The sequence below is a fragment of the Myotis myotis genome, unplaced genomic scaffold (assembly GCF_014108235.1).
Source record: "Myotis myotis isolate mMyoMyo1 unplaced genomic scaffold, mMyoMyo1.p scaffold_m19_p_14, whole genome shotgun sequence".
Lineage (NCBI taxonomy): Eukaryota > Metazoa > Chordata > Mammalia > Chiroptera > Vespertilionidae > Myotis > Myotis myotis.
In genome coordinates, this window is record NW_023416318.1 from 23,119,180 (window position 1) to 23,191,268 (window position 72,089).

General features: G+C 38.3%; 1 long non-coding RNA gene across 1 annotated transcript; it reads right to left on the reverse strand.

Annotated features, from left to right (window-relative positions):
• Window positions 1-19,844: 19,844 nt before the first annotated feature.
• LOC118669340 lies at window positions 19,845-43,638 on the reverse strand. Its single transcript, XR_004971966.1, has 3 exons — window positions 43,553-43,638; window positions 21,189-21,267; window positions 19,845-20,042 (listed from the first exon to the last, which is right to left on the reverse strand). It is a non-coding gene; the product is annotated as an uncharacterized LOC118669340 (long non-coding RNA).
• Between the last annotated feature and the right edge of the window lie 28,451 nt (window positions 43,639-72,089).

Genomic DNA, 72,089 nt, shown 5'->3' on the forward strand with positions numbered 1-72,089 from the left:
CATCCCCATCCCCATCCCCATCCCCATCCCCATCCCCATCCCTATTCCTATCCCTTTCCCTATCCATCTCTCTCTCCTGAGCTTTTCATGGCTTCTTTGGACAGTTCCCTTATTTCGGAGAATTTCTACCTGAGAGTTCCTCTGGAAGGTCAAATAAATTACTATTCTTTCTTAATAGTCTCTTTCCTCTGCTTTTAGGAATTCTGTCATACCTCTAGCTTCTCTAGGTTTTCTTTTCAGGTTGTCTTCTTGGACAAACCATGTGAGGCCTGTCCCATAGAAGACCTACAAGGTCTAAGAAAGTCATTTACCCATCTATGTGCGCAAGGTTGTTAAGCACTACATGGTGAACACCTCCTTTGGAAAAATTTCATTTGATCTAATCCTATTTTCAAAGAATCTGAGCCACAGCTGAAAGGTACCATCTTAACATCTGTTTGTGTGAGTATAGTATATTGATTAAGAGAATGGGCTATATAATTTTTATCAAGTTAACTCTTCTACGCTCTAGTTTATTAGTTTTTAAAATATTAATTGATAGTGTATTTGTGTAGTATTTAGCAGTCTGTCACATAGTAAGAGTGGCCAGTATGTAGGAGCTATTATTATTTATTAAATCATTGTGCTTGAGAATTAAAAAAAAGTATATTTAAGTATACTCTCTGAAAATGTGTCAATCTTATAATTATCACTGAACCCTGAGATTTCAAAATAAATATGTCTAGTGATTTGAGTGTTGGCTGAAATGTTTACACTGTACAAAGTTTGGATGTCTTCAATATATTATTCACTCTCTTAGTTATACATTTTCTCTTCTTCTTACTTTACTCGAAGGGGAAAAGGAAAAGGGTTTATTAACATGCTCTGATGTGTATGTCCTTCCCTAACATTGCTTTTTACAGGAAAAATGCCTTTTGGTGATAGAAACAGAGTGGTGTGAATAGGGCAACAGTAAATCTGTCCTAAAATCACTTTCTGACTGTAAATCATCATTATGGAGGATTGGCTTTCTGCTCATGGTGACACTTCACCCAGTGAAGTGACCGGAAGGATTGGAAGTGATTTCTACTATACCGGCTCCTTTGCCATGATTCATTTCTGTCCCCGTCTCAGCCTGAGCAAGTGGAAACATAGTTTCTGGTCCTGAGGATCAAGAGATAGCAGGGCCATCACAATGAAATCTCCAGACATTACTCTACCTCCCACATTGTCAGCTCCCAGTAGATAAAAAATTTTGAAGCAGTTGCTTGGATTTGTCAGTGTTGCTTTATATTGAATCTATTTTGCATTCCAAGCTTGTAGGTGTGAGTGCCAATAAGAATAGGTTAAATCTTTAAATTACTAATATTTCACAAAGAGTAACCTTAAGTAATTATATGCTTCATGCAATTATATTTTTATAGGGAAATTAAATATTTTAAATTAAAATTGATATAAAATATTGGTTGCCACTATGCTCAATTAATATTTGACAAAAGAGGCAAGAACAAACAATGGAGTCAAGACAGTCTCTTCAATAAATGTTGTTGGGAAAATTGGACAGATACATGCAAAAAAAATGAAACTAGACCACCAACTCAAACCATACACAAAAATAAACTAAAAATTGATAAAGGACTTACTAGTAAACATGAGACGGGAAACCATAAAAATATTAAAGGCAAAATATCAGACATATGCTGAAGCAACATCTTTACCGAGATAGCTCCTAGGGCAGTGATGGCGAACCGATGACACGTGTGTCAGAGGTGACACGGGAACTTATTTTTTTGGTTGATTTTTCTTTGTTAAATGGCATTTAAATATATAAAATAAATATCAAAAATATAAGTCTTTGTTTTACTATGGTTGCAAATATCAAAAAATTTCTATATGTGACATGGCACCAGAGTTAAGTTAGGGTTTTTCAAAATGCTGACACGCCGAGCTCAAAACGTTTGCCATCACTGTCCTAGGGCAATGGAAACTAAAGAGAAAATAAACAAATGGGACTACATCAAAAGAAAAAGCTTCTGTACAGCCAAAGAAACCATCAGCAAAACAACAAGAAAGCCCACTGCATGGGAGGACATATTTGCCAGTGTTATCACGGATAAGGGTTTAATCTCCAACATTTACAGGGAACTCATATAACTTAACAAAAGGAAGATAAACAACCCAAACAAAAAATGGGCAACTGACCTAAATAGATACTTTTCGAAAGAGGACATAAGGAATGCCAAGAGACATATGAAAACATGCTTAAAGTCACTAATCATCTGAGAGATGCAAATCAGAACGACAATGCGGTACCATCTCATACCTGTCAGGATGGCTATCATCAACAACTCAACAAATGACAAGTGCTGGTGAGGATGTGGAGAAAAAGGAACCCTTGTGCACTGCTGGTGGGAATGCAGACTGGTGCAGCCACTGTGGAGAACACTATGGAGTTTCCTCAAAAAACTAAAAGTGAAACTACCATTTGTCCCAGTGATTCCATTCCAAGAAACTAGAAACACTAATCAGAAAGGATATATGCACCCCTGTGTTCATAGCAGCACATTTTACCATAGCTAAGATTTGGAAACAGCCTAAGTGCCCATCAGCAGATGAGTGAATTAAAAAACTGTGGTACATCTACACAATGGAATACTACACTGTGGTGAAAAAAAAAGAGGAATTCTTAACCATTTGCAACAGCATGGATGGAACTGGAGAGAATTATGCTAAGCGAAATAAGCCAGTCAGAGAAAGATAAATATCACATGATCTCACCCATTTGTGGAATATAATGTACAAAATAAACTGTTGTACAAAAACAGATCCAGAGACAGAGAAGCATCGATCAGACCATCAAACCTTAGAGGGAAGGTAGGAAGGGTGGGGGCAAGCAAGGGGGAGAGATCAACCAAAGGACTTGTATGCATGCATATAAGCCTAACCTATGGACACAGACACCGGGGGGGGGGGGGTGAGGACATGAGTGGGGAGGGGGTGGGGGGACAATGGGGGGACAAGGACACATATGTAATACCTTAATTATAAAAAAAATAATGATTGCATATTGATACATTTTTATATTAATTTAAACTTTTATTATAAAATAAAACAACTCGAGGAAACCACACCAACTAAACAGATGTGTGCCTTACTGACTTATTTCAGTTGAAAACCTTGTAACCCCCACTCAGGTCAAGAAGTAGAATTTTTCTAGCCACCCTTGCTGGATGTGACTTATCTTTATCTTACAACCCGTTTCCCCAGAAGTAATAATGTCTTAACTTTTGTAGAAATCATTACTTTGAATTTCTTCATAGTTTTATCACCCAGTGTGTGTCCCTGGAAGCTATAGTTTAGCCTTATCCAGTTTTTTATTTTTTGATTTAAAAAATTTCTGTTAATCTACAATGTTCCCTTCTGCGACTTTCTTTTCTTTCTTATTTATTTGGAGGAAGAACAGAAACCTTTGCTTTGTGGGGTTTCAAAGCCTGAATATTGCTGATTGCATACTCTGGGTATAGTTCAAATAAGTTCCTCTGTCTTTTATAGTTCCTAAAATTGGGCAGCTAGCTGGATCCACAGGATTTATCAGAATCAGCTACAGTTGCTTTGGTAAGATTCTAGGTGTGTTTTTTGGAGGGCAAAATGTCCAGTTTTTTTTTTTTTCTTCTGTGATTTGAATAGGTGTTGATGTTCCATTCCTAGATTTATTAAGTTAGATATTTGTTAAATTTGGTGGTATTCTAATTCCATATATTTTTTTATTATTAGATACAACACTTTTAAAAAGGAATCCTCAGATACAATTTGGCTTCCCAGTGCTTCTGTTTCTATAGGAAAAGTAAGATCATTGTGTGATATTTTACATAATTTCTTAAGAAAATTAGATTCTTATCCTCCCAATGTAACACATCACCATTTACCTTTTCTTTTTAAAATACCTATTTTTTTTTAGTAACTTGTAGTTTAACATATTTGGGTGGGTTTCTCAAGTTATAATTATTATCATGATTGAAGCTCCAATTGTCCCAACTTTGGCCAGTGGGAGTCACTTCAAGTTGACTACTAAGCTTCTTTTGACACAACTCTGGTGGATTTTGTAAAGCCCCTTGTTTAGGATGGAAGGATGCCACAGTTGCATCTTACTTATTTTCTGCCATAGACTTGGAACTGCCATTCTTTCCAGGAGCTCTGGGTTCATTGAGTGGAAACGGAATTTCAAGATCACCATATGCATCCACTAGCGAGTATTATTGGTCTTAGTTTTTGGTCATTGTTAGGCCTTTTGAGGGGTAGCGCTACAATATGTGCGTGCATGTGCACATGTGTCTGTTCCTCATGGGTGCATACAGGTACATCTAATTCAAATGGAGTTTTTTTATGTAACCTCTCTGGTATGTATTTCTTTCCTTCTACAGAAAACCCTGGTTCTCAAGGAGATAGGGGATGATGGAATTAGAATATCCTATTCTACACATATACAACAGTATAAAAATAACAGGTATATTATCATCCCTGATATGTGAGGGAAATTATTTTTAGAAATTGATTGCATATTCTGTTAACCACACCCTATTTTTTAAATAATTGTACTGTTATAAAAAATTCAGAACACACAGCCATATGTGGGCATACATATAGACCATCTTCTCCCTTTAACCTTCATTTATAGCTCCACGTTTAATGCTGACTACCAGTCCTTACGTCAGAGTTTCTCTGATGTGATTTTGAGTGTTTTGAATGTCTTTGAAGATTGTTTTCTGTGTTTCAGGAAGAACTCATGGAAATAATATTTTCTGTCTCTCTGCATGTGATAACAGTTAGTCTTTGATCATGTTTGAAAGTTAGTTTTGCTGCATAAACATATTTTACTCATGTTTTCTTTTCTTGAGTATCATTATGTATTACTGTCAACAAGTCTAATAATCTAATTTTATCCCTCTTTTAAGATGCTTACATTTTTTGTCTAGAAGCACAAAATATAATTTTTATTTTCTTATTTTTGTCTGTCACCTAATTCCTGAGTTTTTCTATGTATGACTTACGTTATTCCTTCATATCTTTGATCATTTTTACTGCTTTTAGTTTGTTTTGAAATAGGAGAGTGCAGTTTGATCCATTTTGTGGGCATGTCCTTCTGGAATGCTTGTTTTGATTCTTGTTTTCTTTTATAATAACTTCGAATAGAAGTAGACTTTTCTTTTCCTGTTGCTCAGTTTTTGGTGAAATTAATTCTGGACTTTTAGATAGCTTCCAAATGCACACATTTCCTTATTTGTTGTTTCATTTAGTGTTCACCAATATGCCCACTCATTCACTGAGATTTTTTGGTTCTGTTCTACCTCCCCATACCTCCACCTGATTTTATCTGAAATTCCTTCTCCTTTTGTTTAAATTGCCTGAATCCTGCTCAGCTGGAGTCTGTTCTCAGCAGTTTCTCCTCAGAGTGGGTCCCAGTTCATAGGGATTAGTTTGCTCTGTTCTCTTCATACTGTAGTGCCAGCACCTTGGACTCCCCCTGGGCTCCTAATTCAGCTGCAGTTCTCAAGTTTGACCACCAAACATCCAAGGAATAGCTGGTGGCAATTTGGGGGTTCTCTTGTTGTGTGATCTGCTAAATATCTGTGCTTCCTTTTGCTTTCTCCTTCACTGGCAATGACCCAGGAATGCCCTGTGGTGGTCTGTCCCCACACGCTTGCTAATGAGGATAATGGGACAACTTCTCACCTAGTTTTGTTATAAATATCATCCATGGGCTTTTAGTTTTACATTCTAGTTCCACCACTCATTTTGATATTGGTATCTCAAGAAATTCAAAAACTATGCCACTCTTACTCCCTTTATTATTTCCTTTTTAAACATAAAATTTACTAGAATTTTTCTAATACACAGATATAAAATATACACACTCCAGTGTGCCACAAAATCTACATTCCAGTTGTTATTTTTAAAAATAATGTAAATGTAAAAGTATTTAGAGCACAGACTGTATTTTACTTTTAATCTCAATAAAACTTTAAAATTCACCCAGATACTATTCTTTACCTAAAATTCTCATAGTTCACAGATGAAGATATGGTTTCATTCATGTTGAAAAACCTAAACAAAAAGGTACCATGTGGGCATTTTTTGTTGACTTTTCCACTCTTCATATTAGATATATACAGACAACATGTCTTTGATGTCAGTTTTTGAGTAACAACATATTTTGTGAAAATAGATAAACAGTGGGTTGTGTGAGTGCTTTAACATTTGTATTTGTAACTGAAAGGATAGATAATAAACATTGCCTTGCGTATCTTTTCCTTTGAATTTTGAGCCTAGTATATTTGTAAAGTAAAAGCAGTTACCATTTGACATACTATAATTTTTCAGAAAAGCCGACAGTTACTCCTGTTAGTTACAGTAGGCCTGTAATGAATGCATATCTGAGCTAATTGCCTTATTTTAAAAAGTATAGCAGTTGTAAATGGGTTCTGATGATTTCATCTAGTGAATATTGTCTTGTAGTTGTACCTGTAATCAAAAACAAAATTAGATTTTTGATACTCCTCTTTATCCTAAGGTATCCCCAAGAATGTAACATGATGTCATATATCAAAGTTTCCCTGGCAACGCTCACATAATGTTATCCAGTTTTATATGATTTTTTCCACTCTTAAATAAGAGAATCCTATTTAAAAGAAGCATTCCACTTCTACTGTGTCACCTATAATAACTTGTCACGCTTACAAATTATAACCAATATAGACTAATGCTAACACATTTATGCTAAATATTTCCACTTCAATAACTACAGTTGATAATCAGAATAGATTTCTTTCCTGTCTAATGAAAAAGTAAAATCTCTACTTGGAGAAGTTTGAGCCATTAGTCAGATAAGAATAACCAAGTTTATGCTCAATATGTTATTGAAGTCAAAATGAGCAAAAAGTGAGGAACCAAAACTTTTAAACTACCTGTTTATATTGAAAGTGCCTGAAGAGTCCCAGAGTCTCATCAATAAGATCATAATCTTTTCCTACATCCTTTTAAACAGGTAATTTTGATACCTGGCAAACTTCAGAGGGCAATTTCTAGATGAAACTATTTCCTCAAATGTGGGTACTGAGTATTACAAAGGAAAACCCATGAGCTTTGGAGTCACAAAGCCCTTAGTTCAATCCTGGCTCAAAGTCTCCTTATGTGACCCAGGGTAAGTTACCTTCCTTCTGGGTTTTGTTTCTTCACCTATAAAACAGGCCTGGGAATTTTTTATTTAGAGTGTGGTGTCTAGATTTCAAGTTTGGCATATTGCATATTATAGACATTTAAAAATATACCCATTCCCTTGTCACATGCAAAATAATATATTTTCCAAAGTGAATGCAGGAAATATATATGATTTGAAAATCTCCCTAGATGACTTTCTATGCCCTCACTGCTTCTGAAATCTTGGTACCTTAAATTTTTTAGTTTTTTCATCTCAGAAAGCAAGGCTTCAGGTATGCAGGACCAAGCAACTAAACAAATCAATCTTTTGGATACCAGTCACTAAAATATTTAATTAAAATTGACTGTAATTAATCATTGGCACTCTATTTGTTTAAATTAATTAAATATTTGTTTCCTATGTATACCCATTATATTTATAAAACATCTGATTATGATTCACTTAAATGTCACCAATGCTTACAAGAGGAAAGCTGCATGAGTGTTTTTTTTTTGTTTGTTTTTTGTTTTTTTGCGGACTAATAAGTAATGAACACACTTACTATTTATACAAAAAACTGATTTATTGTTTTCACTTTAAGGCCCTTAGCATAGGAAAATGTAAACTTATAGAAAGTAGGATTTGTAAAAGTGGAGATTCAGTGGATGAGAGAGACTACATTGACATTATGCTAATGAGAGGCTTGAATCACTGACCCCTGCATTGCTTGGTGGGACACAATACTGCATCAAGGTCTCTGTCCTTTTGTTGATTTAAAATGTTATCCTTGAAATATCAATGTTATAAATATTAATAAAAATACTAAGAGCTTGGCAAGTGAATTCTAGGAAGACTAATGACTTCCAGTTAAATATCAAGTCATTATTCTAACAGACCTTTTACTAGGCAGCAAAGATGGAACAACACACTGTAAGCCCTTCATAAAGGTCTTAACAGCCATTCAGTTGAGACAAAAATTCCATCAACTAGTTGTTTGACCTAAATAGACTGATTGTTTCTGGGTGAATTAATCAGCCATTGGTTATCATCATTCAGTACCAAAAACTCATCGGGCTGATTTTTTTGACTCCTTTAATTGGTTGTCTTTCCAGTCGGGCACATATACATATACACAAACACAATATAACCCTTTGTGGTTTTTTGGCCTCTTATCACCCATCCATCCCTCCAACTATTTCTTAGGCACAAGTCTTGCACACTTAATATGTATCCTTTCTATTCATCTTTCATATTTTTATTGACACAAATTTCATCCATATATTTATACCATTAATTACAGTATGCCATAAAATGTGTAGTATGATTAATCACAGCACTCCTATATTTGAATATAAAATTAGGATGTTTGTAATTTATCTTTTATTAGAATACTAGAGGTCTAATGCTTGAAAATTCGTGCAAGAGTAGGCCTTCCTTCCACTGGCTGCCAGCACCGGCTTCCCTCTGGCATCTGGGGACCCAGGCTGCTGGCACTGGCTTTCCTCTGGCACTCAGGACCCGAGCTTCCCTCCTCCAGCTGCCTGCAGGCACCTGGGACCTGGGCACCTGGTATCCAGGCTGGCTCCCTCCCACCCCCTCCCCAGCCCTGGCTTCGTCAGGAAGGACGTCCAGAACGATTTCCAGAAGATGTCTGGTCTAATTAGCATATTACCCTTTTATTATTATAGATGGGCACTTTTCAAACTGATTTTAACCTATATAACATTTAAAATGACACAGTATCGTCATTCTCTTTCCTCTGTGTCAAGTTGAATGTTGAAATGGTGGGCATCTTGAAGAAAGCATCACACTTCCAGCTCCTAAAACATTCTATTCACGTGGGGAAAACCAAGATGGCAGCATAGGTAAACACCTGAACTTGCTGCCTTGCACAACCACATGAAAACTACAACTAAAAGACAAAGAAGATACCATCCAGAACCACAGAAAGGCTGGCTGATTGGAAGTTCGACAACTAGAGGGAAAGAGAAAAACGCATCAAGACTGGTAGGAGGTATGGAGTTGCGCAAGACCAGAAGTATGAAGGCGCGCAAAATGGGCTGGCAACTGGGTACACTGTGGTCTTTTTCAATCAGGAGGGAGATACAAGCTCCCGACTGCTCTGAACTCCAGTTCCAGGCGAGACTCTGGGGACTCAGACTCATACGGGGAGAAACTGGACTGTCTGCATTGGGCCAGAACACAAGGGCGGCATTTTGTCAGAGGTGCTCGCAGCGATCATTGTTCCTGAATGGGACTGTGGGACACAGAGACCCAGGGACCTCTCTGGGGCAGGGCTGATGGCAACCATTACTGTTTGCTCCACCCTGGTGATTCCCTAAGACCCCGCCCCACCCAATTTACAGCCCCACCCAAGCTGTGCACAGACTTTTGCACATGAATGGCCTGGCCTTTTGCAATCTAAAACCTAACAAACTGCAGCTGGGTCAGAGAGCCCCAGAGCTTCCAAAAGAAGGCCTAAGGCTTGACAGCAGCCTGCATTGCTTCACACTGGGCCTCATCTGGGCACCTCCAAACCCAAAACAAAGAGGAGGAATCTGCAGATCTCTCTGTACCTCCTGCTGGGTGGCCTGAGGCAGTGGTTGACTTTGCACCTCCTTGGAGATCCAAGAGCCAGTGTACCCAGTTGTCAGAGTGGGACCATACCAGATTACTACTCTTTTTTTTTTTTATAAATTTTTTTTTATAAGGACTTCTATTTTTCTCCATTCTTTTTTTAATATATATATATTTATTGATTTTTTTACAGAGAGGGAGGGAAAGGGATAGAGAGTTAGAAACATCAATGAGAGAGAAACATCTATCAGCTGCCTCCTGCACACCCCCTGCTGGGAATGTGCCCACAACCAAGGTACATGCCCTTGACCAGAATCCAACCTGGGACCCTTCAGTCTGCAGACAGACGCTCTATCCGCTGAGCCAAACCGGTTAGGGCCAGATTACAACTCTTCAGATCCATAAGAGACACACTCAGGGGGAAGACTCAGTGAACACCAAAGCCCCACTGAAGCAAGTCCTGCCCCATAAGGGTGTTTCCAGCACAGAAGTTCTCCCACCGTAGACACAACTGGTTCTCACAGCCAGTTGGTATGGAGGTCAATTCCTCCCAGTGATACCAACAGCTATCAAGGCTTAACTACAACAAGACTGTGCACACAGCCCACAAAGGGGTGCACCAAGAGTGTCCACCTCAGGTAATTAGGGAGGCTGAGCCACTGGGCCCTAAAACACCTAGCACACAAAGCCACCCTATCAACACAGGGAAGCAGCCAAAATGTGGAGACAAAGAAATAGGTCACAAATGACAGAAATGAAGGAAAGCAAACTACTGGATATAGAGTTCAAAACCACGGTTATAAGGTTACTCAAGAATCTTCTAGAAACCTCCAAGAAACTTAGTGAGACCCTCAAGGATATGAAAAAGGACCAACTAGAAATTAAGCATACACTGACTGAAATAAAGAATAATTTACAGAGAACCAACAGCATACTGGAGGATCCCATGAATCAAGTCAAAGATTTGAAATACGAAGAAGCAAAACCCACCCAACCAGAAAAGCAAAAAGAAAAAAAAATCCAAAAATATGAAGATAGTGTAAGGAGCCTCTGGGACAACTTCAAGCATACCAACATCCAAATTATGAGGGTGCCAGAAGAAGAGAGAGAGCAAGATATTGAAAACCTATTTGAAGAAATAATGACAGAAAACTTCCCCTACTGGTGAAAGAAATAGACTTACATGTCCAGGAAGCACAGAGAACACCCCAAAAAAGGAATCCAAAGAGGACCACAGCAAGAAACATCATAATTAAAATGCCAAGGGCAAAAAACAAAGAGGGAATATTAAAAGCAGCAAGAGAAAGACAGTTAGTTACCTACAAGGGAGTACCCACATAACTGTCAGCTGATTTCTCAACAGAAACTATGCAGGCCAGAAGGGAGTGGCAAGAAATATTCAAAGTGATGAATAGCAAGAACCTATAACCAAGATTACTTTACCCAGCAAAGCTATCATTCAGAATTGAATGTCAGATAAAAAGCTTCACAGATAAGAAAAAGCTAAAGGAGTTCATCACCACCAAACCAGTATTATATGAAATGCTGAAAGGTATTCTTTAAGAAGAGGAAAAAGAAGAAAAAGGTAAAGATAAAAATTATGAACAACAAGTACATATCTATCAACAAGTGAATCTAAAAATGAAGTGAATAAAAAATCTGATGAACAGAATAAAGTGGTGAATATGACAGAATCAGGGGCATAGAAAGGGAGTGGACTGACAATTCTTGGAGGGAAGGGGGTGTGGGGGGTGTGGGAAGAGATTGGACAAAAATCAAACACCTATGGATTGGGACAGTTGTGTGTGGGGGGTTGGTAAGGGCGTGGGGTGGGGTGGGAACCGGGTGGAGGGGAGCTATGGGGAGAAAAAAGAGGAACAACTGTAATAATCTGAACAATAAAGATTTATTTAAAAAATTCTATTCACGTGAATTGCACTATACACCTTGGTTAATCTGAGTGTCTATGCCAGTGAAGAATGTTTTCTTATTTCATTAAAATTAGTACTGTAAATTCCATGTACCACTAATAGATGTTGTGTAAAATTTCACAGGATGTCAACAATTTAGCTTTATTTTTTTTTAATGTTTTTAAAAAAATATATTTTATTGATTTTTTACAGAGAGGAAGGGAGAGAGATAGAGAGTTAGAAACATCGATGAGAGAGAAACATCGATCAGCTGCCTCCTGCACATCTCCTACTGGGGATGTGCCCGCAACCCAGGTACATGCCCTTGACCGGAATCGAACCTGGGACCTTTCAGTCCGCAGGCCGACGCTCTATCCACTGACCCAAACCGGTTTTGGCAACAATTTAGCTTTATTAAGAAAACAATAGTTAATGAAACATTTTCCCTGGCAAACACAAAATAACAGAGAACATTGTAACCCTAATATTTCAGAAAAATATAAGAGTGTTAGATGCATATAGCACTCTCAGTGTGATAGACTGTAATTTGTCATTGTTGTTAGAATATCCCAGGATGAATAAGAATCCATTTATCATTACCCATGTCCTAATTTGTGGCACAGTTAGGAGATCCCAATAGTGCAAGTTGATGGTTATTATTTTGTCCATACTCACATGCTAAACCTGTGTTTATATGATTACATTAAACTCTTTTTACATGTGATATACATTTTCCTCTGTAGCTGTTTGTATGAATAGTAACTTTCAAGGACCATGAGCCACCTCTTAAGACTGGTGATAGGCTTCAAGACTGGTGACACGCACACACATACACACACATATTGTGAGTAAAATGTTATAAACTAGAGGCCCAGTACATGAATTCGTGCATGGGTAGGGTTCAGCAAGCCTGCCCTAATGGGGGCTGAACGGGGCCAGGTCAGCCAGGGGGAGGGACCATGGGCAGTTGGCTGGCTGGCCCCACCCCCGATTGATGGGGGGAGGCTATTAGGGGTGGGGCTCACTGGGGTGGAGGGACTATAGGTGGTTGGGGGGGGCGATCGGGGCTCCGATCGGCCAGTTGGCCACTGCACTGTGCATCATAGGTAATTCTGGTCGTTCCACCATTCAGGTCACTGGGCTTTTATACATATAGGTAAGTGTCCATTGCTATAACAAAGTTCAAACTTCTCCCTTGAAATGTTGAACCAGCTCAAAAAACAACATTAGGGAACATCCTTGTTTAGGGCTAATTGATGGCTTTGTACTTTTCTCCCTGTTTGTTATGTACAATCAGATAGGACAGGAAAATGTTGAAAGCAAAAGGCTGACGCTAAAGAGAAATGTATGCAGCAAATTTATATGTGTTCAGTTTTCATTTTGAGAAGGTGCTAATTTTAATTTCATATGTTATTTCTATAATGCAGAACAAAGAAAAATACAGTTGCTACTCATGCAGGAGCTGCAGGCATTTTTTTTTAAAGGAAAAGCTTTAAGTTGTGTCAAATGTGTTGAGGCATCTTCTACTTAATATACTCAAATGACTGAGTTAATTTTACATTTCAAATCTTAAGGTGGGTAGGTTTTAAAAGAATGTTTATCACTAATGACCCAACAACAACATAAACGCACAAATACATAGTTATACTCAGGTACTCTAAAATGTTTTAATATTGACAGAGTGCTAGAAAATATTGTACAATATAGGGAAAAGATTAACTTTATTTTACTTCAGCGGTTGATGATAGCAATTGACTAGTGAAATGGCTTGCATAAAACTGTTTTCCTGAACGCGATTTCAGGAATATAGACTGTACATTCTGAGAAATATAGGAAAATGTAGGAAATTATTGCATAAATTGCTTTGACTAACATGGACATTGTGATGAAGTATAATCTCTTAAAATAAACAGTGATTCTGTTAAGAATGGAGAAGCAATCACACAATTTATGTATTTTGCCTTGGCAGCTCTGCTCTTATTTTGCACTCTGCCTTTCCCTGGGATATGCATTCCTGTTAATCTGCAGCTTACAAAAGTAGGCAAGAGGCCAATATATACAGGAATTAAATCTGCTTAGAAAATACTACTTTTTGAAAAGCGTCCAAATGTACTTAGGCCTAATTTCTTTACCTTGACCTAGAAACTATTTATGGACACTGACTCAGATGAGATATCTCAGTTGACTGAAAATATTTCTGTGACATGAATCACATTGTGCAGCAGATATCAGCCAGGAATCGCCTTTTGAAACGAGCAAGAAGAGAAAATTACAACAGAACCCACTTGTTAAACTCCTAAATAACCTTCTGGACAACTGTGTGGCAGGCTAAACATCCTTCCCCAACACCCACACTATGTTCTTTTCCTCAAGCTCCCACTTCTCCCGCAATTTTTCAGCTCAAACATATACTCACACCAAGGTAGTCAAGACTTGACTATAAAAAAAAGTATATGTATTTGAAAATGTCATCAGATATCTTATGCAGTCCAGATAATAGTTATTCTTTCACTTAGGTAGTCTCTGATTTTCCTTAAAATATTTTGGGAATTCCATCTAGGGTTTGGCATATATTCTTTTGATTATCTTTACTAATGGTGAAACATGGTATAAACTTATTTTCCAGAAGAGAATTTGATTTGGAGTGAATTCTTTTCTTTCTTTTTAATCCTCACCCAAGGATATTTTTCTATTGATTTTTAGAGAGAGTAGAAGGGAGGGAGGCGGGAGGGAGTGAGGGAGAGAGAGAGAGAGAGAGAGAGAGAGAGAGAGAGAGAGAGAGAGAGAGAGAGAATGGAGCCTGCAAGGGAGGTACATGACCAGGAATCAAACCCTTGACCCTTTGGTTCCCAGGCCAACATTCTAATACTCTAATCACTGAGGCAAACCGGCCAGGGCTGGAGTCAATTCTTACAGATAAGATGGATGTTGCAGCTTTGTGATATTCTTCTGATTAAAGAGATGTAAAAGAACAGAGATGATTTTATTTTGCAACTTAGAAACTAGTTCTAAAGGTGGGTCCCAAAGAGATTTCCAAAACATTTTGAGTCATTGAAACATTTTGGAAGAAATCTGTGGCCTTCAAGTGTGACTACTTTTAGAAACAAGATGGCATGCTTGTCTTTAGGACTCCTTGGTGCTTTGACATCTCTCATAGGAAGTTTCCATTACCTAGGTGTTGAAGATATGTGGATTCTCTACTTGTTAAACTGTCGTTCACACACACTACATGATCTAGCTTTTGAGGAAACCATTGAAGTCTGTCACAGCTGCCACTGCTGTGAAAGAAAGAATACACTCAGCTAATCAGTATTTTTAAAAATCTTATTAAATTTTAGCATGAAGTCACATATCTTGAGCCCTAATTTCACCTTTATCATTTGCTATGCGACTTCTAGGCAATTTACTAAATGTTCTTGGCTTTATTTTTCTTCACCTTTAACATGGGGATAATAATTACCCCTACTTTGTAGGACTGTGATAGGAAACAAATTAATTAATTCACATAAAGAATTCAATCTTGGCACATAAAAAGCAGTTAATAGATATTCGATAAGCTTGTTTATTTTATGGTGAGACTTTGTAAACATTATGATTTAAAGCATTATTCCTCCTGTTTTGCTTTTCATTTTTATAAGGTAACATTTTTAATTAAAAATAAATTATTACATTAAGACTCAATAAAAGATTGAAAAGTATTTTGAAGCAGAATACCCATTTCTCCCAAGCTTCTTATTTTATACACATAAGCCTGGTCATTAGTGAAACTGTGTGTTGCCGTCTATGGCTTTAGCTGTTGCCCATCTGAAAATTTCTCAATAATTGAGGGTCACTCTTACAAATCAATATGAAGGAACCCAATTTTGAAGCATATTTTAAAGCACAACTTCTCATACTTTTTTCAAGTCTAGAAAGAAAAACAAACATGTCTTAAAAGAGGATTTAAAAAATGTATTGTTCTATAACAAATACTTTTGTTATTTATACTCTGACTTTAATCCAGCGAATTCAAAATATACCATATAAATATATATTTTTGAAAGATAAATTGTATATTCATTGGATGTGATGAGTGTTGCACATTTTTAAGTTGTCACATAGATCTCACAATGCAATTGGTAAAATGAAGAAAGGCTAGATAAACATCTAATTTTACAAGTTAGCAATTAAGTTTTGTAACCATTTAGACTTCTAGGCTTGATGCTACCTAAGATTTTCTGGTGTATCTTGGCTTTTCAAATGAAGATGCAACACAAATATTTCCTGTAGGACTGTAAATGAGCTAGGAAGTTTAAAAAAGTGTATTCTCTGATTCAAAATGTGCAGGGAGGTTGTTGTGTTTTTTTTTTTTTTTTTTTTTTTTTTGTGTGTGTGTGTGTGTGTGTTTTCTGGATAACCATCATTGGTTCACAGGATAGGAAAAGATTTTTGAAATTTAAAAAGATGGTGAAAGTTAATGGTAAAATAATATTTTTTCTGATAATTACTTGACTTGTGAGGTCTATGAATAATTACAACCCAGAATACAGAAATGTAATGTCTTAGCTTGGGTTTCCCGGGAAGTGGAGTCTGAAGCAGCAGGCTTATATGCTGCTATTTTATTGGCGCATGTAATCCTATGGAGCAGCAGTGAGGGATAAGACAGTCAAAGAGGAAAGGATAAGAGCCAAAGTGATGGTGTGTTATTTAGTTGGTCACTCCCAGATGCAGGTGATCACTGAATCCCATAGCAGTGCCTTCCTAGAAGCCATAGAAGCTGCACCTTAAGACGGGGCGGTGAGGGAGGGGAGAGTCATTTGTGAACTGGCTTCCTTATCATACTGGTCAAAGGTTCACCCCAAGAGTGTAGCACCTTGCATGCCTGGTTCCCAGGACAGAGTGACACACATGGAAATGGTGTGATGGTCTGCAGTAAAGCATTAGGATGTGCATGAATGGGATGGCCGGGCCAAGAGACAGAAGAGGCCTTGTGTTTCTGATTGATAGTGAATTCAGAGGCAAAATCATCGTCCATATTTTTGCAAATCAGAGATAACTACCTGTTAACTTTTAAATATATTTTATCATCATTACTCCACTGTTTGGCTTTTATGGACAATATAGCAAAGGTTGTAACCTTTGTGGAGGTCAGATGAATAGCATCCTACTTCCTTGCCAGGATTTGAAAAATTGAAAATAAAAGGATGGCCAACAGAGATAAAAATGTCAATTTTATTATTGGCAGGTGACAAGTTGAAAGACAGCATAGTTTGAGGGCCAAAGGAACCTGCTAAACAAGTTCCAAATGAGGTAGACTTCAACACATGACAGGAAGCGCTGGACTTGGGAAGTTCCCCTGTGATGGAAGGAAGGTAAAGAACTGCTCTGGGAGAACAGCGGAGAATCAATCACTGCCTCTGCGGTCAGTTCAGCACCAAAAGGAAGGGTGATATTCACTACATAAGTCTTGCTTACTTTTTCAAAAATTACATCCTCAACCCAGGCAAAGTGAAAAAAGTGGTAGAGAGAGGCCAAAGTTTATTCCCACTCAAGAATGGGTAGGGAGGTGGGGAAATTACCTTGAGGACTTTTGCTTTGTAAAGGCATATTATTGTCAATGTTTTATATTTAACTGCTTGGGGGGGGGCACAAAAATAGTTGATGGTAATATTTCTAGAAGTAATTGGAATCCTTAGAAACTGTTATAAAACATCTTTTTATCTATATTTGCATATGAAAAAGGAATGAAGTGAAATATTTGTGTGTGTTTATATTTGGGAGGTCTTAGGGAGTTAAGAGAGGGAGCTTGGCAGTGAAATGAAGTGCATGCCTGGGCTTGATAATGAGGAGGAGGATAAAAAGAAATGGTGGAGGAAAAACATAGAATTAAAAGTTTCCTGAATCACCATGGTGGAAACATGGGCTCAGAACAATGGTGCTGGTGTCCAAAGTGAAAAGTTAGGGGGGGGGGGGGGGGGGGAGAGAGACAGACAGACAGACAGACAGACAGACAGACATGCAGTGTTCATACAGTGGGTGTTCTCAGTGTCGAGTGATTTGGGCATGGAATGAACATAACTTACCTTCACACCATTTCCTTTCCTTCACTACAATGCACATCAGTATGAGGAATCTGCTGCTATGATTTGGACCCTGAAGAATTACGTATGTAAATGAATTCTAGTGTATCCCAAACAGAAAAATAGCAATCCTGTCTAATTTTTGCCCCAGGCACACTTAGATCATCCTTTCGCTGTCCACTTAATTACTCTAGACAGACAGCTGCTCTTCCAAGCGGCCCCCTAAATGGCAGTCACTCTGGATGGGCATCCCTAATGCAGAAAGTGCAGGATTGGGAGCATATAAAATTATTTTTTTTAATAATTCCACTTAAACGGAAGTTTAAGAATACATATCACCTCCCTCTGGATATGTTAACTATTTTTTAATGCTGCTACCTGATGTTTAAACAATGGACGCAGCGCCCCAGAGCCTTGAGTGTGTTGTTTAAATGTCTTTGATGCCATGTCATAACAAATTAGTTCCTAAATGTTGCCAATTTGGCAGACAAAGCTGATTATTTCCTGCAATCACATTGCATATGTGCCCAAGATTATAATTAATGATCAGGGATGCCAGCCCTACTTTCATGATGATCCTTCGGTGTTTAGGAGCTATAGAGCACTGGGCATTTGTGCCCTCTGTTGGGGCAGAGTGGGGAGAAAGGAGGCAGTGATGATCTATCAGCATCTGAGAATCAATAGTTGCTGTTTTCCATTAGAAGATTCTGGGGGAGTTACTGACAAAGCTGCTGCTGTGAATATTAACAGAGTATTTACGTAGCCTTCACCGAAGCAGAGCAAGTCCTAATTAGACTGGAATTGGTCTTCTGGCAACTTTGCAGTATTTGCTTCCTCAATATACCAGTATGCCACATGAGGACTCTGAGGAGATTACTTAAATATTTCAGAAGAATTTTGTGAGTGCAAAATGCCAGGTTGTCATAGGTGTTTCATCACAATGAAATAAGTTTTATCAACTCTCACTGCCCAAGATTTTTACCTTTTAAAAGACCGTGTTTTCTTTCTGTTTCTTGGCAAAAATGTGGGCAACAAGTGAATGGTGTTAAGTGAAGAGAATAGCATCAAAGATAAAAATACGATGGAGAGAGGGAGTAAAGGGATAGAGAGAAAAAACACAAATCTTTATAAATGGAGCCTATGTCAAAGGAGAGTAATCTGAGCCTTGGAATTCCAAAGCAACTCAAGTTCAAAGTGATTCTTCGACTGACCAAAGGATTCTTCCCGGGGAAATTTTAAATTGTTTAGCATTAAAAATAGTTTGATTTGCTTACCATTTAGTAATATCTCTTGTACAAATTGAGGTAAATCTATAGTTCCAAAGACCTTTTTGAAATGCTGCTTACTATGATTCTAACAATCTTTGGATGATGCTTATTCCTCTTCTACCCCATCTTCCTATAATACTGTAATACATCATTCCAAGGCAAACCTACTCTACTTTTAATGAAAGCACTCTGGGATGATTAAACTCCGAGGTATCTACAGGTAGTAACTTCAAACAGTACTCAATAAGACCTCTTGTACCAGCACAAATAATGCAAGTCACTGACAGCTAATGTTATGGCACCATTTTTAGAGCATAGCAAGAAAATCACAAGAACCTGCTTTCTTAACCTTGGATTTAGATGGCTCTTTCCTTGGATTATTATATTTATTTATTATTTATTTTTTGTTAATCCTCACTTGAGGATATTTTTTTCCATTGAATTTTAGTGGGAGTAGAAGGGAGGAATGGAGGGAGGGACAGAAACATTGATGTGAGAGAGACACATGGATTGGTTGCCTCCTGCATGCACTGAACCAGGGCCTCAGAGATCAAAGCTGCAACCGAGGTATGTGCCCTCGACTTGGAATTGAACCCATGACCTTTTGGTGAGCAGGGCTGACACTCTAACCATTGAGAAACACCGGCCAGGTATTTTTGGATTATTTTTAAGCAGGTTCTTGAATTAGAGGACTTATTCTTTCATCTAATTTATCTTTATTCTTTGCAGTGAGAAGGAAGATGTGGGGGTGTTGGATATTCCAGTTTGACCAGGAAGTCAAATTAAAAAAATCATAACAATTTGTTTGTTCATAGTTATAGTTTAATTGAACTAACATATAAGAATAGAGATGGAGACAAAATTACTTGAGGATTCTAAGCTAACTCTAACAATCCCTTGGGGTCTCTGCTGGCTCCTCAGGCAGGCTAAGTAGTCCTTCTAGAAACTCGTCAATCACTCTTTCCAAGGCTTTTTCACTCTTCAGAAAGAAATATGAAGTAGAACCATGTGACATCATGGGATCAATGAACAGGACCTTGTGAAAAAGCTAAAACTTAAAAAAAGGTATTATTAGTTTTAACAATTTATTTAAGGAATAATTTATGTGCTACAAATTGCATTCCTTTAAAGCATACAGTGTAATGACTTTTGACAAATCCTATATAATAAAAGGCTAATATGCAAATTATCCCCTCGACCTGGAGTTCAACCAGGGGGTGGGGCCGGCCAGCCAACTGCCCAAGGCCCCTCCCACCAGCCAGCCTGGTCCATTCGTCCCTGATTGGGGCGGGCTGGCAGACCCCACCCATGCATGAATTCATGCACCAGGCCTCTAGTGTATAATAAAATTCTAGAAAATGCAAATTAATATTTAGACACAAAAAGGAGATTTACAATTACCTCTGACAGGGGCAGAAGGAAGAATCTATGTAATAAAAGCCTAAGCAACTGTTATGGCAGAATGACCAGAGTGACCAGTCCCTGTGATGCATACTGACCACCAGGGGGCACACGTTCAATGTAGGAGCTGCCCCCTGGTGGTCAGTGCACTTCCACAGGGGGAGCACCACCCAGCCAGAAGCTGGGCTCACGGCTGGTAAGTGCAGCAGTGGTGGTGGGAGCCTCTCCTGCCTCTGCAGAAGTGCTAAGGAGTAGCGAGCAGGTGAGTGGTAAGGAGCTGGCAGGCGGACATCTCACGAGGGGCCCCGGACTGCGAGAGGGTGCAGGCAAGGCTGAGGGACCACTGCCCTTTGCCAGTGAACAAATTTTGTGCACTGGGCCTCTAGTTGACTATAATAGAGGGAAATGGAAATGGAAATGCACTCTATGTAGGTTGTAGTGGTGGTTTCACAGTTGTGGCAGGTTTTTGATCAAGAACTTTCTGAAGCTCTCTTGTTTGTGTTTATTATTAACTGTGTGATTTATTGAATTATATTCTGTTTGTGTGTGTATGTATTTTCCAGGTTTTTTCCTCTCAATTTTTTATCTCTTTTAAAGTTTTAGACATTGTCAATAGAAAAGTTCAAACAGGATAACAGAGCTAAGACCAATCTAGAAATTGCTTAAGTATGGATGGGATGTATCAGCTTTATCAAATAGATCTTTGCCAAAGGTTTAATGTAAAATGCTTTGCATAATTAAAAATTAGACCATGCACAATGAAAGCTAGAGCACATAGAGAGAAATAACTTTTACACACCTCATAAATGTGACCAGACTCTGGAATGCTTCACTGGTGTCAGGGGTCATGTCGTCCTCACTGACATGGCACTTCTGCTCTAGAAATGAAGAACAGCATTATTTTAACGTCAGAAAGGAGAAATAACTAACGACTTTACTCTTATAACACACCTTATCCAGTAATTGCCTCGTGTTGATAAATTCATTCCTTCTCTTTCTACCATTTTACCTCCTAACTCAAGTAATTTTTCCTTGGAGAACCTTTTTTATTATAATTATTCTATAGAGATGTTTATATATTGAGCAGTAATCTCATTCCAAATATGTGAACAAAATAATTTTGCTTCACTCTGAGCTGATGTTAGGATAGAAGCTGTAATTAACCTGCCAAGAGTCGATTTGGGGAACATTGGGTCTCTGGAACTTCCATGTACAGAATTATACCACTTGTTCTTTCTTTTGTATTTCTACACTTACCAAACTGGATCTCACATTCTTCATTTATACTTATAGATTACTAGTAATACATTTTTAAATGTTTCCCATCCAGCTATATTTACATGTTCATAAGGCTGTAATGCAGGAGCTGAATGCATGAAGCTTAGAAAAGAGAATTTAATGTCTCAGTTCATTGATGAGAGAGGATTTCAAGGTCCATAAAGACTTTTCTGATACCATCATTTGGAATCATGCTTCTGGTACAGGATGTGTTTTATATAGGTATTCTGTATACAAGAGATCTTGAAGAACATTTCAACAGGCAACTGGTACCATGTAATCCTATTTTTGTAAAAAGTGGAGCATAGTATTTCAATCACATACAAGTTGTATAAGTAAAACAGCAGCACATGTAAACCGTTAATTTTTCTTACAACCAAACTTCTTAGGCAAAGTGCATCCCAGTATCTATAAAATACCAGAGGAATGTCTCAGTACTGTTTAATTAGCAAGGATTTATTGAGTATTATATGTCCTTCACCTTTCCTAGGACAAATATTAGACATAGCCCTTGCCTTTATACACTTTCTAATGGCAAAGATTAAAAACAACTTAATACTGTATTGAGCTGCATGGAATTTGAGAGAAGTTCAAAGAAAGGGCTGGAGAAGTCTAACTCATGTTGGAAAGTGGGGTTTCCTGAACTATGTTTGAAGAATAGACATGTTTCCAAATAACCTGAAACTTAGCAGAAAGCAGGTGGGCGTTGGAGAGGAGTCACCTGACAGGAGGAGAGTACTGTGGGGGAAAGTGCTGTCCTCTCTCTTGTTCTGAGGCCAGTCACAAAGGTACTTTGAGATACTATACTGTTTACGGTGTTCTTTTCCATATCTGCTGGTATTACCTATCCTACACAATGTAGCCCATGCACCAGCAGCTTGGGAGTCACCAAGGACCTTGTTAGAAATATGGATTATCAGGCCCCAGGCCAGCCCTATTAGATCAGAACTTGCATTTCAAAAAAATCCCAGGTGATTCATATGTACAGTAGAGTTTAAGAACTACAATCTAGACAAATGTTGCTGCATCCCAGGAATCGTTTGGGGAGCTATAAAAACCCTGATGCTGAAGCCACACTTCATATTCATTCAGGCAAAGTCTGATGAATGGTTAGAATCTGGGCACTAGAATTGGTTTTTAAAGCTGCCCAGGTGGTTCTATTGTGCATCCAGGTTGAGCATCAGAGTTTAAGATTCTGCCACCAGGGCACTTCAAGTAGCAGTAGGTAAAATTTAAAAGTATCTCTCAATACATACATTCTGATTGCCTAAATTGCTTTACAAATCCTCACTGAGTATACACAAAGTATTAGCATATCCTTTTAATCTGTGTGAAAATTTAATTAGGCATCACTTGAGCAGCTGCTCTTGAGACTGGCTTTTTCTTTCTCAAGATTCCTTTACAGATCGGTTTGGCTGTGTTAAATACAAAACAGTGAAATTGTTGGGTTCCCTTAAGGAATATTCAGTAACCACATTTGATCAAAGATAAAATGATGAAGTGAAATAGGATGTTCTGTAAAGCAACATATTCTTCCTATATGAGAATTCATCTGAAATTCCCTTTTGTTTGGGCAACTTCCCTAATGAATAAGGATATTTTTATCTTTTTAAATAATTGTTCTTTTTTGTAATCCTTGAACCAAAAAATAGGAAAGTATTATTTAATCGGTTATAGCAGTAAAAATAATCATTTTTTAAAGAAAATAGTAACTATTCAAGATAGTAACAAATTTGCATGAAATTGGGGGAAATCAAAAAATCAATGTACTGGAAAATAATTTTAATATACCATTTGTCCTTTCTTATGAAACTTACAGAAAAGGTTTATGACTCCAAATTTGAATTATTAATTGCCAGAATCAGCTCTCTTATTTTTCCATGTATTGTCAATACAAATAATTTTGTGGGTTTTGTCAGTTTCACTTACATGCATGCTTGCATTATACTTTAGTAAATTAAATAGTCTTATGTATACTTAAGGCCAAAATGAAAAACAAGATGAAACCTTATGATAAAATGCCATATAGTCTCCCAAAGTTATGTTTGGAGATAAAGCCAATGGATATAATTTTTTTCCACAAATCAGATTTTGTTATTTTTTAATAAAATCTATTTATTTATGTGTGTATATTTTAACTGATTACTTTGAAATAATCTTAAACATAGAATATTTGGAAAAATAGTATGAAAGGGTCAAAACTTTCATATTAGTAGAATAAGGACCTCTGAAAATCTGCAATAACAAAATTGGCAAGGTTTCCATATTACTATTTTGTAATTAGTAAATATCTTTTGGGGATATACTTCGGGATGGTGTAAAAGTCCCACATTTATCATCATGACCTCACCTACTTAGTTTTATATTTATATGTAAATATATAGTTTTATATACATGTATTAAAAACACCAGAAGAAGTTAGACTAAGGCATGTGTGTGTGCATGTGTATGTTGGTAAGGATGGATGGGTGTAGTTATGAAAGCATAGGATATTAAAATTAAGTGTGCAAACATAAATTTTCTTGTACTGATTAATTTAAGCCCATATTGAATTGGATATCATATGACTTTCACATCTAAGAAAATTTAATACAGTAACTTTGGACAATGATTTGAACACTAAAAAAAATTTTAAGAGATTCATAACACTGAATAATTGATACCGTGGAATAAAAAAAATCTAAATTTATATCTTATTTAACTGAGTTCTTCAGGTTTTATTTTATTAAACTCAATATTAAATATCGTGTGTTGCTTCTTAGGTTTCTACACACACATGCACACACACACATATACACACTCTTGAGTATTTAGTTAAGATTATGTCATATATTTAATATACCTATACATGCATTTGCTAAAAGCTAATATTTAATCACCTCAAAGTACATTAATCTGTTCATCTGATATTTTAAATGGTTAATAACTAAGTAGTCAGCAAACCACTGTACCAAAGCTGGATCTTAAGGCACATCAAAATTTTCATAGCAGTTTACCTGTGGGATGGACAGGAAGCATCATGAAAGGCACTTTTATCCTCACTCTTTGATTTGTTCACCCATAAAGAAGTCTAGTCTCACGAGGACCCAATTCTTAAGGATTTCCAGGGGAAAAAAAAGTCCAGATGGTTTCCTGTAATCTGTGTAATAAGTAGGCTAAAGCTATAGACGTTTTGCTGTGTATGAGATGAAGTTCTTCCAGCAGGAAGAATCATGTTTTATTCAGAGCTTAATTCAGAGAGAAGAAAACTACTCCAAGTAACTCCTTAAAGTTTTTCTTCAACCTGAACTCTCTCTAAAGACTTTAAATATCCCTAACCTATCAAATGCAAAGCTCATTTTGAAGTGATCTTCCCACCAAGTAGCTCATTGCTTTAGGTTAAAGTTCAGTGTTTCTAAGTACACATCTTAATGCTTCCTGAGGCTGCTCAGATCCATACCTAACAATCCTGCACCTGGATATGTCTATTTTTATGATAATGAGAATCCCACTTTATATTTACATGGGCCTACATCTGACTTTTTATCTGCTTCTGTATCTCCATCTGTATGTCCTTCACAGTCACTGTGAAGGTAAGATTCATTATTCACATTTTACTTACTTTACCTATTTTAGAAATTTGGAAATTGTGACTCAGTGAAAGCATTTCTAATTATGCTGGAAGAGAAATCCAGGACTTGTGAATTTGATTCCTGTACTCTTTCTGTTACACAATACTGTTGTTTCACCTCTTACTGACATTTACTAAGATGTTTACTGTATTTTTATCTATGCTGTCTTTTACATAAAATGTGGTAGTGGAGATGGCAAGACAGTATTAAAAAGCAAGTAATTCCTATGAACCATAACTTTAGAGAAATGACAGCTAGATAAATGAGGTTATAAATATATATCATTAGTTAGGATTTCTGTGTGATTGAATTAACATAAATAGGCTAAGCCTTGGTACTATTCTGTGGATTGGTCCTGAATATTTAATAATTCATATTCAATCTGTTAAAACCAATGAGTCCCCGATTCTCTATACTTTCAAGTATTTAACAGATTTGAAGGAAATTGCAGTCACTCTGCTTCACCTTTCTGACCTTATTGCTATTTTGCCTGTGTGATGTTTGGTTTATACTTTTTATTCAGATTCCCTCATGTTTTTCAGCCAATAGTAAAGCTTTATTATTTTTGTTATGGAAATGTAGAGACGATTACATAATTCTGTTTTTTAATCCTCACCTGAGGATTTGCTTTTATTGATTTTAGAGAGAGAGGAAGGGAGAGAGAAAGAGAGAGAAACATCAGTGTGAGAGAGAACATTGATAGGCTGCATCCCTTTTCTGAATTATAAGTGAAACAGCCTTTTTCTTTTTTGTTTGTTTTATAAGCCCCTTTTATTTTTTTAAATATGTTTTTATTGATTTCAGAGAGAGGAAGGGAGAGGGAGAGAGGGATAGAAACATCAATGATGAGAATCATCAATTGGCTGCCTCTCACACCCCCCCTACTAGGGATCAAACCAACAACCTGGGTATGTGCTCTGACTAGGAATTGAACCTGTGATGGGAGGATGTTCCAACCAACTGAGCCACACCAGCCAGGGCCAAGTAATTCTTAATAGTTGAAATGGCACCCTAAACTTGAAAAACATAAAATCAGTAGGGGTGCCCTTTGGTCTCACACTCTGTGCTATTTAAAATGTAAGGAAGACATGTTGACTTCAACTCATTTGGTTTGGTTGAAAATCACTCTTATGCCCATTCTTTTGTGGAATAATTAGAACTATACTTTCCTCCTGAAAGTATGTAAAATATTTGCGTTCAAATAAAAATGAAGCAGAATACTCAGGATGTTTTATGTGGAAGTTCCAGGAGGGCAGGCAGTGGATGTGTTCATCTCATATATCCTCAGTGCCTGCCTGACATAAAAGAAGTATTCAATACTTGCCAAAACCGGTTTGGCTCAGTGGATAGAGCGTCGGCCTGCGGACTGAAGGGTCCCGGGTTCGATTCCGGTCAAGGGCATGTACCTGGGTTGCGGGCATATCCCTAGTGGGGGATGTGCAGGAGGCAGCTGATCGATGTTTCTCTCTCATCGATGTTTCTAACTCTCTATCTCTCTCCCTTCCTCTCTGTAAAAAAATCAATAAAAATATATTTTAAAAAAAAGAAGTATTCAATACTTATTTTCTAGATAAATGAATGCTAAAGTGAAAAAACTCTTGATATTTTATACAAACCACATTTGGGAATGAGAATTGGAGACTGAATACAGTGGGAATGTGGATCATTGAAGAGTCATTCTTATTAATTCTGTTGGATTCCATGTAACTAGGCAAGTCTGAAGATTTTACTTGATTTTAGCCATTTAATTATCTCTGAACTTCTTACTGCCTGTAGTGTACAAATGGCATGAGTTAATTTCTTTCTGTCACAAGTTTCCTTAGGATAGTTCATAGCTGTACTCATCATTTTTCTATAATATAATAGAGTATCACAGTATCTTTTGACAAACTGGTAATTAACCTAGGTCTTCGTTAGATGGAGAGGAAGATATATGGGTTTAAAGCATTTTTAATAATGAGATGATGTATTCCTAATCAAATTGGGATATAATATATTAGTGATGAGTATTATAGGTCTTGCCAATTTCACTTACACTCATTCATCCAACAAACATCATTCACAATTTCAGGCACCTTATTAATGCGCTAAATAATGTTTATTGAAGTAGTCCAGTGACCTTTGGATACATTCCCATCAGCTTGACATAAATGTATCTATGCTAGCTGTTAGCCTGTTAAGGGCAAGCATTTAGAATTCTTAAATGTCTACCTTCATTAGATAATAAGTAGGTAATTTTAACCAATAAATTGCTTTTAATTGATAGGTTGCTAGATGCCTTTTATCTGAAATTTTAATAAATTTTATTAGAAAGGATCAACTATATTATGTGTGAAAAAATTAAGTAGCTTAAAGTAAGGTGGTAGGTTATATTATTATTTCCAATCATTTGCTTTCCTTCCTGTCAAAGGATTATATTCCCCTCTGGTTCCTATGTGACTTGCCTACTTCATTGACTTGAGACTAGTCTATTTATCTTGCTTTTGCCAATGGAATATGAATGGGTATGATGTTTACCACAATCAGATAGACACTTTAATAGCCATTGTATGGTTTCACTCTGTCTCTTTTCTCCTTAGCATTAGTTCAAGACAGGGTCTACTTTCTAAGTCTGAATTCTGGGATGGAGAATATGCGCACAATAGAGATTCAGAGCAGTGTCTGGCCCATAGCCATCATAACAACATGAGAGAGAAATAAATGTTATTGTAAACCACTATAATTTTGAGGTCTGCTTTTCTGCAGTCTTATCTAACAAAAGCTTACTAATATAAATAACAAAGTTATTTCTCACTTGTTCTACGTGTCCACCTATATGTCCATCCTACATGCTCTATGTGTTATCCCCTCATGGCTCCTTAGGGCATCTTGTTCTTCAGAATGGTGAAGAACACCTTCAGGGCCCAAAAGACCTGTCAGACTCTGCACCTATTGTAAAGGTGCAGGCCTTGTAAAGTGGTCCAAGGCAAAGGCCCTCCATACACTTGAATAAACTGGGTTCCCCAACATCTCGTACCATTGACCGAGCTCCTTTTACCTCATCCTGTTTACCTATTTCTCGTCCTTGACACCTATTTCTGAGTCATGACTCTTATGCTAGGCTTCACACCACAGGCCCAAGCTTTTCTGTTAGGCACCTCCCCTTAATGTCTCTATAACTGCAATTGCTACATATGCTGTTCACGTTACAATTCAGAAGTTTCAGTTTTGTAATGCTCATATTCATACTGTTTGCAAAGAAAATTGCCTGGACATCTTTTTATTGTATTAGATTTGCTGACTATTGAACTACACCAGAGAAGCTCTGTTCTCACAGAGATCAGATTGGAGAGGGAAAATGATATTAAATGAAAGGTTTATCTTAGTTAATGATCAACATTTTAGGTATTTCCCATTTCTCAGAAGAGAAAACAAAATCTCCAAGAAACTAAAATATTTTTTTTCTCATTTTACTATGGTAATATGTCATGAAGTCTGGGTTCAACATGAGTTCAGTATTATTGCAAAGTCACTCATTCTTTTCTGCTGTATCATTGATATAAAACATACACTTTAGAACCAAATTCTAACATGCAAAAAATGTAAAAAATAAAACGAGATTCCAAATAGTTTTAAACATATAGTAGAGAATGAAATCTGGTACAACAGCCTTAAAATTAAATTCTGCTTTTAGTGTTCCAGGAAGGAGCCTTTGGCATTACATCATTATTCTTTCTAAATTTAACTAATTTAAAGGTGACATGAATAAAATATTCATTAAAACTACAGTAGCCATTTATCTACGACCTTTAACAAAGCTGCTATTAACTTTCAATTGACTCACAGTTGTAGATTGAACCTTACCTAATAAAGTATCCATTCCGTTTTAAACCTTCCTGGTAGAGTTTTGATTTATATCCAAAAACTGTCTATAAATACTACACCTTAGCCAGCTCCATGCTTCCTACTTCTTATTTCTTGAGTCACTGTAATGCTTCAAGCCAATATTATTTCTAGTATTTCAGTAAAGAACATCTCTATTAAGGACATCTGAATCACTCTATTTTAATTACTGGTTTCTTTAATCTAGTTTTCCTTATAGGGAATAGCAATGCCAAATGGTTTTTAAAAGATTCATAAATGTTCCCAGGTGAACTAATTATGCCCTTTTATTTCCATACACTTGTAATAAAACCTTCTGAGGAATCATTCTGATGAATCTGTATCCTTTGCCTCTCCCCAAAACTCATTCCTGATCTCTTACATGAGCAAAATATACATTTATACTTACTACAGAGTTACTCATCATCTGTCTGAACCTAATCAGCCTACACATCCAAAGTCTAATTGATTTGAAACTATATTTTGGCACATAATAATTAAACCTGCAGAAGAGCCAAGATGGTAAAGATGTGATAGCAAAGTTAGAATTCCAAGTCTCTACTGTTTTAGATATATCCCACTATCTGCCCTTTCTACCCTGCTTTGTTCCATATCCAGGGAGAGATTGATATGTATGGACTCCACCAGTGGCTTCCCAGCCATCTGACATCTGGTGGGTTTGGACATTAGGGGCCTGCAGGGGAGAGAGAAGGGGATTGGGTCAGCGGATTCTGGCTATTTACTTCCCCGTAGGGGAAACTCTCTCAGGGGTTTCCTTGGGTTGGTTATGACCCTCAAAGTAAGGTCGCTGTTCCTCTTAAGATGGCATTCTCTGTATGCCTCTCTTCTGGTTTTGGGAATGGTTTTCCTTTGTGCCTTTAGGTTTAAGGAATTACAATAAACAACTGCTATCAATCTCAGGTTACTGCGGCATTCTTTTTGGAGTGTCTTTGTAAATAACCTGTCCTCATTTATTGTAATTTAAATGTACCACTTATTTCCTATTGGGGCCCTAACTGTTGCATACACTTTGAAGTTTAGAGGTGTTTTTTTATCTGTGTGTAATCGTAGTCTCCTGGAAATGAGAACCATGATTTGGTCACTTTGCACAGTACTAAACTTGCTCCAGATTTAACAACATCAAGTAACTTCAGAGTCCGTCTTTGGTAGGTTCTATACTTCCATTGTCATATTTCTTATGTCACTATGATGCTTCAAGTCAGGCTCATGCCTGAAATATGCTTATAGATTTCAAAAAACTACCTCTTTATTATTTTAAAACTCTTAACTTTATTTAACATCTTTTAAAATTAGTTTCTACTTTTGGGTTTCCTGAACAAAATAAGTGATGAAATAAGGCGTTTTATTAATTTAACTTTTTAAACAAGGTTTACTTCATTTTTAATAAATGGCAATTATACATTAGTTATAGTACAACACAAGGAATTAGAAGTAAAGTGGGGGTTCAGTTTGTATCCTCTCTGAGTTGTTGTCATATGTGAATTTTCTGGCAAAGTACAGCTTTTAAGTTCCTCAAGAACTCTGCTTTTAAATTAAGTGAATGATGGTAATGGGGACGTCTGCTTCAGACACACTCATGCTATGGCAGACAGTGCTTCTGTTGTAAAGAGGTAGAGGAGTTGAGTGAAATATGACAATCATCTACTTGGAGATGGTGGGAAGCTATTCAGGTTAAGATGCTGAAGAAAAAGAAATCACAGAGAGAAACATTGGAAGCCAGGAGATAAGCAATTAGCACAGTTTCTGCCAGAAACAGACTCATGTAAATATGCCAATTGATTTATGATAAAGGGGATATGGCTGGCAGTAGGGAAAAGAATGACCTTTTCTGTCAGTGGCCCTAGGTAAATTAGATAATTATATAGGAAAAAATTAACCTTGACTTATACTTCACACCGTAGGCAAGTATTTATTCTAGTTGGATCACCAATCTAAATGTGAAAGATAAACCAATTAACCTCCTATAAAAGAACCTAATAGAGCATCTTCATAACCTTGAGGTATACGAGGTTTTCAGAAATGGGACACAAAAATACTAGCTGTGAAGAAAAAAAACGATTAATTATACTTGGTTAAAAATGAACACCTGTTTATAAGCATCATTGAAATAGTGAAAATGTATGTTACATAGAACAAATGGCTCTATTTAGAAAAAATGAAGAAATTGAACAATTCAAAAAAATCATGCAGTCAAAAAATGGACAAAAGACTTCAACATGCACTTCTCAAAAGAAGATAATAGCTAATAAGTGGATGAACAATTGCTTATTTCCATTAATCATCAATGAAATGAAAATGTAAATGGCAAAAAAGTACCATAAACAAGACAATAGCATTCAAATTAAAGGATTGGCAATGCCAAATATTAGTTAGGATGTAGAGCAACTGGAATTTTCTTACCTTACTGGTGGTGTGTAAACTACAAAAACACTCTTGAGATCTGTTTGACAATATATACTAAAATTGATTATTGTATGCTTTGACACATCAATTCCACTTCTAGATATATGCCCAAATAAATATGTATATTTGTTTATCAAAAGACATTTAAAAGAATGTTCACAGCAATGCTGTTCATAATAGGTGAATAGAGGAAGTGACCCAAATGTCAATCAACAGTATAATCCTATATAATAAAAGGCTAATATGAAAATTGACCAAACGGCAGAACGACCGGTCACTATGATCAGCACTGACCACCAGGGGGCAGATACTCAATGCAGGAACTGCCTCCTGGTAGTCAGTGCGCTCCCACAGGGGGAGCACCGCTCAGCCAGAAGCCGGGCTCATGGCTGGTGAGCGCAGCATTAGTGGCGGGAGTCTCTCCCACCTCTGCGGCAGTGCTAAAGATGTCCGACTGCTGATTTAGGTCTGCTCGACATCCCCTGAGGGCTCCTGGACTGTGAGAGGGCACAGGCCGGGCTGAGTAACCCCCCTCCCGAGTGCACGAATTTCATGCACTGGGCCTCTAGTGGATTAAATACATTTTGTGTATTCTTAAAGCAATGAGAATGAAGGATGTATTGCTACACAACAACATGATAGTGAGTGCTATAAGGCAGGACAGTGATTAGTTTTAGAAGGGGTAGTGATAAGGAGATCACAAAGGGGGGCCTCCTGAGATGCTGATAGTATTGAATTTAATGCTAGTTACAATGGGTGAATCATTTTTGAGCTGTGTGTGTGTGATACACTTCAGCCAAAAAGTTTGTCTAAATAAAAAATAAAAAAGAAGGTATTTTGTCCTAGAAAAATATCACCACTGTGACTGGCCCCTCTGTTTTATAGAAAAGCAAAACAAAACAAATAACATGACAGTACATTGCATATTCTCTGTTACCCGCCATCACAGGTAATTTTGATATACAGCATCCAATAGTTAAGAGATCACTGCATTAAACAGAAAGTCTTTTAACCAAGCACCTCTGTTACCTGAGGTGCTGGTGTGGAGAGGGAGGATTTCTCTAGTTCTTTGGATGGCTCCAATCCCCAGAGGCTCTGGAGTTTTTTGGAACACAGTTATGTTAGACTTAAACCAAGGACTGTAATGAAACACATCAAGATAGGAACAGTGGATATTGGTGATTAATGTAATCATTAGTAATATTTGCTTTATTTATTATATTTTTCAAATATATTTGTGTGTATGTGTATATATATGTATATACTCACATTTTCAGTTTAAGAGAATAAAACTATTTACATAAAAAGTATATTTAATCATAATGTCATATACAATGTAAATATTAATACACAATTAATATATTGATATTCTGATGGTTATTTGGAGAAATTGAGCATTCCCTTTTTGGAAGTATGCTCACTTGTAAATAAGAATTTGTTCTTCTGAAACCTAAGAATCTCCAATAAACAAAGAACAAAAAAATTAAGCTGCAAACACCTTAGCATGCTCCAAGATAGAATGCAAATAGCAAAGGAGGTTCCAAAGTAATTTTCACATTCTCAAGTAAATGTATTATTTTGTTGATCTTTTTTTGTTATGAATTCTTTCTGTAGGTGAATATTTTATAGAGTTATGCTAAGCTTTCAGCTGCTCTACTCTGGCGGCATAATGTTTGCAAGTTTTTCTAAGCCAAATCACCTATAATATGCTTTATCACTATACATTAGGTATCATTTAATATCTATTTCATTTATCACAAATTTTGACATGTCTGCTGTAAATTGAAGACCTGGTTTAAAATTGCTCAATGCAGGGCTGTCACTTAGTATTAGACCAGGGAGAAGGCAATATGCTGGCATGTAAAGACCTTAAAAACAATTTTCATCTGTTGTTAAGAAAACAAAAATTGCCTTTCATGTTGTGAATTTTAATGAAAAAAAAAAGAAAGAAATTATGTGGACTCTGTTTCAAAAAGATATTTTTATGGTACTATAGGGTTCATTCCTTCATTTTTCTATGTGCTGACATTTGTCAACTCTCACTATTAATCTAGAAATAATGTTGTAAAGGATATAAATGGTAAGTAAATGAAGTATGAATAACCTAGTTGAATGTCTTATACAGGATCCTTGCAGGAAGTCTGTGGCAGGAGAATACGATTAAATGAATCTTGTTTAAATTCTACCTGTGCATCATTGCTTCATGACAGAGGTCAGAAATGTTTCAAAGTTTTATCTAAAATTTTTTACAGGTATTTCAATTATCAGGTTGAAAACTAGAGGAACACAACTGAAATGCACCTATTAAGTTAATAGTTTTCTTCTTTGGTTACCCCATATTAACTTCTGCCAGTTATTCAATTACACAGTCAAAAGAAAAAAAATGTTCATTATGACCTCTATACATTAAGCTAGGAGTTTCCTCTGCTTGAAACAGTCCCTCATTCAACTTTATTTAAGAAAACCTCATTACCTCCAAGACCCAAATGAAGCCCCATTATTTTCAGAGTACCTTTCCCATCTCTAGGTGATGCCCTAAATTTCTATTGCTTTTTGTGTGTGTATCAACATGTAATGGAGCATATGTTTTATATATATATATATATATTTATATGTGTGTATATACATATGTACGTGTGCACGTGTTTGTGCATGTAGATATCTTGTCATTTCAAAAAATTTTAGTGTCTTTGAGGGTAGGCATTATGCTCTCTCTTTCTCTCTCTCTCTCTCTCTCTCTATATATATATATATATATATGTATACATATGCATATATATATATAATTTATTTAAAAAATTTGTATTTATTTCTTTTTCTGTACTTCCCTTTAGAAGAGGAAAGGGTTTCACCACGGCCAGATGGGCCAGTTGGTTGGAGTGTCTTTCCATACATCAAAAGCTTGAAGGTTCGATTCCAGACAGGGTGCATATCTGGGTTGCGGGTTCAATCACTGGTTAGAGTGTACATGGGAGGCAGCCAATCCATGTTTATCAGTCTTTCTCAAATTAATAAGCATATCCTTGGGTGAGGATTAAAATAAAAACAGGAAAGGGTTTCAAAATTCCTAGTTACTGATTTAGCGTGGGCCCAGACCTGTCAAAACAGATGCTGGCTGCCAGCACCTGGTACATCCATGCTGTGTGAACAAGTTATCAGCTCTGCTATAAGGTACTTATATGTGTGTATTATTTGGTTTTACAACATAATAAGACAAGGAACAAAACAGTAAGGAAATGTCACTAGTATACACCATTAATAAACTTTTATGTCTGATAAAGTTTTAAAGACATAGATCATATGGCCACTTTCTAACATAAAAGACATGGTCAAGTTTCATGGGAGGCAAACTCTATACAGTTATCTGAAAGCTGAGCTGGCATCTCTGGTATCAATATAAATAACAGGCAGGCAATATTTGTTTGATTTATCAACAACAACAACAACAAACAATATTTACTGTATGTCTACTTTTTGCTAGAGACAGTGCTAAGGGCTGGAAGGGCTATCCGATGTGTAATCTGATTCAGGGTGTTGTGGAAATTCCTACAAGCCATATCATATAGCTTGAAGCAAGACAGCCAAAAAGAAAATCTAAACCAAGAGATACTGTTCAGAAAAAAATACCCATGGTAAATTATAGCAGCAAACAAAATCACAGCACACATTGTTTTGGAAACTTTTGTGTCTCATCTCATTCTTTCTCACATAAAAGTACACAAGTTAAAATTGTGTTGTTAGTTCTTTCTCTCAACTTTGCAGCAGTAACAATTTATGGATTCAATAATTTCTCACATTCTACTTGGAAAATGTTTCTTTATCCAAAGGTTAACTCCTTTAAGAGTACAACCCTTTAAATTTTCTCTGTTGCTGTATTAGTACAACTAGATTAACTAGACTAACAAATCTATCAATTTTCTAGTCTTTAACAGTGAGTGTTATTCCAGAAATCACATAGATATAAATGGAATTGATAATTTTCAATAAATCTACAGAAACAGATAATAGTGTCATAGGCCCCCAGTTCTAATCATTTTAGCTATAATAAATGACACCCCAGGGGTTCATTTTTGGTCATAAAATGTGTTGATCAGAATACATATTTTAATCCCCAAATTATTTTAAACTTTTCCTATTTTTGCCACTTTAAAGTATGAATTCTAAAAATGATTTTTCACTTAAACTTATTGTAGATAAGAAAGAGAAAAAAAGGAAACCAAGAGTTTGTCCTTGTATTTGTTATTGAAATGAGATAAAACTTAAGTAATATTCAAGAAGTTATAATATGTACACTAGTACATTTATTTAATGGTTACTTAAAATGTAAACATTTGGGAAAAACATGAAATTACTATTTTTATTGTATTTCACAAGAATGCACATTTTACAACAGAAATTCACTTTTATAATGAATGATAAATGTATACTTTTGAAACAAATTATCTAAATATACAACTAAAGATTTTTATTTCCTTAAATAATTATAAAATATTTTCCTATTCTTTAAAAGCAGAGAAATGTACTTTAACTTAAAGTTCTTATTCTTTTTTTTTCTTAAAAATTTATCAATGTTTAAAATATCTATCACTTGTCCATGGTAACTATCATAAATTCATATATTAAGATGAATTAAAGGTATTGGTTTCGATATATCACAAAGTATTTTTCACCTCTGAAATAATATGACTATAATTACCTTTTAAATCAACTTAAGGAATCGATTTAAAAATGAAATTATCAAGAGTACCCTAAATGTAACATTTTCATAAAATAATTGTGAAAGGTCTGAGTTGAAATTAATTCTAAATGAATGCTTACCCTGTAGTATTGAAATCTTTAAAGTCTGAGTTTCACAGGATGAACTTTGGGATTTCCTGGCTTACCTCAAAGTTGATGTGTGAAAGGATGGATTAGCTGTGTTCTTTGTCATATTTTTATAATTACAGACAGAATGAATAGAGCAATTGAAATGTTAAATCAGTAATCCTTCATATATTTACTTTTTTCAGAAATGCACACACAAATCAGGTACTGGTCAGCAAAATACAGATCTGGTAAAATTTCGGATGCTTTTGTGGACAATTTTTAGTAATATTTACACAGTTTCTCTAGTTTCATAATGAAAACATTCCTCCTTTCCACATGGCCAAGTTGAGCTGGTAATAGATGCTAAATAAGCTACATAAGAGAAGTACAATATACAGTTACTTGGGAATAGGTCTTACAGGGCTGGTTCTACTACAAATAAACAGCATGAGAGACAGCTCTATAATAGTTGGGATTCTCAAAGAGAAACCTTTTAAAAAAATAAACATTTATTATTTTCAAAAAAAGGTTCTAGTAATCTTGACAAGAAGATTCATTTTACTAGTCAGGTCAGCACCCTTATGAAAATGAAATGCTGTGTTGTACAAGAGAATCTATGCTGAAACTACAAGATGGATCACAACATGTTTGGAAACTCGTGAATATACTCATACTCCCCATAAATATTTATTAACAGCACAAATGCTTTTGAGAAATCTATGCTGAACAACAACTCAAATATATATATTCAAGACATTGAATAGAGGTGTATACCTTCCTCTAATTAACTCATTGAAAATAGGATTGAGGCCAAATTTCTAAGGCCAAAATCATTACTGCCATCTCTGACTTTGCCACTAATGACTGGACTATCGCTATTAGAATTTGGCAGACTCAGTAATATCTTATTGACCTTTGGAGAAATACAATGTTATTCACTAGTTTTGGTACTGACACTATATTTGGATAGCAGAATTTCTTTTTCACTTAGCAGGACCATATGTGTGAATATCACTGCCTGAACCTTTCATTTGTTTGTTATCCAGTCATTTATCTATTTATGTATTCCCATAACCTGTTCCACAAGACATTTGAGCAGTAGCATATAGGGAGGGCATCTTGAATTCTAAGTTGGAATCACTTGACAAAGTTGGAATCACTTGACAAAGTTGGAATCACTTGATAAAGTTGGAATCACTTGATAAAGTTGGAATCACTTGATAAAGTTGGAATCACTTGATAAAGTTGGAATCACTTGACAAAGTTGGAATCACTTGATAAAGTTGGAATCACTTGACAAAGTGATTCCACTATGGCATGCTTTTTGGAAGGTCCCTGCCAAACAACACAATGGAGAAGTGAGCAATTTTATGCAGCTGTGTTGTGGCAGTGATGCCAAATGCTAAAACACCCACTAGGAAGCTAAAACATCTGGTTGCTTGAATTAAAACCTTTTCTTTTCAACAGAGTCCTGTTACTAGGACAGACATTGTATCAATGGAAAACCTTTGCTTATTTGTTTAATCTCCTGGAATATACGAATGCAGATATGTGAGGCCAAATTGACAGGCATCTGATTTAAATCAGTGTTCCTGCCCTGACCCCTTTAAAAAATGATCAAACCCTTCCTCCAAAAATCATAGAAAATAAATTCAATTGGATGGACCAAATTAAAACATTCATTCTAAAGGACCTAATTCTCAAGTTTCTCTTTTCCAGACAGGTTATTTTTTTAAATTACCATTTTAATTCAGAGATCAGTGACAAAAAGAATGTAGTATATGAAAAGAGAGTCTGGTGATTATAATCTTCCCTACAGACTGAAACAGTGTATCACATTGTACATATAAAAACGTGAAAATGCTTGCGATATTATTATTTTATATTGAGAAACAATTTAATTATTTAGAACGTGGTTTTATTTTTTCATATGCAGCCAATCATACTCTATTATTAAAAACTGTTGCCATGGTTTCCAGTTTGTAAAATTATATTTATTATATTATGACAGCATATTGGACATTTAGTTTTCACATAAAAAAGAAAAGAAGTAAAAATAGTGTTCCAATAAATTAAGTTGTGCTACACAACCGTATTTATAATTAGAACTTATTAAAAATACCTATATTGGTTCAGTTTGCATTTTGAAAATTCTCAAGTCAGAAAAAGAAGTATCATCCCCTTTTCTCCATGTTTCCTTGAATTGAGTTGGCTTCATTTTTCCCATTGAAATGCCTAGTATAAGCTGGAAAAACATTTCAGGTTGGATCGAAATGTAGGGCTTGTAGGGAGAAAGGGGCCATGCCTCTGCTCAGAATAAAGAGACGAACACATAAAAGACTGAAAAAATGGACTCTAGAAAGCAATACCTGTTCAATAAGCTGAGGCACTTTAATTTTCTTCAGAATTTGTTTTCTGTGGCCCATCAGGCCTTATTGGTTTCCTATGCACCTTCCCTTTGTTCCTTCTCGCCCCCCACCCCTCCCCCATCAAATGTATAATAGTACATAATTCAATTCTATTTAAATTGCTACCTACTTCACAGCTGAGTTTCAGAACAACCCTGCGAGGCAAACTTTATGTACCTATTTCAGAGCCTGGAAAAGCCCCTCTAAAAGAGGCTGAAGCAACTTGCCCAAGTCAGGGCTGACGGCTGTGGAGCAGGACTGGACCTCGGCTCCTACAGGCTCCTCCTCCAGCATGCTGGCCCTTTGGCCCAGTGCCTGTCCTTCCATATCCTCTCCAGCAAGGGTGTGCTCACGTTGTATGGACAATTATTTTAAACATCATTTTGGTAATTTGTTTAGCCACTTCTTGAGTCTTTTTTCCCCCCCTAATATTTAAGAACATCTGCTCTCTAAATCAGGAAATTCTCGATGCTTAGGGCTGACCATGACTGGTACTGAGGACAGACCCAAAGAGTGAGCAACAAAGCAACAATTCTAAAGAGGACAAAGGCCCTGGAAATCAGAAAAGTAAATACAAGTCTCTCCATAGAAGTCTGTTTCTAGCTATACCAACCCTATTTGCATGACAGGGTCAAGAGAGCCAATGACGATTCGAGCCTGGAATCTGTGCAGTGAAATAGAATAAAAGAAGAAGAAAAAAACTGTAAGTTTTCAGTTATGTGTTTTGATGAGAGCACCAACAACCACAGAAATGCAATTGAGCTCAACTGTGAACATGTGGAAATTTCCACATATTTATGGATCTGCAATTTAACAAAATACAGAAGTATTTTCCTATAATCAGTGTGTGTGTTTTAGTATCTTTTGGATTTACTTTTTTTGTATGCAATATTTCATCTCTCTGTGGCCTATTTCAGAAGGTAATCATTCATGGCACAGGTGTATTAGGGTATCAGGTCAGAAGCCAAGTGGTGTCTAAAGAGATGGGTGTGAAGGTAGGGTCTTGAAGAGTGATCCTGCAGTTAAGACTGTCTTCCATTTAAAACCATGGTTGATACCCCTCTCCTGAACAGTAAAAGGATATGATTTATATAGTGGTTGGAAATGTGTTTTGTCTCCAAACCTACTATTTTCATAATTCCCTATTTACATAGACCTTGATGGATTTGGGGTGTGAATTTTCATTGTCAGATTCCTAATTTGTGTCTAAGAGCAAAACATGTCAAGAGTTCGGTAACCAAAAAGAAACCCCTAGATCTCAAAAAATAGTCTAAATCTCTTTGAGTCACATGTGGTTTGAATTTCAGGATAAAGTAGTTGAGTTCAATATTAAAATATACTTTTAGTTGCCTATCTTTTATCCATCAGGAGGAAATTATTTAAGCACTGATATTGGAAGAGAGGATTGTAAAGCAAATGCACAGAGCATTTCAGCACCGAAATAAAGATGCAGCTATTCAAAATTGTCAAAGGAAAATGCTCTTTCCAATTTTTCATCTTCACCATTTGCTGCTGCTATGTTTGAAAATACTTTACACATTGAGTTTCACTTCTTCAACCGTTGTTATATCTCCTTGATCCCTTTCCCAGCATGGAACCTGACTCAATCTCAAAGATAATATCTTTCAGATGGAAATAGTATTTCTCTCACTGATATAAAATAGATTTCCAATATGAAATCAACACCCTGAGTATTCTTTAAAGAAGGACAAAACTGTACTGGCATATCCAAAAAGCATTGGCACTGGTACGTGGCATTATAAAAAGACTAAAGTCAGTGAACCAGAGGTTTCCTTTGGTGCATGTGCATTATTCCATTGGAGCAAGCATGTTAAATATTAGCAAGAAGAAAATACGCCTCTGACAACTGTGAATTTTAGCTGCTATTTTTTTCTGTAAACCCCCCTGTAGGGAAAGAGTAACCTCAAAGCTCTCTAGGGTGATGAGGTTTGAACAAATTCTACATTGAGATAAATTTGAATAAAGAACATTTACAAAAATAAAGTGAATCGAACACCTTAAAAAATCTCAATATAATCCGTAATGGTACATTTGAGGGAAAGGCAACTTGCAAATGTGGCATAAAATAAACATATCACTTAGAAACATAACACTCACTAGCCCTGGAGACTCAATTGAAGTTCATCCCAAGTACAGGGCCTGGGAGTTTGGCCAAGAATATTATCTCATGGGGTCTAGGGCTTGATTTGTATTTCACATAATATGAAGTGGCATTCATTACCTTGTAATCGATATGCAGATAAGAAGAAATTATTTATGGCACAATTAACTGGGAAGGGAAGAGTACCATATATGTACATATGGGAGAACTGAGGGTTTCAGACAGGACCATAAACCATAAAGAGACTTTTGACAGCGATCAGACCTCTGAGATAACCTGCTGCCTTGGAAATTCATCCAGCTTTATGTGCTCTAACATATTTGTAATCATCTTTTAATGCCATGCTTCAAGTGTAAACTGGATGTTTATGAAATTTTCCTCTCCTATTAAAAATAGCTAAAGATGTTTTGATTTTTTGAAACATTAGAAAAGTGTTTCCAAAATGAGTATAAGTTCTACGAGATGTTCATAATCAGTTTGGGAGATGCTGGGTTGGAAAAGGAAATAGGACTCCTCAGAGCCTTTAATATTCTAATATATATGTATGTTATGACTCTCCAAGAAGAGAATAAATTATATAGTATTTTCTATCATATTTAATTACAAAAGCCTCTTCTTTGGCATGCCTCTTGAAGAAAAAAAAAAAACATAGAAAAAGAAAGATGGAGTGACTATTTTTCAGAACTTCACTAACACACTGGAATGTGTCTACCTTCTGCCCCAAGCCAACTGCTTTTCATACAAGGTCTTCCCTAATTTATTTTCTCTTTCTTAGCAACATCTGTGAAAAAGGATTCTCAGTGCTCAGCCAGAGCACTTCCTGTTTGGTGGGGTGGCCAGATTGATGGCTCGGTGAGATGCCATTCAGTAGGTTGGACAGAGCACTGCCTTACCCTGCATGCAATTGATAAGATGCCCAGTTACCCTAATAAACCTCAGATCACCAAGGTCTGCCCTGGGCTTCCAGGTCTCCCAGGGCTGCTTTTGCCTGTACAACCAATTCAGGGCATTATGTTCTGAGTCATGAACAGGAAAGGCATAGTTCATGGAAATATTTCCAGTATTGAGGATTGCTATAATTTACAGATGTCGACAACACCTCATTAATTTGACATGCTCCTTCTTACTCATGTGGTTTTCCGACCTACGAGGTCAAACCTTTCTATTTTTGTTTTTGAAACAATTTTTTAAAATAGTAATAATAGAAATTTCTAAAAGTTATGAAATGTTTATTATATATTAAGCACAGTGCAAAATACTTTAAGGCCATGTCTTATATTGAATTAATTTCTAAAAATTGATTAAAATTTTATTTTGAGATATTTAAAAAAAATTAGAAACACAACCATTAGTGTATGTATTACCCAGAATTTGCAGCTGTGTAAAATGATATCATGGTTCTTTCACTTTTAAATAAATAACTAAAATATTATAGTTAAATATTGTCTTTTTTAAATTCACCTTCTGACATCCTATTCACCTCCCCCATTCATAGAGGCAAAATTTATTATGAATTTATTGTATCTCTTTACAATTACATTTATAGATTTTTATGCATGAATATTATTTCATGAAAAATATATGCTATTATTTTGTGTGTTTTTCATAAAAATCGTACCATATTGTACATACATCATTTTGACACTAGCTGTTTTTTCCCTCACCGTTATTTATACCATTCTATTTATATCAAAATAGTACAGTGATTCTTAACCTCTGTTATTCCATACATGCCTTTGGAAGCCTGCTAAAGCTAATGGACTCCTTATGGGGTAAATTTAAAAATTTCCTTAATAAAATACATAGGATTACAAAGGAGCAGAGTTATATTAAAGCATAGCTAGCACAATCTGAAAAACACACAAATTGTAATATAGTAACCCTTGATTTTTATTAATTCCTTAAATAACATCTAGTAGTGAATCTATACTATAATTTGGAGGACGTGATAAGAGTAAACAGTATCTCTAGATGTTTGCAACAACTATTATGTTACATGAAAAACATTGATGAACTGTAAACTTGACAGTCTCAGATATCACTCATGCCACTCTGGTTTATAGCCCACATTTACTGTAAAAGAAAATGCTTAAATTTTACTTAGAGCCTTGTGATTATAAAGACGTAATCTTACTTCCATTCAACCGCCAGAGCCTCCTGAATTATTTACATTTCCTTAACTTTAATTTTTTCTTACTTCAATTAATTGTCATTGTCTTCTCCCAATCTGTTTGACTTTTAAACAGTATTTATAGAATTTTGATTAAGAAGTTAGCATTTTTGATTTAGCAAAGTGTGTTACTTTTACTTCGGTGGTCTGGTCTTTGCCTTTTAATTTAAAACATTTTCACCTTTAGGCTTTTCATATACCTGAAAATTTTTAAATGTATCTTATAAGGAAGAGATTTAATTTTTCTTTCTGCAGTATCTTGTTTAATTCTTACAGTAAAGCCAACATTTTGGTAATATAGAAAACTACTCTTTTTTTCAAACACTTTTAAACTTTTTTTTAAAATAATTTTTAAAACTTACAGATAATTTGCAAAAGTAATCCAGAGGGTTCCTGCATAACCTTTACCCAGATAGCACAATGATCAAAACTAAGAAAGTAGCATTGTATTGTTAATTTACTAAAGATTCTATTCGTATTCACCAGTTTTCCACGAGGCCTTTTCCCGTCCCAGGACACAAACAGGACCCCACACTGCATGCATTTTCCTGTCTCCGTAGTATCTTCCAGGCAGTGAGAGTGTGAGAGTTCATCTCTCTTTCTTTTTCTATCATAACCTTGACATTTTTGAAGAAAACTTGTTATTTATTTTAGAGAATATTATTCATTCCGGATTTGTCTGATATTTTCTTATTATTAGATTGAGGTTGCATTTTTAAGAAAAAAAAAATACCACAGAGGTGGCATCCCCTTCTCAGTGCATCTTATCAATCAAGTGAATTATGTCCATATGTCTTTATATTGTTGGTGTTAACCTTGATCACTTGGTTAAGCTGGTGTCTAGTCAGTTCTGTACTTTTATGATTTTTCCGTTTTATATTAATAAATAGGGGAGGTACTTTGAGACTCTGCAAATATGCTGTTTCTCCTCAAATTTTTCATTCATTAATGTCAGCATTCACTGGTAGATATTTCTTACAACAATTATGGTTGTGGTGTTCCAATGATAGTTTTCTATTTTTCATATTTCTTCTATATTTATTTATATTAGTATGGACTCATTCATCACTTGACCATTTTTTATTCTATTTATTGTAACCCAATACTGTTACTACTTACTTTGTGACTCAAATTGTTCTAGCTTTGACCACTCAGAGCTCTTTCCAGTTGGCTCCTGTGTTCTCTGACCTGGCCCCATCCTTTTTGGAGCACTCCCTCCTTTATGGCCACCACAGGATGCCCTAGGCCAGTGGTCAGCAAACTCATTAATCAACAGAGCCAAATACCAACAGTACAACGATTGAAATTTCTTTTGAGAGCCAAATTTTTTAAACTTAAACTATATAGGTAGGTACATTGTTACTAACTTAATTAGGGTACTCCTAAGGCTTAGGAAGAGCCACACTCAAGGGGCCAAAGAGCCGCATGTGGCTCGCGAGCCGCAGTTTGCCGACCATGGTTAGGCTCATCTCATATTTTCTTGCCACAGCCCTAGAATCACCACCCCTCCAAGGATCTCTGCTTTGTTTTGTTTGTTTGTTTTTTTCATCAGTGAGTGATATTAGACACCAAACACTAGGCATTTCAAGATTAAAATATGTAGTGGTTTCTACCGTGCTTTAGAAAAGGGGACAGCAAATTGTATAAATGGCCAGATCACATAGAGAGTTTGCAGTCCATACAGGTTCTGTTGCAACTACTTTATGATACTATTGTAACAAAAAATCAGCCATAGATCATTGGTAAATGAAAAGATACGGGTATGTTTCAATAAAACTTTATTTACAAAAGTAGGTGGTGGGTTGGATTTGATTCATACAGCTATAGATTGCCAACCCCTTCTCTAGAATGACAAGCCATGTGCTGATTTTCGCATTATATTTCACACTTAAAAAATAAAAACAAGGATTAAAAACCTAGTATGTTTCTTTTTTTTTTTTTTCTGGTGAGGAACCTTCTTAAGGATCAATCTGATTGGTGTCCTTTCCCTTATTCTCATAACCCTTCTGCCCTTGTTAGCTCAGGTTTTTGCCTACTTGAATATATCCTACCTCATGTTCTGTGCTGGGCACTGTATACTGCAGCTCCTTCAGAAGCTGCTTCAGTCTTCCCCACCCATAAATGCAGGTGACATCCCTTCTTTTTAACAATATTTGAGGCACCTCAAAAGGTACATAATTTTTAAAAAATGTTCTCGAATCCCAAAAACCTTGTTCTGTGAACCATCTCAAGAATAACTAAGTCTCCACCAGTCCTTGAATATGGCTGGTAGCTTCCATTCTTCAGCTTACCTCAGATCTCATTGATATGGCCACCTTTCTTATCAACTCTCCGTCAAAGCCCTACTTTACCTTAAGACTAGCAGTGAATTTGAGTCACTCTCTGAGACCTTTGTGGGTCCCAGCTCCACCATCGTCCTCATTTTCCTGTGGATTCCTACATGTCTTGTTGGATCCCTCACAAATGCTGTTCATCATTGTCATCGCCCTTTGCATGCATTCCCATCTCCCGCAGCAGGTTTAACATCCCACCCAGAAAAGAGCCATGTCCTGGGCCTTCCCACACAGTTTGCAGACTCTGTCAATGTGTGCAGACAAAGTAGGCCTTCATCCATGTCTGTGGGGAGGAACAATGGCATGCCTTAAACCCTCACTTTCATCAAAGAGGGATATTTAAAATGATTCTCCCCTCTACCTAATTACCTGGAACAATTTTGGTATTCCCAAATCACTTCAGAGTTCTACGCATTCATCTGAGGATTATAAACACACAAACAAGTTAGATTGTAGCAAATCAGTACTCATTTTTTAAGAAATGAAATATTCTGTAATATGGAAAGCCAGGGCAAGGAGACCGTCTCTAGTTTAGGGTGTCTGCTGAGAAAGGGAGCATTCATTAACAGGTCAGATGTCTGTAATTTTAAGCTTACTGGAAAGCCACATAAACCGAAGTTTATTATTTTCCAAATGTTTAGGGACCATAACAGATTTCTGCATATGAATTTATTTTTTACTGAGTATTGTAGATTTTACCAAATCCAACAGCATTAGTGTTAAGCATTTGGGACCTACAATGGCTAGTCTGTGCTGTTAAAAGGAAAAGTGATATATAGCCCTATACAGTGCAGACAGGCACACATGACCCCTGGGATTCAGTGCCGAGTTTCACCTTTAGAGCAAAGGTGTTACATAACTTAAAGACATATGGATTATATTATCACCTTTAAAAGGTGAAATATTTTCCCTGTGACTCATTTCCGGATGTTTCAGCTGTTAGCATGATCTGTCAGGACAACTCATTGGGGTCAAGCCAGCTTCTGTAAGATTGCTAATCTAGGTCCAAATTTCTGAGTGTAAATAAGGTTTCTATCAGAATCTTATATGTGTGTCTGGCATTTACTTTGTAAGACATTAGAAGCACTTCATATAAACTAATTTGTGACTTAAACAATTTATATAGATAATCATAAAGCCAAAAAGAGGTTTCTCTCTTTATGAACTTGTTTCTTTATGATGCAAATATGTTTCTAATATTAGCCTACTGACGACCTCTTAATAACCACAAGGTAACTCGAAATACCAAAGGTCTTGGGTTTTATGCTTAAGACCTTCACTTGTCTATGTTTTTACCTAAAATTTTTAGACATTTGTGGAAAGAAAAGAAGGCCCGTTTTGATTCTTGGTTCATACAATAAGAATAGATCAGAAAATAAGATATTTATATCAAACTAGTGAAATTCCTATTAAATCCAATGTCCAGAACCCAGGAGTCATTTTCCTAATAAAATTATCTTTAAAAATGTCCAATTATATGTATATTATCACCTTGTCCAAACCTGTTAAATAAACTTGTCATTTTTACAGCCAATTCAGGGAAGGAGTTCCTACTCCTCTCCTGGGAGACCTAGACATAACCCGCCTGGTCTCTGGGGTCGACCCCCATCTCCTCTGAAAGGCTGGCTGCATGATTTGATGGGCACAGCTGTCATTATCATCCAGCTTGGCACATGCCTCTAGGGTTTTCCCATTGAGCAAGGCTCTGAACTGTGCAGCCCATGCTTCCTCAAACCAATTATAACTTCTATGCAGTTATCTGAAATGGGGGGAGAAGATGATCAGCATCATTCCCGGCCTGGTAATGAGGAAGCGATTTTCCCTTATTATAACTGACTAAATACGTGCAGGCTGACCCTCAGGGCCCTCATCACCCTCCTCCTGTCCCTCTGGAAATCATGGTCAAGACTCACTTTTCATTTCAGATTTCCTTGACTCCTTACTTGTGTCATTTATTTCTCTTAATTCCACCCCCGTTCCAGCTTTACCTTGACTGCGCTGAATGTCTTTTCTCACTCTGTGTCCCTGCCCCACCTCGTGCTGATGTGCTGCTCATTCGGACATGATTTCTGTTTCTCTTGTTTTGCCGTTGGACTCCCTTGACACAAATTTACTGCTTGGACATCAAAGGAAGAGGATCTTTGAGCTTTAAAAATGATCCAGCAGATTCAATTCTTGCTTCTTTTTATCACTTCTAAGGCCCTTGTGTGCACTATGCTTCCTTTTTTGATCAAAGAATTTATACTGTTGTCTGGTGTTTGTATTTTTTTTTTTTTAATTTCTTCTGTTTATGTCCTTGACAAGCCTTATATGTCTGTTTTAACCCAAAACAGCGACATCTGTTGGCTGTAAGCAGTTGAAGCATTAGTTACACTGATGATTCAGAATTTATAACCCTTTTGTACCTATGTAGAAGTATAGCAGTCCCCCCTTATCTGTGGTTTTGCTCTCCTGTTGTTTAAGTTACCTGCTGTCAAACATGGTCTGAAAATATTAAATGGAAAATTCCACAAACAAACATTTCATAAGTTTTAAACTGTGTACCGTTCTGGGTAGCGTTATGAAATCTTGCATCATCCCACTCTGTCCACCCATGATGTGAATCATCTCTTTGTCCAGCGCATTCATTCTGCATACGCTACCCGCCCATAAGTGACTTGAGTGACTATCTGGGTTATTAGATTGACTATCACAGTATTGCAGGGCTTGGGTTCAAGTAACACTTCTTTTACTTGACAGTGGTGCTAAAGCACAAGAATAGTGATGCTGGCAATTCAGACATGTCAAAGAGAAGCTGTAAAGTATAAGGGAAAAAGTAGTGTAGGGTTTGGTACTATCCATGGTTTCAGGCATTCACTGGGCGTGGGGTCCTGGAACCTATCCCCCATGGATCAGAGGGGACTGCAACAATTCAAAGACATTGCATAAACGAGTCAGTGTCCTTCATCTCTGAAGATTTGATGAGAAATTAAGCAAGACATTACAGCAAAACAATTTTGGACACCCACTTATCCACCAATGGCTCCTTCTTTCTGAAATTTAACCCTTCGGAGAAATCCCAAACTAATAAAAAGCTCTAGCCATTTGCTTCACTCTGATGAAAGCTTATGCATTCAGATTTTGGTTGGAACATACGGAAGAGTTGAACTTAATACCTGTGTAACTTAATATCTGTTCTTCCTTTTTTTCCTTAAGAATGCAACCTTCACTTTTTAGCTAGACATATGCCAAGCTGACTAAAACCTACATTTCTGTCTTCTATAAAATTAGCCATGTGCATGTTCTGACAAGTAATATGTTAGCATATTGAATTTGATCCTATCCATGTGAGCTAATTTTAACTCAGTTGCCTCTTTAAAACTCCTGTTCCTAAAATACAGTCACATTCTGAAAAATGGGGTTAGGATTTCAGCAGACGAATTTTGTAGGGAGGCACCATTTAGCCCACAGCACCGCGGAAGCATAGAGAAAATGGCAATAAGAAAACAAAGCAAAACCAAACTAGATGGGAGAGGTGGTGACAAGAGAACATTTCTGGGTCACCCATTTAAAAGTTTAAATTGTGTCAACATTTCCAATCTCACCTCACCAGGACCGTTTGAAAACGGTTACCAGAACATAATTACTTAGCCCAATATAAAACTAACGTTGCCAGATGTTTTCCAATGCCTATTTTACATAGATTCTAATAGCTTAATGAATGAATTTGTTTAGCTGGGATAGTAGGATCATATGTAATTGTAGTCATTCATATATTAAACTGTAAGGAAATGGCAAATCCAATAATATTAAATCCAAGCACATCTCTCTAGGACTCGTGGAAGACATTTAAGCAAAGAGACATGGCACGTTCATAGTCCAATGTGCTTGTACCTGTCTACTTGGATTTATTGTGATTTGTCCTTGGTTTGCATGTGTTTATTTGCAGATAACAATCAGTGGCAGATGCAACAGACAACAGTGTAACTTTGAAATATTTTTTGATAATTAACTTAGGTCCAAATTCTAATAACATGTGTGAATTATTATTAGGGTACTAATGGAGTGTGGAAAATATATGCTGTTGCTCTTATCTGGTTTATTCTACTATTTTATGTTGCACATAGTCTTCGAGGCTGTTAAAAACAAAACAAACACAGGCAATGATGATAATTTATGTGAGTCACAGAGAAAGGTGGAGAAGGATTTAATCCAAGCAAATGTATATTGGTATTGATTTTATGTAATTTATGATTGAGAGTCAATTATTATAAAAAATGTCTCATTCATTAATATAGTAATTATAGGTTGCATATTAGATACAGATCTTAGGAGGAGGAACTGATAGAGTTGGTTTGGCAGTTTGAGCTGAGATTATTATTGTCAACACTGAAGGATTTGCTAAAATATCATCAAGCTGACTATCTAGAGATCTTCATAGTTGAGCCTTGAAATAAGACCATTTGAAAACCAGAGACCAGCTCAATACCAAGGAGGTAATCACTGTATCAGATGGTCCTGATGAATTAGAACCTAATGATGTAATGCCTAATGCCTGTTTATTCTACTCCTGCTGAGTTCTCTCTGACTAATATGATAACTGTGGTGGGCAACAAACCCATGGTTCAATGTTTGGCTTCTGAATAAGTAAGAATTGTTGCCCTATCCCTTGAATCCTTGTCAGTGATATGTTTTAAGGTCATATCTAAAATATGATGTAAGTATCTCAAACATTCTATTTCAGTTCAATTAATTAAATGGTTGTAAATTAATTACAAAATATAGAGCTTTTATTAGATGCCTTGTCCAATCTAGGTGCATGAGACACAGTGATAACCAATTGTATAGAGGGTTATATGTACTAACTAGAGGCCTGGTGCACGGATTCGTGCACTGGTGGGGTCCCTTGGCCTGGCCTGTGCCTTCTTGCAATCTGGGACCCCTCAGGGGATGCCGGACTCCTGGTTTCGGCCCGGTCCCCACAGGCCAGGCCAAGGGACCCTACCAGTGCACAAATCCATGCACTGGGTTGGTTTTGGCCAGATCCCTGCAATCTAGGCCGAGGGAACCCACTGGTGCAAGAATCCATGCACCGGGCTGGTTTCAGCCCAATCCCCACAGGCCAGGCCAAGGGACCCCACTGGTGCATGAATCCATGAACCAGGCCTCTAGTATGCATATAAGATCTTTGGTTAATCCCTTCTGACCTTCCCCCCACCGCCCCGTTCCCTCTGAGATTCATCAATCTGTTCCATGTTTTCATGCCTGTGCATTGAGCATCTGCCCCCTGGTGGTCAATGCACATCATAGCTACCAGTCGAAGGGCCGAACAGTCACTTAGGCTTTTATATATATACTAGAGGCCCGGTGCACAAAATTTGTACACGGGTAGGGTCCCTAGGCCTGGCTGACAATCAGGGCTGATCTGTGGGGCGACTGGCGGGGCAATCAGGGGGGGGGGGGGCAGGAGCCCACAGGCACCTGCCTTGGGCGGCCTGGGGCCTGTGGGCTGGGGCAGCTCCTGTGTTGAATGTCTGCCCTCTGGTGGTCAGTGCACGTCATAGCAACTGGTCGTTCTGCTGTTAGGTCGATTTGCATATTAGGCTTTTATTATATAGGACTAGAGGCCCGATGCACAAAAATTTGTGTACTCGGGGGGAGGGGGGTGGTCCCTCAGCCCAGCCTGTGCCATCTCACAGTCTGGGACCCCTTTGGGGATGGCCGCTTGCTGGCTTAGGCCTGCTCTCCGGGGGATTGGGCCTAAGATGGCAATCAGACATCCCTCTGGCAACCTGGCAGCCCTCAGGGGATGTCCACTTGCAGCGGGGAGCAGACCTAAGCTGCAATTGGACATCCTTAGCCCTGGTGAGGAGGCAGGAGAGGCTCCCACCACCACCACTGTACTGGCAGCCATCAGCCTGGCTTGTGGCTGAGCAGAGTTCCCCGATGTGAGAGCGACCTGACCACCAGAGGGCAGCTCCTGCATTGAGAGTCTGCCCCCTGGTGGTCAGTGTGTGTCATACTGACCAGTCATTCCCAGTCTTTCTGCTGTTAGGGTCAGTTTTCATATTACCCTTTTACTATATAGGATAGAGGCCTGGTGCACGGGTGGGGGCTGGCTGGTTTGCCCTGAAGGGTGTCCCGGATCAGGGACACTGGGGTGCCTGGCCAGCCTTGATGAGGGGATGATGGCTGTTTGCAGCTGGTCACACCCCCTTCAGGGTGGGGGTCCCCACTGGGGTGCCTGGCTAGTCTGGGTGAGGGGCTAAGGGCCGTTTTCAGGCTGGCGGGTGACTGAAGCTCCCAACCTCTCCTTTTTATCTTTTCTTTTTTTTTTTATTCTGGGATTTATTTACCTTCTATGGCTGTCACTGGAGCTGAGAGCCAGCTTTAGCTCTGAGGCTCGGCTCCAGCTCTGAGACCTCAGCTGCTGAAAGCAGGTCTCTAGGTTTGTTTGGGTTCTATAATTGTAACACTTGCGGTCCTGCTCGTTCCAGCTCTGATGGCTGAAAGCAGGTTTCTGGAGTTTGTTTGGCTTCTATAATTGAAACACTGTTGCAACTCCAGCTCGGCCGGCTGGCTGAAAGCATGAGGTTTGTTTAGCTTCTATAATTGCAACATTGTTTCTTAGAGTGCAATCTCAGAGGCCAGTAGCGGCAGGTGGGGAACCTTGGCTTCCTCCATCACTGGAGCAAGCAAGCCTCCTGTTCGCTTCAGCTGCCTGGCTGCTGGCCACCATCTTGGTTGGCAGTTAATTTGCATATCTTGCTGATTAGCCAATGGGAAGGGTAGCGAAGTTATGGTTAATTACCATGTTTCTCTATTATTAGATAGGATACTTGATCCTATTTAAGTGAAGGCATGTGTAATGTGCAGAGTGGGTGTAATTATTTTGATTGGTGAGCTCTAATTCAGACACCATCACATTTCAATAGCACAGTGAACATTTAGCAGAATAGGCAGCCTTAGATCATTAACAATGGGCCATAAGCAATCCTAGCATTTCCCAGGAAACCTATAACTGGAAATACTGAGTTGGAGAGAAGCATCTATTTCCTTATAATTGATTACTTTGTTCTATTCAGAAAAAATAAAAGCATGGAATAGGCCATATTGAATGATTGTTACCTCCTGTGTTCAACTGAGAAATTAGAGGAGTGCTGGTGGAAATACTTCCAGGTCAGTGGTTCTCAACCTTCCTAATGCCGTGACCCTTTAATACAGTTCCTCATGTTGTGGTGACCCCCAATATCATTGTTACAAATTGAACATAATTAAAGCATAGTGATTAATCACAAAAACAATATGTAATTATATATGTGTTTTCCGATGGTCTTAGGCGACCCCTGTGAAAGAGTCATTCGACCCCCAAAGGGGTTGCGACCCACAGGTTGAGAACCACTGTTCTAGGTGATGGGGAATAAGAGCGTTTGTGAGTAAAGCCAAACACACAAAAGGGACAAAATTCTTTTTTGCCCCCCATGGATCAAAAACCAACATTAAAAAGCACAAAATCCTGAATAATAAAATATTCAATAAAATAATTGGAGTAGTATTTACCTTTATTTTGACTAATCAGAATCCATATTCCCTTCCCATTTTGAAGGAGTGCCTTATGCCACTATTTAGCCACAGGGGTATGAATTCTTTTCCTCTCTACATCTTAGTAGCTAGAGTAGTGAGTACCCAATTATGGCATTATCAGATTGATTCTGTAACCAAAGTTTATACTCTGGGGAGAGTGATACAAAGAGGAAGGGATAGGATTTATTTACAAGAGCTTTACAGAATCCTGTAAGATGTGCACCAGCGATAGGATTGGCATATGGCCTTGGTTTTAAGTATTCTGTGATAGCTGGGTTTAGCAGAATTGATGGTTATGGTACCAAAAACACATTCTCATCAAATGAGACCTTGGATATGAATTTGGTTGGGGTTATCATTGCTCAGACCTCCTTGGTTTCTATCCATTTTCCTAAGCTTGTTTCTCCAGGTTCCAATCAATGAACCACTAATTAACTAATTTCTTCTAAGTTTGCTAGAAGTGTAGCTGGTGCTTCTGGATAAGAAGCTGGATGCTGTGCCAACTTGTTTAAAAATATAAATTATTTAAAATAATTCTTACATGAAATCACATTGATGCATAAAAATCTATAAATATAACTATAAAGAGATACAATAAATTTACAATAAAATTTGCCTCTAGGAATGGGGGAGGGTAATAGGATATAAGATTTAAAAAAAGGTGAATAAAAAAAAGACAATATTCTATATAATAAAAGCCTAATATGCTAATTGTCCCCTTGGGTGGTCATTCGACTGGGAGTTTGACCAGGAGACTGGGAGTTCGACTGCTTGCTATGATGTGGGGCTGCTACCTCTCACTGGCTACCTGGGGGCGGGGGTGATGGGACAGAGGTGTGGTGAGAACGCAGGGTGTCTGCCGAGCTGGCGCTCACTCCCTCTACTACCCTTCCTCGGGATGCCAGGGCTCGCACACCAAGGAAGCCCCTGCACTCAGGTGCTGGGCACCCGTGAGGAGCCCACCCCATACCCGTGCAGCCTCTTTGGGTAAGCTGGGCCGCAGCCACTGGGACCACAGGGGCCGGTCAGGCTCCTTATGGGTTCACGCAGGAGCCGGTCAGCAAGGCCAGCTGGGAGAGAGCATGCTGCCCACCTCGCTTCTGTGTGGTGCGGCTGGGCTGCCAGAGGTCCACGCTGTACCCTGCAGGGCCTGTGGTATCGGGCCACACTCACCGCATCTCCAAATGGGGACTCCGGCACAATGACTCAGGTGGAGGGGGATGTGCGAGGGCATGGGGGCCCAGGTGCTGCCCAGGGCCCAGAGGTCAGCTGGGACCTGCCCTTCCACACCAGATGCTCATGCTTTGATCTCTGGCCAGGCCTAGGGACCACACCCGTGCATGGTTTTCATGCACCAGGCCTCTAGTTTAACTATAATATTTTGTTTTTTTTATTTAAAAGTGAAAAAAAAATACCATTTTATACATCTGCAGATTCTGGGTAATAGATACACTAATGGTTGTGTTTCTAATTTTTTTTTTCATCTATTACTTCCCTGGAATTATAGCCCCTGAAAACTGAGAGTAACTCTAGGAGGCATATTTTTAACAAGTCCTTAAACAATGCGTGATACTCTCCACAACATTTCTACTTAGTGGACACCTGGCCTTCAACTTGAATGCTTTCAGTGACAGAAAGCTCACAATTTTTCAAGGCTGATTATTCCACTTTAAGACAACTGCAATTTTGTTCTGTTAATTTTTTTACTAGCTTTCTTTAACTGTAAGATTGTGATGATTTATTTGGTAGCTTCATATAAGTTTTGGCTCATACTGAGACTGCAGTAAATTATATATATTCCACATATTACATGGTATGTATGTCTGTTTTGAAATGGTAAAGCTATAGATTCAGTTTCAAGTTTATAGAATTAAATGTATTTTTTAAAAATGAATACGGCTCCATAGAATTTTTTTGGGGGGGTGGAGTTTATTGCTGCAGTTCATGATATTTTTAGCTCAGATTTATACCTGGCTTCCTAAATTCAATATAAGTTTGAGTCTTATTAGCTCAGACCTATTGGAAAAATGCCTCCGTAATCATGTTGTTTTCCCACAAACTGACTGATTTATAATCATCTTTGGGTTCAGTAATAAGTGGAAAAATTATCTAGATCAATATAAATGTTGGATTGTCTCAAACTTCCTTTAACAAAGAGAAGGAAAGGGGTCCATGTATATGAAGATTATGCCAAATGTTTTCTAAAAATAACAACCTGCCAAAGTGAGTGAATAAGATGTAGATGATTCAAAGTTCAGAAACTCCCAGAGTGAGTAATAGTCTCCACTTGGCCTAAAACATGTGGCTAATTGCTGTTTATTAGCAATATGCTTTCCTCTTTTGCAAAGGCCACAATGAATCAACTATTGGAATTTCCCAATAGCTATTTCATGGGCCAGCCAGATCCAGGATTTGAATGTCAGCTGTAGAAAACCTAGTTTCAGTGATGAAAATCACATAGGTAAATAATAAAGACATGCTTGCTTATGTAAATTTCAGAATTTATGTCAGGAATGGAGACCCATGAAAATATTTGCCAAAAGAATGACACCCAATTAAGACAATTCCTCAAATCTCTAACAGTTTTATCACTTCATGTTTAGTGGTGTTTTTATCAATGGAGAAATGAAGAAAAATAGAATTTGTTATAAAATAATACTTTAATTTACAGTATGTCAATGTTAAATTATTTTTAACCCATGTGTTATATACTCTCCCCTAAATGCAGCTTAAGTCACTTGTGGCTTGGTAGCTGTGACTGAAGATAGCCCTCCAAATTAATATGTGCAGAACTTGTATAACTAATATGTATAAGAGTGCAGTATTTCAGAGGGTGTGTCATTGGAAAGTAATCTTTGGGAGACCTATAATTTCCCATTAAAACTTACCCTATTCCTCTACTGATGCCTAAGTCCCCTTGAGTAAAGTGGGAGATGAAGACACACAGGCGAAGACAAAATTTTAGGGACCACTTTGCCAAATATCCACCCACACACCTGTTAAAATTAGTTTTTAAGATGTACAGAATTCAGAGTTGAAAAACTCTCAGCATTTTTAAAGCACCATGTCCCAAAGACCGCTACCCTGTCTGGAATATCCTTCCTCTCACACCTTTCTAGTTAACTCTATTTGTTCTTCAATCATTAGTTCAATCACGTCTTCCTCTGGGAAGTCTTCCCTCAGCTTAGTGAAGGCTAAGTCTTTTATTCTCTCTCTCTCTCTCCACTTATCGATACATTCATTGGTTTCTTCTTGTATGTTCCCTGACTGGGGATTGGACCTGCAACTTTGGCCTATAGGGATGACATTCTAACCAACTGAGCCCAGCTGAGCCACCCAGCTAGGGCCAATGCTTCTTTTTATATTTATTAATATCATTGTAGTTTAACTTACCATCTTCTTTCATGTCTATCCTTTGCTTCAATGTTTTCCCATTACACTAAAAATAAAATGCACCTTTGCATAGAGTAAGAGGCTTTATTCTCATCTACCTCTTAAAACTCATTCTTCTCCACCTTACTCACATCTCTCCAGCCATACTGGCCTTGTTCCAGTTCTTTGGCTTTGTTAAATTCCTTCCAGCATCAGCCTTTGCACATGTTATTTTCTGTCTGAATACTCTTCTCCCCCGACTCCTTCATCCTTCATCTGGCTCTATGCGCCAGTCTTTTAGATCTCAGCTTACAAGTCATTACCTCATAGAAGCCTCCCTTGCTTTCTTATTTTATAATGAACTTCTCCTGTCATTCTCATACTGTGCCTCATCATGGTACCTTATAAAATAAATTATAATCTGTCCCCTCCATTTTACTATAAGGTCCATGAGTCTGGAGACCATATCTGTTTTGTTCACCCCTGTATAATCTGTCAGACATCTACAGGTGCTCAGATACCTTTATCAAATGTGTAATGAGTGTAATGTTTTCAAAAAGAAGACCTTTCATCGCTTGTATTTTGGAATGGGTGGAGGTGGAGGCTGACCCTGCTGACCTTTGCATCCTCCACTATGGCCCTTGGATCCCTTTACTTTTCTGCTACATTTCTGTTCCCTGAGTACTTTCACTCCAAGCAGCCACCTTCCTTCTGAATCTCCTGGTGAAGGTTGCTCTGAGGCTAGTAGAGATGCTTATGACCTGGGTGCCGGAGATGTATAACCCTCTGGGGTACAAACCCTGAACCAAGGTCTGATGAGTTTGGGACAATGGAGTGTGAATATCCCATCTCCCTTTTCCCTGATTAAGACTCTGTCTCCAATGCTCATGTGTGGAATTGAGCCAAAGTTACTATACCCGGTGGGACTGTAATTAGTTCTACAGTCTTCCTTGATTTCCATTTATACCTTTCTCATGCCACTTTTTTTATACTAGTTTTCTTATAAATCACTTTTGCATGAATCCTTGATTTAGAAACTGTGTCGGGAACTTTATTTGAGATATCCAACTCCAGAGCAGAGGCTGTTAAATGCTTTTCATGTCCTTAGTACATAATGTTGACCTAGTTGTCAGTCAAATCCTAAATTATTTCTTGTTTAAACACACATAGATAGAGAATGTGCTGGAAAGGCCTTAGTGAGCCACTCATCCAATGGCCTTGTTTTATTGATGAGGACTGAGCAGCAGAGGGCGTGTGTCTGATCAAGGTCACAGCCTTCATGAGCAACGGGTTGGCAACCAGGATTAGAATCCTGATATTCCTGACACCTAGATACATTCTTTACATCAAGAAGTTTTCATAAATTTAAATTGGGTGATTTAAAAGGGATGGAGAGAAACCAAACACTATTAAAGTAAAACAAATTGGCCTGCAGACAAACCTAATTCATAGGGGTATTAAAAACCATTAAAATACAACTTTAGGAGAAACTGAACTGATGGCAACTTAGTGTCTTTTGCTATGTTTTATTCTGCAGTTTTGCATAAATGTCATTTGCCATAATGCCTCTTTCAGAGAAAACAAGTAAGTATATAGGTGTAGATATGTGTCTGTGTGTATATATGTATATATCCAATACATTGAGTTAAATTAATCTTCTTAAAAATAAAAATTTGAAATATTTCCAAAGTTACCATTAAAGGCCACAGTACAGCTGCTTCACAAACTATGATGAGTAATATCTTCACATGTCTTACTTGAGAGGCCTCAAAGTGCCTTCAGTGTATTGTACTTGTGACTTATGAGATTCCCAGACAAGACATAAACCCATAATTTTCTGTAGTCACTGTTACTCAAAATGATGGACTCAAAACCTGGAGTGGAATTGATTTATTAGATTTATTTTATTCAGGTGATGAAGCTAACATATAACTCTAAATCCTCTGATTAATGAAAGGTTCTAAAACCATAGATAGCACATCATCATGATTTGGTCTCTAAAACTAATTTAAGCAAAGTTGTAAATACCACTCAAAAAACACCTATTGCTCTCTGTGTGTATGTGTGTGTGCTCATATGCACATGAGTATGTGCTAATGCATACAGGCATAAGCCCATGAAATTTTACGGAACGTGGAGGGGTCTCTTCTCATGACATCAATTTCATCATTGAGAGCTATTATGACAGTTTTGCTAGAAGGAGGGGTAGGAAATTTAAATATATTGCCTTGAAGCCCATTCCAATAGCTTAGCATTATTTCAACTGAGGTAAAAACATCTTTTTTAAAAATGTTGTTTTTATTGACTTGAGAGAGAGAAGAAGAGAGAGGGAAAGAGAGAGAAACATGGATCGGCTGCTCCCTGTACATCCCCTACTAGGAATGGAGCCCACAATATGGACATGTGCCCTAACCATCTTGACTGCCCTGACCGCCCTTCAACTGACAACCCTTTGGTGCTTGGGGCAACACTCAACCAACTGAGCCAGACCAGCTAAGGCCATTTTTCAACTTCCTTGGTATAGAAATTCAATAGGCTATGGCATCTAACTACCTAATCTGTAGTTTGCAGAATCAGTATCTATTTCTCTGAAGAATATGGTAGTATTCAGTCTGGTAGGACTCCTGCCATTTCCCATGATTCTTAAACATCACTGGCAACGTTTGGGCAACCACAACTGCACGTTGTCTCTCGATGCTTAGGATGCAAGCCCTCTTGGTCTAGTCAATATTTGAAGTTTAGCCTGCTGGAAAGGCTGCTCAATTATAAATAAAATTTTAGTTAAATTTGTAAAAATATTGGCCATTTTCATATAGAACTAGTTGGAAATATTTCCTATGTCCAACTATTTGATGATAAGTGGTCAACATTTAAACTACCAGTATGCACAGATGAATAAGCAAAATTATGAATAACTGGCCCAATACGTTCAAATTAAACCTATTCAAAATTTTTCTTAAGATACACAGTTTCTGCCAAAACCGGTTTGGCTCAGTGGATAGGGCGTCGGCCTGCGGACTGAAAGGTCCCAGGTTCGATTCCGGTCAAGGGCATGTACCTGGGTTGCGGGTATATCCCCAGTAGGAGATGTGCAGGAGGCAGCTGATCGATGTTTCTCTCTCATCGATGTTTCTAACTCTCTATCTCTCTCCCTTCCTCTCTGTAAAAAATCAATAAAATATATTTAAAAAAAAAAAGATACACAGTTTCAAAGCCCATTAAAGTTACACAAGGCAATTGTATAGGACAGAAGCCAGGGCATGGTTCTTGGGGGACTTACAGGAGAAAGAAGAAAATACAATACCTTTTTGTTCTTCAGAATGTAGCTGTAAAGCACCTTACTATAAGGTGATTATTCGCCAATAAATTGGCTAATTGCCAAATACACATAGACCATTCTAAGTATATTTTCTTACAAAACTGGATTGCAAGAAGTGAATGAGTTGAGATAGCTAATGGCCACATATCCTGATTTTGAAAAGATTAAACTACAGGGCGTTGGTATAATCCAGTGATGCAAAAACAGACATGATAAATAATGCCAATGAGACTCCTATTATCACCTGAAAGATGTCAGCAATAAGGGGGTGTCTTAAGTTAAGGAAACATTCCATAAATATTACCTAAGAGCAACTTCTTTGAGAAGAAACGGTTGAAAAAGTTACCCTTCCCTTACCCACAAAAAAAAAGCAAAAACAAAAACAGTGACCATACCATTTACCTTGACATAGCCAGTACAGATAGAAAGCTAGGCTGGGGTTAGAGGGCAGGACCACGCATAGGACACATTGCCTCCCCCTAAATGCTAATCCTTGGAGAATATGGGGCACTGTGGAACATAAATAACCTGTGATGGAAATGACTCTGCTTTCTCCTGGAAAGTGGCAGTTAATCCAGAGTGAGTAGGGTTATGCTGTATTGCAGATTAAAGTAGTAGAAAATTTAAGGGTGGTATAGGGTAAAACCTCTGAACTTTAAATTAGAAAGAAGAGCAAGCAAATTAAATTAAACTAGAAAGGCAAGTGAGTCTGGAAAGCATTTGAGTCAGAAAGGGAGAAGAAGAATATTAATTAGTTTTTGTTGTTTTTGCTCTGTATTGGAACTGTTTTTTTATTATGTCTGAAAATGTGTTAAGAATCATATGTATGTATTCTCATTTGATGTTAGAATAACTTGGGGAGAAATCTATTATCGTTCCCATTTTACAGGTCAGTAAACAATTGTTTGGTGATGTTAAATCCTTGCTGGAAATGAACAGTAGTCAGTGGGGCCAGAAATCAAACCTGTGCCTCTCTGGCTACAAACACTGGACTCTTTCCTTTACAGCATGTCGGTTGTAGAAAGTGGAATGGGGCATTTAACTGCCACAGGCCTGTTTCCTCATCTGTCCAGGTGAATGAAAGTACAGATCTGATACAGCTGTTGAGAGAAATATTTTGAGGTGACCCATGGGAAGGACTTAGGGCAGGATTGTCACAAAGCTTGATGTTAAAAGGTTGAGCCATGGAGCCCAGTAGAGGACTGTGGTGAAGCCTGAGGCAGGTGCTTTGTCAAGAGATGGTGCCCTTGCTTGAGTCTCTTCTCTCTCTCTCTCTCTCTCTCTCTCTCTCTCTCTCTCTCTCTCTCTCTCTCTCTCTAATATTGTCTCATAGACAATAACCTAATCTATGTTTTGAATTGCTCACCTGGGGAAGAATACAAGAGAATATGATGGAATTGTGGAAAATCCATGCTCACTTCTCAGAATACAGGTCAAACTCCTTTCCTGACTTGGCTCAGTGCCATTACTCTACAGAAAGTACAGGGTGCCCCCCCCCCCCCGAAAAAAAAACAAAAAACAATGTGTGCACACTTTAACAGTTAATAGCTCAGTTTCGAAAATGAAATGTATTTCAATAACACTGCCTTTATAATTATTCAAAGTGTTTGTATACATTTTTGGGGGACACCCTGTATATTATTAGAGCACAGCAATGTTCTAAAACTACATTACTTACTGCTACTATCCAGCACCACCTACTGGTAAACTGTCAGAATATGGAACACAAACTGCCGTGATAACACTGAACAAATTAGTTTTTTAAAGTTCATTTGTGGTAGGGGAATCGTTCAAGAAGACACTGTGCATCCACAAAATAAAACATTACATAGACCTGTTGTAATAGGGAGAATATGCAGAAACGGATTTTGGAACAGTGAGCAAAAAATTAGATTACAATGTTATAAACAAATACACAAACATGTCTTCAGGGGATTAAGAAGTGGGATAAAGAGGAAATGCACCTGATTTGGTGAATTTAAAATTTTACTTTCACTTTATTATTCTGTGCATTAGCCACAAACATATCCTTCAAAATAATCTTTAATAGATTTACAATTTAACCAAAATATGTATTAAATGGGTAATCACGGGAGGGAAAGAAACAAATGTGGTCATGTATTTTGGGTGCATTATTGTTTTTCTTAAACTTTCTATAACCTTATTTTTTTAAAAAAATTAGAGCCTTGTTTAAATTAAAACAATAACATAAGCACCTAAACAAAGAAACCCAAACCATGCACAAGCCCCCTTGAATCTCAGGATCACAGTTCTTCTTTCAGATCAGGTTTATGAATTCTTGTTTATCTTTCTAAGATTTTTTTTCCCCCAAGCATATACAAGAAAGTGTATACATTCATGCCATGTCTTGGTCAGGAGCCTTTGGGACATTTTCTGTGTTATTGAATTATTTCAGCCTTAGCTAAAAAGTTTGCTGGTAGACAGATGACAGTGAAAAAATTTGAATTTAAGCAACAGAGGTATGCTTAATATAGCTTTTTAGGATTCATGTCAAAAGGATTGGTGAACTCGTTAAATTCAGTTTTATTTTTTATACCAAAGACATACTTCCATGGAGTATAACGGATTAAATAGGTCTACAAGGCTTATAGCCAGGATCAGCAGTTCTTTTCATTGTCCTTTGCAACCCATGCAAATTCCCATTCCTCAGGAAACCACTTTTAACATTGTAAACCATGCCTATCGTACTTATCTCCTTATTTCTACAAGGCATGTCTGTGAACGTGTTGTAGTCAATGTTATATACTGTCTATTTCTACTGTAGTCATGTAGTCAATGTTATATACTGTCTATTTCTACTGTAGTCATGTAGTCAATGTTATATACTGTCTATTTCTACTGTAGTCATGTAGTCAATGTTATATACTGTCTATTTCTACTGTAGTCATGTAGTCAATGTTATATACTGTCTATTTCTACTGTAGTCATGTAGTCAATGTTATATACTGTCTATTTCTTTTCTACTGTGCAAGATGAGGATTTAGCTTCTTAAATTCTCCTCCCAAACACAGGCACACATTCCCTCCCCACCTAATGGAGTTATTTCACACATGGTTTAATCAATTGTCAGTGTGTGCAGCATTACAATTATTCAATTACTAGAGGCCCAGTGCATGAAATTTCATGCACTAGAGGGGGGGTCCCTCAGCCTGGCCTGCCCCCTCTCACAGTCCGGGAGCCCTCAGGTGTGGGAGGTGACCCCTCGATCAGGGAAAGGCGACGCCCCATCACACCTCTGCTGCTGCCACTGCCGGCAGTGCAAGCCTCGGCTGGCCCTGGTTACCTGAGCCTTGGGCGGCCCTGGGCAGCTGGGCAGCCACCATCTGAGGCTTGCCTGCACCTCAGGCCGGCCCTGGGTGGCTGGGGAGGTGAGGGGACTGGGGAACTCCGGAGGCAGGTTTGTAGAGCAAATGCCATGCACCTGCCACCCCAGCAGGGCTGAGGGGTCTGGGCACCGCCATCTTGTAGCTGTGGGCACCATCATACTTGAGGGTGTGGCATTCAATTAGCATATTCCCTCCTTATTAAGTAGGATTTGCAGATGAGACATATTTATGGCTCTGGAAGACCTGGAAGGTATACTATTTTATTTCTTGCACAAATTTTGCTTATCATTGACTTAATAACGATCTCCTTTTAAACTTTGCTTAAGTTTCTATATACTTATCAGTAAATCATCCCTAAGGTCTCAGACATCTGAAATCTCCTCTCAGTACATTCAAACAAAGGAGATTATCTATCTCTTTCATTTCTTTTTCTTTTGAAACAACCCCTGTTCTCCCACTCACATGTGGGAAGACTGCCCAGCTGTCTTACTGGAAATTTTCTATACTCTTTCCAGTGTTCTATCGCCTGAATTCTGCGTCCTGTATTTTCTTGGGTTAAGCCTTCATTTGGGAAATAAATTGTTTTGAACCCTCCAAAGAAATAAGGTGTTTGGGTATTTTTGTTTGTTTGAGAGGTTATAACCTGACTGAAAAAGAACTTCTAGTTTGAAAATAATTTTCCCTCAAAATTTGAAAGCACTATTCTGTTGTTGTTTTTTTTTCTAGTTTCCAGTGTAAATGCTTGCATGTTTGTTTCTGTTTTATTTGGAGAATTCTGACACAATTCTAACTCTTGATATTTTATATATGACCTATTATTTTCTCTTAAACTGTTTAGGTTCATCTCTTTGTACCCAGGGTTCTGAAGTTACATGAATCTGTGTCTCAGTTTGATTCATTCTTAATTAATTTTGCAAAGAACATGGTATACATTTTTAAAAAATATTTCTTCAACAATTGTATTCCCTAAATTTTGTCTTGTGTTTTTCCCCCTCTATTTTTCTAGAGCTTCTTTTATATGTAAATTAGACCTCCTGGGTCAACTTTTGAATTCTGTTTTCTTGAAGTTTCTATTTCTTTGTATGCCTCTTTACTCAGCTTTATTTTCCAAGACTTCTGAATTTTTCCCTTTCTTTGGCATATTTATTATTTTTTTTCCAAGAGTACTTGTTCTCTAAATGTTCCACTTTTTTGGTAACTATTTGTTCTTTCATGGAAACAGTACCTTCTGTACATAGCTTTCCCCCCTAATTCTATTTAGCCTTCCGTACTCTGTCTCTTTTCCAAGATGTACGTTTTCTCTCTTTTATAATTTTGATCTTTGTATGTTATCTTAGGGACTTTCCTCAACTGACTGGTGATCTGTGACACCCATAGCACATGTGTACATATACACAAAAGAATGAGAGATGGGAGAGGGAGGCATGGAGACAGGAGGGAGACTGTTTGGTAGGGTTCATTGTGGGGAGAGGTGGCTATGCAGTTCAGTTAGGAACTCTCCTGTCAGAACCGGTAGGTCTCTCCTGTTAGGATTGTTTTCTCAGAGAAGAATCCTCTAATATTCTCCCCAGTGAATATAAAGCTGGGGTTGGGTTTCTGGGCCCAATAAGAAGGGCACTGCAGGTCCCTCTGATCTGTATACTGTATAGACTTTTATTGTGCCTCTACCCCCATCCTCTGCTGTATTTGGTGTCTTTAAACCCAGACCCCCTCTGTTCTACCTCCTCAGTAATTAAGCCCATTGTCCTAGCACATTATAGAGGTCTAGTTGTTTTTAGGCAGACTTGACTTCATTAATCTGTTTCTTTAATAAATAGTTACCAAGTGCCTGCTAGATGCCAAACACTGTTTTACGTAGCGTGGAAATGTCCATCTGCAAAACAGACAAAATTCCCTGCCCCTTTGCCGGGTTTTCATCCCCAACGAAGCCTCACTTTCAGAACTCATTGGTGTCTCCAGATTCTAATTCTGTAATGTGAATTGACTTGTTTTGGGTTTAGCTCTTTGCATGTTCTTCTTATTATTTTCTATTTGTCCTGCTGAGTCAAGAACCACTTGCCCTTTTATTTCCGGTTTCAAAATTAGGTATCTTTCACCACCTCTTCATTTCTTTTTGTATTTTGGGGGTTGATTTCACACCCTTTGGGTCATTTCACAGCATTTAGGAGGGACATAGAGACAAACATGTGTGTTCAATCCACCACTTTTGCTAGAAGTACCTGTTAGTAATTTTTCCCAATGAGCCTAGCGCCCGAGTGTCTGCCAAACTGTGGTGTGTTCGGGTGACCCAAAGTCGCAACGCCATTGGGATCTGGGCTCTCTTCTACGGAGTCATTGCTATTACGAGTTGGTCCTGCCTGAAAAGGTCTTGAAACACCAGAATATGCCCCTAGTTTACGCTATTCTTGCAATTGCTGTGCCTCTGACAGAACTGCTGCTCCTCTTCTGGGCAGGAGGGGCCAGATTTCTGAGGACGTGTGGCCATCAGAGCAATGCCTACGCCCCAACCCTACCCCACATTATACATTGCATGGAACTGAGAGAATCCAAACAGCTCCTGTATGTTTTGTTTTGTTTTTGTTTGTTTGTTTGTTTGTTTTTAGTAAGTCTCCTCATATTTTTTTCCCATCTTGGTCTTCGTAAGGTTTTAAAGGAGACAACATAGAAATTTGTGTTTTTATCACTATTCTCTGCATCTGTGGGCCTTGGAGAGGAAATAGACACTTGTCTAGAAGAGGAAGGGCCTTGTTTCTTCTCACTTGGAACAAAAAAAATTCCTCTTGGGCACTTTTTCAATTTCCCAAGTAACAGAAGGTAAACACATTCTGCCACTCTTTGTGGTGGCGGACTGTGGAGTTGAGGGAGGCGGGCTTTCTTCCCCCTTGGGCCATCAAATTCAAGGCAATGTCTCCTAAAACCCAATCCACTCTGCTGTGACATGCCTAAGCCCAGTGTCAATTTTGTTCCAAGAGATCAAAACCATGCATTCTTATGTGAAATCTTTGCCTTCAGAGTATTGCCTTATGTCTTCTCATATTATAAGAAACTGATTTCCCATGGTTTTCAAAATAAAGCCTGGTTCCAGAGATTATAGTTGATATCTCCTAGTATTTCAACTCTGAGTGCATTTTTCATTTGAGCATTAAACCTGGAAAATGCTTTTCAGACTGTCTTGAGGGGATTTAGAGGAAGGGAGAAGGAGTCACTCTTTTATGAAGCCGTTAACTGGATTGTAAGTTCTATACCTATGATGGGGAAGGAATGAAGAAACCTAGTGCTTCTGACTTCCTTATTCCTAAAAATAGCTATTGTGTGTGAATAAGAATGTTACAGCTCTGAAAGGAAATCTTTCAAAGGGAACTAAAGAAAATATCAAGAGATTTTCCAACTGTGAAAGTTGGTTATGTGGAAAACTGCAATTAGAACTCTGAACATTGACAAAGCACAATGTTACCTATAACAACTCTTTGGCATTTTTTATATTTCTTTCCCATGCTTTGAAAATTGACTGATCCTTCAGAGATTATTTTCATGAAGGAATAAACCCTCACCTTGAGAACATTTGTATCACCTGGAACAATATCTTTTGGAACAATAGTAAATATTTTCAAATATTTTTGAAAACTAACTTTTAGCTATTTACACCCATGATAAATAGTAAGGACATATGCTCTAAATGGCACGTAGAAATGAACAAACTAGCTAGTCACCTATTTAAGATGCACTTGTTGAACGTCTACCAGGTGTCAGGTGTTACGATAAGCTTTAGGAGTATAGGAGTAAGTTAGAGAGGTGTGGCATTGTGTTCACCAGGTTACAATAGAGTGGAGAAGACAGTGATTAAACAAACACTAACTATGGAACCAGTGATACAGTGGTAGAATATTGCCAGGGTTGTTGTCCCAGCATTAAGAAGGGTTCAGGAATCCGGAGAAGGCTGTGCGTAGATGTTAAATAGGAATCCAGAGACTAATAAAGAGTCTGGAGACGAAATATAATTTTGAAAGGCATTGGGGGTCAGAGGAGCTTAGCTAATGGAGCTAAGTTCTAAGATCTTAAGTCTAAGGCCTTAGGTTCTCCCCATTCCTAGGACCTCATGCTTTTTATTAACACAACTTGTCCTGAGGTGAGGCAGAGATGTACACTTCAAAGGGTCAGGGTTTGGTACAAAGTCCATTGTCAGAATGGGGGAATTAGCCTACAGCTGTTCAGGTGTTTGGCCAGTAGGAGGCAATAACATGTAGATTAAGATGCCTTTTAGCTGTCTGGCAGCCGCAATCAGTTTCCTATTCAGGTGTGGGGAAATGCCTTCAGCCATTCCCAACAGGTGACTACATGTGTGACTCAACCCTGTTGAGTTCCAAAGTCTCATCAACCTTTTGATGAAACTCTTGAAATTATGACATGCTGGAAATGGTCTATGGCAGTAGAATTACAAAGAGTTTGGTGGCATTGTAGCTTGTGGCTCTATCCTATTCCAGAGGTGGGGAAAGGGGTCCCAGCTAAAGCTGATATTTTGCATAATGAATAGGAGCTATCAAGAAAAAGAAGGAAAATTAGTTTCCCAAGAGGAGTAACTAGCGTGTGTAAAGATCTATAAATGAGAGGAATAAATTTTAGGGAAGCTAGAACAAAGACATTTGTAAGTGGTGAGAATTAGGATGGACATGTAGGCAAAGATCATATGATTCAGAGAATTTAAAGGCACATAACAGATATAAATTTCACAACAAAGATAATAGGGGGCCATTTAATAACTTTAGGATGGTAATGACATGATTGGATTTGCATATTTGGCAGATCATTTGACTGCATATGAAAAATGGATTTAAAAAGCCCAAAATGTTGGAGGTAGGACTTTTGTTCCAGTTTTGTCAGAGAAGCTAACATTACACTTAACTTGTTACCTAAACAACTATAAAACTGGGCCAGTTATGTGAAGCAAATATGTTTAGGCATTGGACAGAAGTTGGTATAAGGCTGAGATCCTTGAGGGGAAAAAGCACATAATTTATTCACCCTGGCTTTTTGCCCTGGGCAATGTCCAGTGCAGGATACATGGAAGCAGAAACGGGAATTCTCCCTGGCTGAGTGAAACAGAATCTGATATTTGGGGGCTGCTACCATGGCTGAACTTTGTGGAATATGTTGACAAGGGGAGGGAACCATAGTGAAAGAGCCATGGGATCTGTGAAGGGGTCTGTCTCCACTGATGCTGGGGCTGCAGGGTGAAATTCCACAGGCATAATACACAGAACTGCTGAGGAGGGCTGACAGTGGAGTAGAGGTGTCTGGTCACACAAGATCATAGAATGTAGAGAAGAAGGAGTTCTGAACCAACTACAATCCATGCACCTTAATAATTAAACCAGGCTTTCAGTTGGGACCCCCAAATAGTAATAAGTACTTTGTGCAACAACTAAGTGCAAATGTGAAATAAATTCACCCTTGAAAAGCCAGAAAGACAAGTCTGAACTAGATAAAATGATTCACCTGTAATTTAACTGCCTCTAAACAGGGCAGTAGTATAATCCGTAGTCTCCACAATGTATTATCTACATGTCCAGCACATAACAGTAGAGAGTACTAATCAAGCAAATAAACAAACAAAACAGGAAAGCAACACCCACTGCAATTTTCAAAATATAAAAGAGCTTAAAGAAGCAGATTTATAGATAAACCAGATCTTGAAATAATTAGACAATGATTTTAAAATACCTATTACAAATATGTTAAGGAATATTGATAGGTGTTTCTAAAAAAAGGTTCTTCTAAATATTTAAGTAAGAAAATGCTAATCTTATATAATACTAGATGCCTGGTGCACTGATTTGTTCACTGGTGGGGTCCCTCAGCCTGGCCTACACCCTCTCACAATCTGGGAACCCTCAGGGGATATCAGAGAGCTGGTTTTGGCCTGATCCCTGCAGGCCAGGCTGAGGGACCCCCACTAGTGCACGAATCTGTGCACAGGGCCTCTAGTCTACACAAATAAAAGAGAAAGATGCAAATTGACCATACCTTCACGATGCCCACCAGCCAATCAGGAGTGAGTATGCAAATAAACCCACCAAAGATGGGTTAATTAACCCAAAGATGGTGGGTTAATTTGCATACACAGATGCCAAGCATCCCGCCCCACCCCAGCCTCTCCAGGCCTCTGGGCAGTGTGGGAAGGCAGAAAGGCAGCTCTGGGCCATAACGAAGGCAGAAAGGTGGCTCCAGGCCGAAGAGAAGGCAGTGCCAGCAGCCAGGGGAAGGAAGGCCCATTCTTGCATGAATCTTTGTACATCAGGCTTCTAGTATGCATATAACATCTTTGGTTAATCTCTTCCCACCCTTCCCCCTCCCCGCTTCCTTCTGAGATTCATCAGTCTGTTCCATGTTTCTATGCCTATGTGTTGAGCATCTGCCTCCTGCTGGTCATTGCACGTCATAGCTACCGGCTGGTTGGCTGGTTGCTTAGGCTTTTATATATCTACTAGAGGCCTGGTGCACAAAAATTTGTGCACTTGGGGGAAAGGGGGCGGTCCCTCAGCCCGGCCTGTGCCCTCTCGCAGTCTGGGACCCCTCGGGAGATAACGACCTGCTGGCTTAGGCCTGCTCCCGGGTGGCAGAGGGCAGGCCCAATCCCTAGGTGCAGCCCCTGGTCAGGCTCAGAGCAGGGCTGATTGGGGAGTTGGGGCACCTTCCCCTGTCATGCACAGAGCAGGGCAGATTGGGAGGTTGCACTGCCACCCTCAGTCATGCTCAGGGTAGGGCCGATTGGGGGGTTGGGGCACTGCCCCCTTTCACACTCAAGGCAGGGTCGATGGGGAGGTTGCGGCACCACCCCCTGTCACGCTCAGAGCAGGGCCCATCAGGGGGATTGGGGCTCCGTACCCTGTCATGCACAGAGCAGAGTCAATCAGGGGTTTGGGGAGCTCCCCCCTGTCATGCACAAAGCAGGGCCGATCAGAGGGTTGAGGAGCTCCCCCGTGTCACTCACAGAGTAGGGCCAGTAGGGGAATTGGGGCACTGCCCCCTGTCACACTCAGGGCAGGGCGGATCAGGGGTTGGGGCGCCGCCTTCTATCACCCACAGAGCAGGGCCAATCAGTGGGTTGGGGCGCCGCCACTGTCACACTCAGGGCAGGGCCGATGGGGAGGTTATGGCTCTACCCCATCACACACAGAGCAGGGCCCATGTGGGGGGGCGTTGGGGTGCCACCCTCTATCACCCACAGAGCAGGGCCAATCAGGGGGTTGGGGGCGCTGCCACTGTCACACTCAGGGCAGGGCCGATGGGGAGGTTATGGCTCTACCCCATCACACACAGAGCAGGGCCCGTGTGGGGGGGCGTTGGGGTGCCACCCTCTATCACCCACAGAGCAGGGCCAATCAGGTGGTTGGGGGCGCTGCCACTGTCACACTCAGGGCAGGGCCGATGGGGAGGTTATGGCTCTACCCCGTCACACACAGAGCAGGGCCCATGGCGGGGGGGAGGTTGGGGCGCCGCACCCTGTCACACACAGAGCCGCAGAGCGATCAGGGGGTTGGGGAGCTCCCCCCTATCAGGCACAGAGCAGGGCTGATCAGGGGGTTGGGGCGCCTTCCCCTGTCATGAACAGAGCATGGCCGATAGGGAGGTTGTGGCCCCGCCCCCTGTCACACACAGAGCCGCAGGGCGATCAGGGGGTTTGGGCACTGCCCCCTGTCAGGTTGATCCCAGTGCCGGGAGGCCTCTCGGCTCCGCTGATCCCAGTGCTGGGAGGCATATTACCCTTTTACTATATAGGCTAGAGGCCTGGTGCATGGGTGGGGCTGGCTGGTTTGCCCTGAAGGGTGTCCTGGATCCGGGTGGGGGTCCCCACTGGGGTGCCTGGCCAGCCTGGGTGAGGGGATGATGGCTGTTTGCAGCTGGTCACACCCCCTTCAGGGTGGGGGTCCCCACTGGGGTGCCTGGTGAGGGGCTGAGGGCTGTTTTCAGGCCGACTGAAGCTCCCAACTGCTCCTTTTTTTCTTTTTTATTCTGGGTCAGATTTAGCTTCGGCTCCAGCTCTGAGGCCTCTGCTGCTGAAATCAGGTATCTGGTTTGTTTCGGTTCTATAATCGAAACTCTGTATCAACTCCAGCCCTGAGATCCCGGGCTCGCTGAAAGCAGGTTTCTGGGGTTTTGTTTAGCTTCTATATTTGTTACAATGTTTCTTGAACTGCAAGCTCAGTGGCCAGCAAGGCAGGCGGGGAACGTTGGAGTCCTCCGTCACTGAAGCAAACAAGCCTCATGTTAGTTTCAAGCTGCCTGGCTGCTGGCCGCCATCTTGGCTGGAAGTTAATTTGCATATCGCCCTGATTAGCCAATGGGAAGAGTAGCGGTCATACACCAATTACCATGTTTCTCTTTTATTAGATAGGATATACGTAGATATTTCAGAAAACAGAGGGAAAAAAACACACCTTCATGTGTTTTATGAGACCAGTGTAATCTTGACAAAGACATGAAAAGAACATTTCAAACTAATATCCTGTTTTTATTTGTTAATATTCGTTAAAACAAATATTAGTAAATTAAATCTAGCAATATATTTTATAAGATTATCATGATTAATGAGTCTTATCCTAGAAAATCAGGGTTAGGTTAACATTCATAAATTGATTATCATAATTTATTACAATAACATAATAAAAGGGAAACCATGATTATATCAATAGATTAAGAAAAATAATTTAGTTAAAATTCAAAACTAGTTTCAACTAACTAGGATAGAAATAATTTTTCTCAAACTGACAAAGGACACTTACAGAAAACCTACAGGTAATATTATATTTACTAGTGCATCATTAGTAAATATAATAGTAAATAATTTCCCTCTAATATGTGGAAAAGAAAATAGTATACTTTCAACATGATATTGTCTTGCAGGTCCCAGTTAGGAGCAAAACAGGAAAGGGAAGGGAAGGGAGAGGGAGAGAGATAAATTTAAAAAGAAAGGGAATACACAAGTAAGAGACATAATAAAATTATATTTATATTTAGAATGACAATTTTGTGTATTAAAAATGCAGGCAAGGCATCTATGAAGAAATTACTATAAATAGTTCAACAGG